The sequence below is a fragment of the Neomonachus schauinslandi genome, chromosome 15, assembly GCF_002201575.2.
Source record: "Neomonachus schauinslandi chromosome 15, ASM220157v2, whole genome shotgun sequence".
Taxonomy (NCBI): domain Eukaryota; kingdom Metazoa; phylum Chordata; class Mammalia; order Carnivora; family Phocidae; genus Neomonachus; species Neomonachus schauinslandi.
Window position 1 is genome coordinate 13304035 of NC_058417.1, and position 72089 is coordinate 13376123.

Below are 72089 nucleotides of genomic sequence, written 5' to 3' on the forward strand. Positions count from 1 at the left end.
AACAACTGCAAAACCTCAGTGGCACATAACAATAAACATTTATAAAAAAAAAAAAGAAGAACTTAGGAGAGTGGTTACCCTTGGGGATAAGGTAATGAATGACTAGAGGGAGTAACAAAGGGTACTTCTGGGCTGTTGGTCATATTCTGTGTCTTGAAATGGGTACAAGTTACATGGATTTGATTTAATTTGAAAAGTCACTAATCTGAATTTTATTGTGTAATTCAAAGAAGTTTACATTAAAGTATAATTGCAAGTTTCTGAAACACATTGAATATATAAAAATTCTATAAGTTAATAATAATATTTAAGAGAGAAGAAAAAATCCTCCAAAACAAATCAAAACACTGCATTGGTTAGCATTGGAAGTAATGAGGGCACCATCCCCTTACTCTAAAAGTTGTTTATTGGGCGCCTGGGTGGCTCAGTTGGTTAAGCGACTGCCTTCGGCTCAGGTCATGATCCTGGAGTCCCGGGATCGAGTCCTGCATCAGGCTCCCTGCTTGGCAGGGAGTCTGCTTCTCCCTCTGACCCTCCCCTCTCTCATTTTCTCTCTCTCAAATAAATAAATAAAATCTTTAAAAAAATAATAAAATAAAATAAAAAAATAAAAGTTGTTTATTAAAGAGAAAATACTAACTAATTTTCTTATCTTTCCTATATAAATTGCATTTCAGGGTCACCAAATAGTCCTAGGTGATGTGGGCAGAGTAATAGAATCATAAAAACACAATTTTGCAAGCCACTGTACAATAATGAATTCAGGCCACAATCATCAATGCATGAAACTACTAGAAGAAAATTTGATAGAAAACTTTACAATTAGACTGACACCCCCTGAACCCACTAGTCAATCTTAACGTCCCCAAGAATGGGTCTTCGGACATATGTGCCTTGGAGTGTGACACCATAGGAAGGTTACAGGAGTCCCAGACTCTGCATTTTCAACAAGCTCCCAAGTGATGCCCATGCTGCTGATCCTCAGACCACATTTTGAGTAGCATGCCTTTAAAATACTTTGGCAAAAGAAACAAAAAGGGGAAGTGAGATATATCTAGGAAGTATGGCAAAATCCCCACAATAGTTTAGAGTATGCATGCCAAAAAAGTTTCACTGAACTTAATGAAGTCATTAGCACTAACATTCAGGTTTTGGGAAATTCAGAGGATAAAAAGACAAACTGCACCAAAAGGAAGCAAACACACAAATCTTGAATGAAGCTGTTCTACAAGACAAGTGACCAAGCTCTGCAGTAAAGCAAAGACTTGAAAAAGACACACAAACCAAGAAATAGGCAAGGGGGCCACTCTAGACTAAGAGAGGCACAGCAACCAAATGTAATGTGGACCTTGTTTGGATCTCGGCTCAAAAAAACTTATTGTTAAAAAAAGATAAATTGAGATAGGAAGATTTGAATATGGACACCCCAAAATTATTGTTAACTTTGTTAGGTGATAAAAACATTGTGGAGTCTGCGCTCAGGGTGGAGTCTGCTTAAGATTCTCTCTCCCTCTCCCTCTGCCCCTCACGGCTCTGCCCTCTCTCTCTAAAATAAATGAACAAATCTTTAAAAAAATAAAGAGTAAGGAGTAGCAATTTCTTGCAAGGGGTGACTGGGAGGCTTTCTCTCTGTGTTCTACTGTGTAACTGACAGACAAGGTTTGAAACCCCTGAGATAAGTCCAGTCTCCTCACCTAGGCATCTGTGGTATCTCCCCGCCTAGCACCATGCCCCCTCTGCCAGGTCTGCCCTCAGCTGCGTCAAGCTCCTCTATACCCCTCTCCCTGAACACCATCCACAGACCTCCCACTTTGGGCCTTTGCCCAAGCAGATCCCCCTGACCAGCATGCCCTCCTTGCTCTCATGTCTGCCCCATCCTCTGGGGCCCTGCTCAGGCACTCCCTGCTCCAGGAGCTACTTCAGACTCTCAGCCAGACTAACTCACTGGTCCCTGATCCCCCCACCCCTTCCCCACATCCTGCAGTGTGTCTAGCTCTAAATCCTGTCTAGGTCAGAGTGATCTGTGATTAAGTCGGTCTCCCCCAAAATGTGATCTAATCTGAGTCATCTGTGACACCCCTCCCCCTCAACCACAAAGCCCAGTTCAGCATAGGGCCAGACCCAGAAGTGTCCTGGAAATGTCAGCAGAGGCCCGAGATTCTTGTTCACCACCCCATCCCTGTCCCCATTTTTGCCTTGTTCAACTGGGGGATCCTGATGCCAGATCCTTGAGAGGTGGGAAAGGGGAGGAGATGAGCAGAGAGACAATCACGGCCACCCTCCCAGATCACCTGATTTCTTCCAGGCACCACACTGGGTGCTGAGGCTCAGAGAAGTTGAGTGATTTGCTTGTGGTCCATCAGAAAAGTCAGTACTTGTGTCTAGGGCCCAGGTCTGCCTAATTCAAGCCTTTAGTGAAAGCTGGAGGCACTGAGGGGTTGGTAAACAGAGAAGAGGGTCACAAAAGGCCCCCAAAGCTAGGCACAGTTCTGCTGGGCAGAGCTCTGGGTTAGATAGCTGGTAACTAGGTTGGCGAGAACCACCTGTGCAGGTACGGTGGCATGAGAATGTGTGTTCACTGAGCTTTCCCAGTCCCCAGCACCCACCCTGGGAGCTGGCTGGTGCCAGGGACCTGCCAGCCATGGGCCACCTTGCTGGAGCAGATTCCCTCCAGGCCCCTGACATTTTACCTTTGCTTGGGCTGTCACCAGATGGGGGAACCCCTTCCTTTCCCACGGACACTCAGAAAATATAGCACGGGCCCCAGAGGGAGACAGTCCTGTGTTCAAATCCTTGCTTTGCCACGGAGTCACTGAAGGACCTTGGGCTTGTCACCTCACCTCAGTTGCCCCACCTGACATACAGGGCTGTGCACAGCAAACAGGACAACGCCTCTGCCCGGGGTCTGATACTGACAGCTCAGTACGTGGGTGCTGATGTTAGTGTTATAACCACAAGGGCGGGCCTGTCGTGTTCTGACAGCCCTACCCTCCATCTCAAGCCCCCGTGTGCCGTCAGACACATGAGCCCAGCCAAACCAGTGTCTGTCACCACACTACCCACAGAGCTGCCTCTCCTAAGCGGTCTCCAGCCACCTAGGCCTGCTGAGTAAGAGTAAGACCCTCCCTTCATCCTGTCAGCCAGCACTCCTCCCCCCACCCAAACCTCTATCTTCCTCCAACACACTGGGCATTTTATTTTTTTTTATTTTATTTTATTTTAATCCAATTCATTAGCATACAGTGTATTATTAGTTTCAGAGGTAGAGTTCAGAGATTCATCAGTTGCGTATAACACCCAGTGCTCATTCCATCATGTGCCCTCCTTCATGCCCATCACTCAGTGACCCCATCGCCCCACCCACCACCCCTCCAGCAACCCTCCATTTCTTTCCTACAGTTAAGAGACTCTTACTGGGGGGGGGGGGCCTGGGTGGCTCAGTCATTAAGCATCTGCCTTCAGCTCAGGTCATGGTCCCAGGGTCCTGGCATCGAGCCCCACATCGGGTCCCTGCTCCGCGGGAAGCCTGCTTCTCCCTCTCCCACTCCCCCTGCTTGTGTTCCCTCTCTCACTGTGTCTGTGTCAAATAAATAAACAAAATCTTAAAAAAAAAAAAAAAGTCTCTTATAGGCATTTTGAATATACATTCTCACAGCACTATTCTTGGTTTAGCAAACTTAGGCCGAGGGGGCATGGTTTGTCCAAATTTACATGAGGAGCTAGCTGTAGAACTGGGACTAGAGTCCGGTGTCCTGACCCCCAAGCCCAGAACACCCAGAAAGGCCTACGTGGAGCTCCTGCCTCATAGCCACATGCAAGTTGCCTGTCCCATGGGGCAGCTCACCTTCAAGCCACCCACATCGGTCTTTCACACAGGAGCCTCATCGGTTTCCCCTTTCTCCAGGACTCCGCCTTCCCACATGTTAAGTCTCACTGTTGCCACCTGCTCAAGATCTGCTGTGGCTTCCCATTCCCTTCAGGGTGAGCACCAAGCTCCCTTAGCCGCCTGGTACTCTTGGCCCTCCACCCTCCCCACCACCACCCTGGACCTCTCCAGCCTGACTGCCCACAAGCCCCCCGTATACATCCTACAAGGCAACCTCCCAGCAGAGGTTGGAAACATCTGGTTTCCACATGGACCACAGTCCACACCTGGCTTGCCCACACACATTGCACTTCTCAGATGTTTTGCCTCTGCTTGGAATGCCCTTTTCCCATCCCGCCTGTGCGAGACCGGAAGGCATCGTCAGTGGACCCACTGGCTGGCGCTAGAGGGTTTGTAGTGTTGGGTGCAGCCCGCTCTCTCTTCACACAGGGGCCCAGGACAGGGACAGCGCACCCTCACCCCCAGGGCCCAGCATGTCCTGGGCAGGGGGCGGGGAGGGGGGTGTTGACAGCAGCCTTCAGCTCCCACTCAAGCTTTGCCCTGCATCTTCCTAAACAGACTCCTCACACTCCCCATCTTTGTCCATACTGGTTCTAAACAGAAAGCCCCCCTCTACCAGTCTATACTTGCTGAAGACCATGAGTTGGACACTATGGTCCCTCATCCCTAACCACCAAGGTTTTCCATCATATACTTGCACATAAGTATTGGGGTGTGCCCTGGGCAGAGCCAGGTCTGACATCTTCCCACTCCCCATGAGGACCCAACAGGGCCACAGGTCTCAGCCTGAAGTTGGTACAAGAGTAGAGCAGGCCCTTGACTTCTGATGTTAGTGTTACAACCACAAGGGAGGGCTTGTCGTGTTCTGACAGCTTTACCCTCCATCTCAAGCCCCTCTGTAAGGTGACCCAGGGAGAACTGAGTGGCTGGGGTCATAGGATGGCTCAAGGGTAAAGACTGAGCTGGGGACAGCAGGCTGTATGGTAGCAGGGCAAGATAGGGCTAGAGTGGGGCTGAGGGCAGCTCCAGGGTTAGAGTATGTTTGTATATCTGCTCATGGCTAAAAAACTCTTAGACAATTGATGTTGTCTCATCTGCTCTCACAGATGAGAAGTGGACATCACCACAGTGGGTGGCTTGGGAAGGGTAAAAGATCAGGGTCACGTCAGAATAGTCTGGATTTCCTCCAGTCTAGGGAAGCCCAGCCAGGCACAGGATTCAGGGCCCTGGGCCTGGAGTCATAGTCTGAGGGGTTCCTCCCAACCTCCCTGCATCTCTGTGTCACTTTCCTAGACTCTCCCCAGCCCCTAAGACTCAGCACCAGTCTCACCTCCTCCAGGAAACTCTTCAGGATTGGTCCTTCCCTCCATCCCTCCTCACAGCCAGCTTCGTTTCTCCCACTCAGACTGGAGCTGCTAGGGCCTTGCTCTCACACCCTTTCCATAGCTTAGCCAAGCTGTGGGCTAAGTGACCTCATTGCAAGCCTGCTCCACCTTGCTCTCTGCTGTCCATCAGCTTGGGGACTGTCTAGGCCCCAGAAGGGGTTTGATAAATGTCCCTTGGATTGACATTGCTGAAAAAGGCACTGGGGCAATGGCTGGTCATGCCAGAGGCCACAGGAAACAGAGACTAGGAGGAGCTCAGAATGATGGCAGTGTTAGCACCCCAGGCCATGGGGTATTCTAGAGCTGGAAGTCAGGGCAGAGGCCTGGGCTTGAGCCCCATTTCTACGTGTACTTGCTTGTAACTCTGGACAGTCACTGCACCTCTCCGGGCTCCAGTCACCTCCTCCTTTCTGGGAAGGGGTGGACCAGAGTCTAGCCTAAGTATCTTTTTCAGACATACTTGGTGATGGGGGATCAAAGCCTTAAGCCATAAAAAGTGTAAAACCCTCTCCACACTCGGTATGTGACTGAAAATAAAGAGAAGTCTAAACTTTACAATAAGGAAGAGGAAGTTCAACAAAGTTTTGGCCTCTTTTTTTTTTTAAAGATTTTTTATTTATCTGAGAGAGAGAATGGGAGACAGAGAGCATGAGCGGGGGAGGGTCAGAGGGAGAAGCAGACTCCCCGCCGAGCAGGGAGCCCGACGCGGGACTCGATCCCGGGACTCCAGGATCATGACCTGAGCCGAAGGCAGTTGCTTAACCAACTGAGCCACCCAGGCGCCCCTGGCCTTTTCATAATGATTATTTTGAATATCAAATATTAAAATGTGTCCAAAAATGTATGTTTTGCTGGTCCCCTACCCTTTTGGCCTGCCTCCTGGTGACCGGGCCCCAGGGTGGATGCTAATTCTGAGTTCCCTCCAACAATGGATTCAGCTTTTTCAGACACTGTCTGGTGCTCACTTGCTGGCTCCTGCCCATCCTTCAGGGAGAACTCAGGCTCCCAAGAGCCTTGAAACATCTGTCTGATGTTCATCTTAGTCTTCCATCAAGCTTCTGACCAATGCCCGAGACCCCTGGGGAAGCTTGTCCAGATCATCATGCTGGACCACCTAGCCCCCTGCTTGACCTGAGCTGCCTCCAGGGGCTCAATGACCATGCTCAATCTCATCCTTGAGGCCTCGTAGGCAGGTGCAGGCTCATGGCTTGGCTTGCCGCAAGTGGTTTCCATGGTAGTTTTAAAGGCCAGAATGGGACCCCCAGGCTGGGGGAAGATGAAGCGCCCCCCTCCACCCACACAGAGGTTCTCATACTGGCCCTAACATCAGAAACAGGAAGCAGGCTCTCCCAGTACGTTCACATTCTACCACACAGACACATGTCCCCCCAGTCTCTCCTCAACACTCATGTTCTCAGAGTACCCCACCCTCATCAGCTGAGCCCCAGTGTGGGATGGAAGGGTGCTCTGCTGGGTAGGGTGGGCACCATCAGCCTCCATACTCTGAGAACAAATTTGCACAGACCCAGGGACCTGCCAGGAATGGATGCGGTGGGAAAAGGCCCAAGGCGGGGAGGGGAGGCTGGCTGGAGGAGGAACAGGGTGGCAGAGCTCTGGAGTCTGAAGCCACAGGCTGTCAGCACCATCAACAGCCTCAGAAGCCCTTCTGAGTAAGGCTGGGGATCTAACCCAGCAAGCAAGAGCACCTAAGGTCTCTGACCTCTCGCTCTGAGTGAGCCCCATTTAGACAGATAGGCTGTGCTGAGGGCACAGCAACCTCCCAGGGCCGGGGGTGAGGCTGACTTACTGGTCATGTAGAGCAGAGTGTGGAAGAGCCACATCCTAGCAGGAGCAGAGGCAGCGGCGTGGACCTCGGCCTATTCAGCTTCCCCTCCTCTGCTTGGGTGGCCAGAAGGCGGGGACAGACACAAACAGAAGGACCCACAGGCAGACAGGCACTTACAAGTAGACACGGATGTTCCCACTTGTGCACAGCTGGCTATGTGGCTTCCTCAGCAGTTGGGGGGGCTGGGTCCTGGAAGCTCAGAGACACTTGTCAGCCCTTCTCCATGACCCATGCTTCGTGGAACAGTGAGCCGAGGTTTGGCCTAGGAACACAGCTCTGGATGTCCTCATCAGATAGATGTTCGAGTGCAGGAGTAGTATTAATCCAGACGTTGTTTATTATTCATGTGAGTGAGTCCCAGTCCCCTGCCCTGCTCTAGAACCTACCACCAGATACCTCAGCCCAACACCCAGCCCAGGGTCCTTAGTGGTGGTTGCCTCAGCAGTGAGAATGGGGTCCCCTTCTTACCAGAAGTACCCCCACAGCTAGAAACCGGGCTCCTGCACCTGGCCCCTGCACTCAAGGCCCTGAGGCTATGGAGGGCCTGATAAATGTTAAGACCCAGTGCACTGACTGAAATCACCACCTCAGTGAATTCAGCTTGGCCGCATTCTCTTTAAAACCTGGCTATAGCACCGTAGCGTGGGAAGCTCTGAGCTACCAGACAGAAGACATAAAATTCCGTAAATCTTTCCAGCATACCTCTGATCCAATCCAGCACCCCAACAGTCTGCAGTCATATTTAAAAGCTAACTTCACAATCTGTCAAATTTTCCCTGTGACCAAGTCTGTTGTCAGCCATAGAAGGAAGTGTCCCTGCTTCCCTGACTGCTGTTAAGTGTACAGTAGTGCTGTTCAACAGAACTATGATGGTGTTCTAGATCTGCACTGTCCAACACAGTGGTCACTAACTGCATGTGGCTACTGAGCCCTCGAAACGTTATCAGTGCAACTGAGGACCTGAATTTTAAATTGTATTTAATTTTAATGAATCCACATTCAAAAAGGCACAAGAGTCTATGTCTCTCACGTGAATGTCCGCATCCCCAGAGAGAGCACGCTGAAGTGTTAGTGCAAGTGTTAAAACAAAGCAAACAAGGGTGTTGACTTAATGACAAGACGAAAATCAATTTTATTTTGTTTCTCACATTGAAAGCTTGCTTGGCCAAAGTCTTGGGAGATCAATGACACTTAAAACATGTTTGCATTGTCTGCTTTGGTCTGACAAAATACCTACAACTAATGTGATAGTTCCCTGATGCTATATGGTTGCTTGAACAGAGATTACAATTCACCATTTCGGACACTGTCCGACAGCTGGAAACAAAGCTCCAGGTTTGATGATCTGCCTGCCAGATCACAATGAAGACCATCCAAATTGGCTTAACCTTGTCATAGTCCAGAGTCCTGGCCTGTTTTCCCACCAGTCCAGGGCTCAGTAACTTTCCCCCTACCCCACACTTGTTTGGAGTGCCAGGGGCACTTGGTAGAGCCAGGAGAAGCTCCTCTCCCCATCACTGACCCAGAGGGGGAAGAGAGTAGCCCCAGGCCACAGAGCAGACCAACAGTAGGGACATGTTAGAAACCAGGACTGCAGCTTGCTCAAGATTTCTGAGAGCAGGACTTCATGTCTGGAGTATGAACTTCAGGGCACCTCAGGAGGCCAAGCCAAGCTGGTGACTGGAGGCTGGACAGTGTGCAGCGCCATTTCTGCATCTTTGGAGACTTCTAGAATGCAGACTCATCCTGCCTCCCTCAAAGATGTATTTATCCGAGCTTGCTGGTGTCAGCATGACAGAACCCTAATCATGAGAACACACAGGTCCTGTGTGCCCCTGATAGTAACTGCTGTCCCCACAAATCCAAATTTAAGATCCCAAGGAAAGAGCCAGACTATGTTCTACAATGCTTCTGCTCAGAGCCTCATACAGGTTTTAGACAAATGGTAAGGGACCAACTTGAGGGACATTCTAGAACATTTAACTGGGCTGAACTCTTCAAAAACATCAGTATATTCGTAAGACAAAGGTTAAAGAATTGTTCCAGGTTAAAGGAGACTAAGGAGAGGAAACAAAATGCAGTGTGATCCTGGACCAGGAAAAAAAAAAAAAAAAAGCTTCAAAAAACATTATTGGGATAGCTGGCAAAAATGAAACATGTACTAAAGATTAGATACTACTGTACTGATCAGATAAAATAATATACTTCCTGAATTTGATAACTATGTGATGGTCATATGAGAGATTGTCCTTATTTCCTAAGAATTTAGGAAAGGTACACTAAAATATTTAGGGGTAAAGGGATAGGTGTATGCAAGTCACTCTCAAATAGTTCATGCTTCAGAGGTGGGGATGGGTGACAGAAGGTAGGAGGGAAAGAATGAATGATAAAACATGGCAAAATGTTCTTTGTTCTATCCTTGAAACTTTTCTGTAATTTTGAAATTATTTCAAAATAAAAAGTCTTAAAAGTTACAGGATAGAGACGACCTGTTCAGCAAGAGGTCAAAGCACTAACTGCTCTGTTTTGAGAGTGAGTCCAAAGCTCTGGTATCTGCATTCACCAGTGGATAAGGGGCTGTTCCCACCGTCCTGCCTCATCGCCTGTAGGCATAGAAGATGTTTTTTTTTTTTTAAAGATTTTATTTAATTAATTGACAGACAGAGACAATGAGAGAGGGAACACAAGCAGGGGGAGTGGGAGAGGGAGAAGCAGGCTTCCCGCGGAGCAGGGAGCTGGATGCGGGGCTCGATCCCAGGAGTCTGGGATCATGATCTGAGCCAAAGGCAGTCGCTTAACCAACTGAGCCACCAGGCACCCCCATATAAGATGTTCTAACTACCCACTAGCCTTCTGAGTCCTGGGAAGCTGGGTAGAGGGCATTTGGAAGCGTGAGGACTTACGGAGACAGGGCTGCAACGGAGGACAGAGCTGGCAAAGGGCAGCCGGGGGAAGTCTGAGGAGCGGTAGGAATCACTACCACTGACTGAGCACTAAGGAGGGAGTGCCAGACTCAGTGCCAAGGGCCTTCCATGCAATGCCCTCATCTGACCCTAACAGCCACCCTACTTGGTTATCCTGATTTCCCAGATGAGAATACTGGACTGGAGAGGTTAAGTAACTTGCCTAAGGCGATATGGCTAATAAGTGGCAGAGTTGGGACTTAAGACAGGTCTGTCTCCTCCAGTACCAGGACTCTGAACTACTACAACCCTACTCCTCTCATACCCATGGGGCTAAATCCTCCCAGTTTGTGAGCTTTTAAAAAGCAGAGACCTCATTTCACAAACATATACTGGGTGTCATGAACTGAACTGTGTGCCCCGCCCCCCTGCCAAATTCGTATGTTGAAGCCATAAACCCCCCCAACATGAGTTTATTTGGAGATAGGGTCTAAAGGCCTTAAAGGAGATAATTAAGGTCATAAACGTAGGGCCCTAATCAATAGGCTTAGTGGCCTTAGCAAAGGAAGAGTGATCTCTCCCCATGTGCACGTACCAAGGAAAGGCCATGTGAGGGCACTATGAGAATATGGCCGTCTGCAAGTCAGGAAGAGAGCCCTCATTAGAACCTGACTATGCTAACATCCTGATCTTGGCCTTTCAGCCCCTAGACGGTGAGAAAATAAATTTCTGGTGTTTAAGCCACTCAGTCTATATTTTGTTATGGCAGCCCATGCTAATACAAATGGACTACTTCCTAAAAAGCCTCCCAAATAAAACATTGAATGGTGCATGTGTGCATGTGTTGGGGAAGGTGGGCTTAGTGCGGAGGAAGCAAGGGAGAGGATCCTCTTGTTCTTCTGTAGCTGAGGGGTTGGTTTATGGACCAAGGGTCCAAGGGCTTGGGCCTCTTGCTTGCCCACACCTCCTTCCTGTTCAACTTAGGCTCCTAATGGTCTTTGCAAAGGCAGAGCAAAGATCCTAGAACTCACATTAGCAATAGAAAGAAACCTGGAGACCATCCCAGTTGAGCTCTTCATCTGACAGACAGGAAAACTGGGGTCCAGAGAGGTGAAGGGACTTGTTCAGTCTTTTCCAGTTTGCATGTGAGAAAAAAGGAGTCCCCAGGCTTCAGGCCCAGTCTCAGACACTATTCTATTTGACCCTCCCCCAGAGACACTCTACCTGAGCTAAAAGTACAACCTCCTGCTCATAGGCTTTCTGAGTAATCCTTGCCAATGATAAGAGGGGAGGCACCACATGATTAAACACACAAACAGTCAGGAAGGGATAGGAAGGTCATGTCTCCTCTCCTGCCAATGGTGTGGGCCTCTTGGCTTCACTAACCTACACCAGTCAGAGGTGAGGGTGACAGACAATTTGAGATAACACAAAGTTTCACCTACTGAAGACTCTGGTCATGCAAAGAGGGCCTCAGAATTGCTCGAGCAAAAACAGGTAAGAACCCTAGGGCAGGGTATTGACTTGGCAGGTTAATACCACCCATACTCTAGAGTTTTATCTATAGCACAGGAAACTCCCACTTCAGTGCCTCACAATCTGAAATAGACTTTTGAGCCAGCATTTCCCTAATTGCTCCCAGGAACATCAAAATCTTGTGAAATGTTCATAGAATTTCATTTAAAAAAAAAATGCTTACCATATTTTTTCTTCTAAGATTTATTTTATAAACATGTAAGAAAAGTTCTGGATTTTTGTTGGTCAGATTATGCAATAATCTGCCTTGAAGCAAGTGTGATATTCTCAAAATTATCAAAAACATTCTGTCCTTTTAGTTCTTAAAGGAAAAAAAATGCTTTTTTAACTTCTCATTTGTCTCCTGTTATATAAAGTTTAAAAGCAAATACTTATATACCCAATTGATTTGTACAGCAATTAATCTGTGAAGCCATGGTTCGCTGTTACTGTGAACCCAAACGGCCCGTTTGCATTGCAGCATAACTTTAGGAACACTCGAGTGAGAGCTGGAATTGCTACTGGAGGCAAAAGAGCTGCTGCCTGAACAAGTTTTCTCTTTGCCTTCTTTGGACTGCCGTTACCTTCCTCTCCCATAGGACCCAAAGCTAAGAACTGGCTCCGTAGTCCCTCTTTGGGGCCTCTCATCCACCTACCAGCTTCCTTTCCTGCTCTCCTGGGGCAGATGAATGCTTTCCAAAAAAAATATTCTACATGATTCTCTTGCAAATTCTTTATACAGCAGGTAAACTTCAGCTCAGATATGCCCAGATCACCAAAATTTGAATTTTATGGAGGTCTAATTAATGAGATTTTTTTCTTATACAAGTACGGTTTATGCACTTCTGAATAATCTTCCTCTTTTTCAATATGGTAGTGTCAGCTAGATTTCGACTAGCCTGTAGGCAAAGGAGTCAGAGCTGGGTTGTTACCATAATTCACTCGTTTACCAAACACTTTTTAAGTACTCCTTACTCTGGACTGGCATGGTGGGAGGATACAGAGATAACAACATGAAGACACCTGCTCATTAGGAGCTCACAGGCTAAAAGGGAAAATAAAACATGAACATCAAGTATTGTGTGTACAAGGCAGAAAACAAGGACTAGCCTGTAAGAGGACCCCAGGCCTCAGAGAATGAAGCTGTTCCTGCAGCTGGGGGATTTATACATTCACCGCATGTTTATAGGTAACCTGCCAGGTGCCAGGCATGGCTCTAAGACTGGAGAAACCCCCATGACCAAACCAGACATGGTGCCTACTCTCATGGAGCTTACAATCTAGCAAAAAAGACAAAGTAGGAACAGGGAATTACAATTCAGTGTATAGCCGTGCTGGCTTTAGGGGGTGGTTACAGAGATTTGGCATCATACACACATTTCACTTAGGCAAACACAATGGTATAGTCTCCTGAAAAAATTTTTAAAAAGACAAGGAAAAAGGAAAACAATTTTAAGTCATCTGGGCCATTTCACCTGCCCCTCCACTCACCTAAGGTAAGCTTGTGTGGCTTGTTACAGTTCCCAAGAACCTCTTCAAAAGTGAGTTGCTTGCCTGAGTGAGTTTAACACCTAAAAATAAGTGGGGTTTTTTTGCACAATATGGCCCTCATTGCATGCCAACCACTTCAGCTGGAGCTCAACCAAACAAACTATGATCTGTTCCCACACAGGCAGAAACCAACTGTGCTGGATCTCACGATGCTGGTTTTCAACATGGCATGTTCCCCACGATTTCCAAGAGGAATTTTGATTACACTCCATTTTTATCTTAGGTGTGACTGTATAGCCCAACCCTGAAATGAGCAGAGTCTCATTCATGACAGTACTGTGTAGCAGGGGCCCATAACCTGGCTCTGGAAGTTGGAGGCAGCCACGTGGAATGGTCTCTAAGTCTCTGAGGATGAGGGAAAAGAGAAGGCAAGGCTTACGCAGAAGGAAGAAAGGTCCAGGGGAGTGTGTCACTGCTGAGGAAGAAAAGCACTAAGCAGAGTTTGAAAGGCTGGTGAGATCAAGATGGGTCCAAGTAACTAGTGGGCACAGGGCAGGGGAGGTTGGGGAGAACAGGCCAGAGATACCAGAAGCTAGATTTTGACAAGCCTTGTGAGCTACCATTGGAGTTTGGAATTTATTCCAAGCTTTGGAAAGGTTTTAAGCAGAAGAATAACAGAATAACTTTCTTAAGAAAGTTCATTCTGAAGCACACGGAAAGATGCCCAATATCATTATACATCAGGGAAATGCAAATCAGAATCACAAGGAGCTACCACTTCACATTGCGAAGTAAGTGTTGTCAAGGATCGTGGAAAAACCAGAGCCCTCAAACACTAATGGGGAAAATGGAAAATGATGCAGCCATTTGGGAGAATGGTCTGGCAGTTCTTCAAAAGGTTAAGACAGAGTTACCGTATGACCCAGCAATTCCAGCCCTAGATATATAACCCAAGAGTAATGAAAACATGATCACAAACACTTGTACATAAATGTTCCATAGCAGCATAATTCACATCAGCCAAAAGTGGAAACAACCCAAATGTCCATCAACTGATGAATGGATAAATAAAATGTACTGTATTGATACAATGGAGTATTATTCATTAATAAAAAGAAGTTCTAATACGGGCTACAACACGGATGATCCTCAAAAATATGTTTAGTGAAATAAGCCAATCACAAATCGCCACAAAGTGTATGATTCCATTTACATGAGCATTCAAAATAGGCAAATCCACAGAAACCAAAAGTAGTGGTTGCCAGGAGGGAAGAGGGACTGGGGAATGATTGTTAATGGATATAGGGTTTGTTTTTGGTGATGAAAATGTTCTAAAATTGACTATGGTGATGGCTGCACAACTCTGTGAATATACTAAAAGCCACTGAAGTGTACACTTTTTTTCCTAAAATTTTTTATTTTTAAGTAACCTCTATACCCAATGTGGGGCTCGAACTCACAACCCCGAGATCAAGAGTCGCATGCTCCTCCAACTGAGACAGCCAGGTGCCCTTGAAGTGTATACTTGAAAGGAGTGAACTGTATGCTATGTAAATAATAGCTCAGTAAAGCTGCAAACAACAAAAGTTCATCCCAGCTGCAGTGCACAGAACAGAGATGGAGGGATGGGATATGGGGCAGAGATCAGGGAGGAGGCTGTCACAGGGATGAAGTGGGAGAAGACAGTGATTGAACTAAGGGGAGGAGTTCATGGGACGAGGAAAGGGGCCAGAGGAGGGCTTGTCACAAGCTCCACAAGTTCTCCTGGGTAGCTGGTGTCTCTCCCAAGAGGGAGAGTGGGAAACAGAAATGAGGTATCTGCAATTACTATCAAGCAGCAGAAATGTATTTGTAATCTCATATGCATAAAGGCTAAGAAGAATATAGAAAAGTCTGTAGCCCTGCGGCCCACATACATAAGGAGCGCCCAGGCACACTGAGCTGCCACTAGGGGGCCATCCTAACTGTCTACCCTCACTCCCAAACTCCAAAGAAAGGGCCTGGGCACTCACAGCACATGTAAGATGTGGTTAACATCTGAGTGCCTGAGTGTGGGCCAGAGAGCAAGAGGAGGTGGCCAACAATAACTTGGGGAAGTGAAATCTTCAAAGATACTTTTCTGGGGTCTGTGTATTTGTAAGAATTGCAAGGCTGCTGAAGTGGGCATTTTTCTTGGTTAGATCAAAGGCCCAGTTCTGACTACACACCACCACCTTTTCAGAAAGCCCTCCCTGATCTCTAGCAGGAGACTGGCCAGGACTATAAGGCCATAGGAGAGATGGGCTCAAACTACTGGTGGAAAAGGTCATGACTGGGAAATACAGAAGGGCTTTTTTTGAACACTGCTGAGACCACATCAGTTAGGACCCTGACCACAAGGACATCTCTGTCCCACTAGAAGACCCAAAGACTGTAATGGAAATGGGATGGAGGTCAATCCCTGCCCCAAATCTCATGCATGCCCTTCTTGACCCTCCCCACACCTGCAACAGAAACCAGTGCTGGCCAGCCCACCACAACCATTGCTTCGGGAAGAGTAAAACACCACTGAGACGCACCAACAAAGTCAAGAAGCTCTGGTACCAGCCCATTCATTTGCCAGACGGGAAAACTAGAGGCCCAGGCCCATGGAACAGAAACCAGGGGTTGGCATCCAGGTCTCGGACTCTCAAGTCCTTGTCCTTCTCACTCTACCAACTCCCCAAACCTTGCCCTTCTCAAGAACCTGGCTCTCAGCTGTACGCTCCACAGGGCAAAAAAAAGCGAAAAACCTCAGAAACGATAAGTCTCAACTGGCAGAGAACCATCTCTCTCCAAGAATCCAATGAGGAAGCGGAAACATACAGTAGTTAATAGCTTCTAATCTTTCTAAAGGGAGTGAAAAGCAGGTTAAGCAACAAAACATGGTAGAGTACAGCTGTTGCAGCTCTCAAGTCCCACAGCCCTTTCCTTCCTTTCTTAGCAGCAGTGTTCTGCATTCAATCACACCACACTGTAATCAACTATCAATGCCACAAGTAAAGATCCTTAGAATCCAGGGCTGCACCAGGTACTGAAACACTCCAGACAGGTGAGGAGTTGTGACATCACAAAGCGACAAAGGCTTACTATCTCTAATTCTTAAGTTCTAGTGAATTGAAGTGAAACACTATTTTTAAGCTTGTAGAGGAATACAAACATTAAATACTTCAAAATAAAGATCAAATAGGAAGACAAAGTAATCTACTGCCTTTAAAATAATCTGAACGGAGTTTAGAAGTAAACGAGAAATAAACAAACTAAAATTTCTATTACTATTATCTTATTTGCCAGTTTTAAAGATATCTTCAGGTGCCAGAACTTAGAAATAGAAAGAATAAATACTAATGTATCACTTCTGAAGTGATAATAAACAACAGGACCCCATCTCAGATGGATGGATTTTTTTCCTACAGTGGCCAAAAAGCAAGCTGAACACTATATACAGCAGACAGACTATACAATTAGGATCATTTAAAAATAATGAGACTCCTCTCTTTGCCTTCTTCCAAAGTATATAATATATATTTAACAGCACACATAAGACACCACTTGAGTTTCCCTTGTAGCCAACAGGAAATATTTTCACATATAAAAATTAAAAATTTAAACTTTTAAATCATTAATATTTTTAAACATAATACAGACTTAAAAATTGTTCAACATTAACCCATGACCCCACCTCAGCACAAAAATCCACCCCAAATCCAAAAGTCACAGTTTTTTGTTCCTAAAAATCCCACAGCACTGAACTTGGATCTTCACTTCAAGCTGATTGCTAAGATGCCCCTAACAGAACTCCCCAGGGAGGAACGGAAGCACGATCGATGCTGCATCTCTTATCTACCTGGGCGGCACCGGTGCACCTCTGAGGTCAGGTCCATGAGATCCGGCCCCCACACTAGGGTCCTGGAAGGGTGAGCTGGCAGCTTCCCTCATCTTCCCCCTCGAAGGCTGTCCAATAAGCACCTGGGAATTGACTTTTCTTGGGAAAAGGGTGCTGGTAACAGCTGTCAGGGCCAAGGCAATAGTGAGAAGTTCAGTTCTCTGCTCTTTGGATGAACTGTGTAAAACATTTCTTTAAAAGCACAATGTTAAAAATATTAAGAAAAACGTCTACAAAATCTGGAGGGCTGCCTTTTCCTCAAAGGGTAAAGCTTGTGGGGTAGTGGGGAAAGGATTGAGGGCCCAGAAATCTTACTCTGCAGCAAAATATAGACAGATGCCCTTCAAAACACATCACATTCTTAACATGTCTTGCTGAAGCAGCAAGAGCTGAGGGTGACTGTGTAAGAGCAGGAGGGGCGCCAACTCCTGCGGGGGAGCGGAGGGGTCCTACTGTGCACCCCACCCTGCACGAGAATGTCAGATTTTAGTGCAGCTGCCATTAGCCCCAAGGGCGTCAGGACTCTGCCTCTGAACCAGAGCTGCTTTCCCGACTAACTTCAATCTGGAGAGATGGTAAGTTATCTAACCGGCTCTTCTTTTGGCGAGACTGTTCTTTCTCCTTTATCAGAGCCCCCCATGCCCTTTGCAGCTCAGAGTCATCTTCCTCAGTGCCTGGCGCCCTGTGATCCACCTTCTTTGTGTTCTTTTCTTTGGTCTTGGGTGCAGATCCTAAGCGCGTCCATAAACTACCTGTTTGGATGAGAAGACATTTCAGTTTTGGTGGTCAATGCTGAGAAGCAGGGGCATTGCCATCACCTGATGTGCAAGAAACACTGGGGAGGGGTCTGTGGCTCTTGTAACCTCTCTGCAGCATTAGGAAGGTAATCTCATTTCCCTGGCTATCATTCCTGCCTGCAAACTGAGGGATCTTTGGGTCCCACAGCTAGGGGCCGTGTGCCTCCCATGCATATCAGAATCACCTCGGAGGCTGCTTATGCTATACCTGCCCCTCCCTGGTGAGACTCACCATTCTCTGTAGAGCTTCATTTTGCCAGGAGTGGGCCATTCCCAGATCATTCCCAGCTATAAATTCTGCAAACTGACAGGCCTGCTATACTGTAAACTTTCAGAGAGTTGGCCCACTATCCATTAATTTTTAAAATATACTTTATTAATATCTAACAATAGAGAAATATGTGTTTAGCATTTCATAGCATACTACACTATAAAGGCAATTAAATATTTTATTTATAAAGAATTTAACAATGTGAAAAAATGATCACAATAAAATCCTGTATGAAAAAAAGCAGAATATGTATATGGACAAAGATGTGAATAGAAACTTAAGACTAAAAAGTATTTGCGCTAAACAGAAAGAACCAAAGCTGGTTTTGTTTTTTTCTATTTTCTAAATTTTCCATACCCTTATTACAATTATGATGACTATAACGGAAGAGGAAAAAATAATTTATTTTTGACATACGCTATTTCCCGGCTTTGACCAACAAAGTATTTCTATGCTGTAGTCTGCTCTTACCCAATTCCTATCCCCCTCAGTTTTAAGTGTTACCAACCTGATTTCTTCTCCCGAGTATCAGAGTAGAGGCCTTTAATGTCTTGCCTGGGAACACCCAGCCTACTATGTACATCAGAAAAAGGCTCTCTCCGAAAGACTGGGTTACTACCAAAAGCCTTTTCTGGAGAATATGGTCTTTTTCCTAACCGCTGGCGTATATCTAGAAAAAGGAAAAAAATGTATTACTGTGACCAAGCATGTGTGCTTTGCTATCAATATTGTCAACCTGAGATCCCTAGAGGACCTGGTGCCAAATCTCCCCAAACCAAGACAAAGAGCCTGACAAAATCAAGCTTCTAAAATCCTTCTCTCTATATAATCAGTCCGGATTCCCCTAGGAAAGTTCAGACATCGAGGCTTCCAGTGGAAAAAACCTCTCAGCTGACTGCTCCAGAAAGGAACTTCCGACACAAACTCAGCTGTTTCGTTTTTTGTGCGTGTGTTTTAAGTAGAACCAAGCATACCAAAGAATTTACAAACATTTCAGCTAACAAACAATACTGTAAGTTCCCTGAGGACAGAAACCACAATCTTTGAACATATAAGGAATTCTTAATAAACTTATTACATTTAATAGTAAATGTAATGAGATTGACAAAAGCAAAGGATCAAGGGAAGATATGACAAATCAAATTTGTTTTTCCCTTCCGCCAAACCTCCTCCAAGAAATCTGTCCTCTTGAGCTCCCCCTAACAATAACAGCAACAACAACACGTTTACTAGCAAGTCACTGTACTGCGGCTTTCATCCATCTTGCTTATTATCTCAGAGAGAAGCATCCCCAACTTTCTGGTTTCTCAGGCCTGAGTTCTTTGGCTTCTTTCCCTTTGCTCCCTCACTTCCTAGTGCCAAGTCTTCTTCCTTTACAAGTTTTGATGTTCTCATCCATTCCATCTCCACTCTCCCAGATCTAGTTTAGACCCTTGTTACTTATTTAGCTCTCTACCCTACCCCACCCTGCCACAAATTATCTTTCTAAAATAAATATAAGATCAGTTTATTTCCCACCTCAAAAAACTAGGTTTGCCAATGGAGATCCCACTCCCTCCCCGAGCCTTGCTCTAAAGCCACTTTCTTTAAGAAGCCCTCCACAGGGCGCCTGGGTGGCTCAGTCGGTTAAGCGACTGCCTTCGGCTCAGGTCATGATCCCGGAGTCCCGGGATCGAGTCCCGCGTCGGGCTCCCTGCTCAGCGGGGAGTCTGCTTCTCCCTCTGACCCTCCTCCCTCTCATGCTCTATCGCATTCTCTCTCAAATAAATAAATAAAATCTTAAAAAAAAAAAAAAAAAGAAGCCCTCCACAATTCCCCCAGTAGACCCACCTCCCCTCTGTGCTCCCACGGCCTACTGCTTACAGACCTAGTAGAGCACTTACTCCATTCTGTTTTGGGGTGGAATTACCAGAATGTGTGCACTTGTGTTTCTCCATCTAAGTGCTATGATGACTTTGCATCTAACCCAGGGCCTGGCACACAGCAGGCATGGCCAAGTACCCACTCTGCACATGTATACTATCTAGTTCAAATTCTTGACCATTTATACAAAAACCCAACTTAATTTCTATCATCCTATGTATAAAGTATATCAATGACATACAGAGTAAAATAATTGGGACATAAATATTGAAAGCTAGTACTGCAAAAGTACGATTATTTTTCATGTCCTAAAGTTCCAATGCCTAACCCAAAATTTAGAGGTGATGAACTAGGACAACTAAATCAGTTCATTACTGGCAATGTTTTATCCAAGGACCTACCTCTGCCCTAATTTGCTTTCTGGAGCTCAGAACCACAAATAAACAACAATACCTGACTTAGTATTGCTGCCTGGTGGCCGTAGACGTGTGTGCTGACGTTTTTCATCTAACAGATGTCGGACATCTACAAATTTCTCAGTTGGTAATTTGTTACCAATTCGGTTTTTGATATTGCTTGTGGATACAGTATCTGCCCTCATGGAGTTCCTTTAAAAAAAAAAAAAGGCACAATTAACCAACTTCAACTGTGGGATAATGACTATGCAATAATCTCATATATTTTGGAGAAAACAATTTAAGAGCCCAATCTAATATAGCCAATATTCACTCACAAATACCATATATCAGTAATTATTTGCTTACAAAAATAATGATCAGCCTGCTATAAAGAGATCAGGGCAAGCAGGCTTCTGAGTTTTCCAGTGTGGTTTCCACAAATGATATCTGTAAACTATCAAAGAATGTGTAATTGCAAGTCCCAGTACCCTCCCTTCTGGGACAAATGTTGAGTAAGGCCTGCAAAGGGCTCAGGGATCTCTGTTCACCCAGGCTGTGATTTTGCTGTAGTCAACATACAACAGAGTCTACAATCTCTTTCTTTAAAGGGCAGACTTCTCTGTCAAAGACATCTGCTACCATGCTAGGCACCAGCATTATTCTGGCAGCATTCAACACTGGAAAGTTCTCTGAAAACTAAAAATAAGGATATGAGCAGAGCCATATAAACGAACCAGATTGAATTGTTTTTCCTTTCCCCAAATACACTACCACGAACACTTAGAGAGAGAACCCCTAGACCCCAACACTTGAGTTGTGCATATGCTATCTGCCCTTAGGAATCTGTTCATCCCCACTAGTCATCAAAGAAATACATATTAGAATAACTATTTTTTTTGGTCCACAAAATTAGCAAAAATTAGAAAGAGTGATAAGACTGGTGAGTACATAGGTAATAGGTTATAAAGTGAGTAAAACCTTTTTGGAAGGAAATCTGGCAACACGGATTTTTTTTTTTTTTTAAGATTTATTTATTTTGGAGAGTGAGCACGCGTGCGCGCACATGCGATACAGGGGTGGGCGGGGAAGAACAGAGGAAGAGGAGAGAGTCTTAGGCAGACTCCATGCTGAGCCCGACGCGGGGCTCGATCTCACAACCCTGAGGGCATGACCTGAGCCAAAACCGAGTCGGATGCTCAACCAACTGCGCCACCTAGGCACTTCTAGCAACACCACATTTTTAAATATATATGTAGTTTTGTGCAATAACTGGAATTCAAGAAATTTATCTAGTTAGTGCAACCGTAAGAAAATAGAAACCTACATGTCTATCAATAAAGAATTGGTTAAATAAATCATGATACTTTCAAACAATGTACTACATCTGGGTAAAAAAAATAGAAGTCTACAATATATTAAACAGAAAAAGCACACTGCAAAACAATATAAATACAACCTCATTTTTGTAGAACTATGTAATTTCTCCATGTGCTAGGTATATACATAAAATTAGCAGGAAAGTTATTCATTTAATTGTTAAGTCATTATTTTAGGAAAGGTGATATTATGGATGATTTTCACTTTCTATTACTGTCTATCATTTTTATAACAAGGATTACTTCTTGTCTATTTACAGGAAAAACTGGATGCTTTTATTCAAATTCTTCAACAGACTGAAATTAGAACAGATAAAAGTGATTATAAAATTAAGAGGAGTTAAGAGAAAGTTACGAATTAGTATTTAAAATAAAATAAAAAGCTAGCATTGATTAAAAAAAAAACAAACTATTTTTACCTAATATTTTTCAACTGGGATTCCACTTCATCAGCATACATGGTCATTTTCATGCTTTTCTTTGGTGAAGGAGTGGAAATCATTTTCAATTCTAGGTCATAGTCCATTTCATCGGAGTCTGAACTACTGGCACTGGACTGCCCAGAGGTGCTCCGCTCCCGGGGCTGCTTGAGAGCTGGCAGCTCCTCGTGGTACTCCACCACCACCCTGTCATCTGCATCCATGTCCTGGTCCTCCTCTGCCTCCTCCTCTTCTTCCTCTTCAATGGGTTCCTCTGGAACATTTACTAGTCCTAAGAAATTTAACCAAAACACATTAGGAAAAGCACTGAAACTAACAAATCTGATTTTCTACTCTACGTTGGTGACCTTTTTAAAAGGTGGGGTTCCCATGCCCGAGATCTTACTGGAGCATTATCTGTAAGTTCCAATCTAGTTGCCATTCTGATACCTACAACAGAAGAATGGCTAGTACAGTATGATCTAGTAACCTGATAGACTATCATAAAGTTATCTGAAGTACAGTTGATTGTCATTATTCATGAATTCTATATTTGCAAATCTGTCAAATTTATTTGTAACTCCGTATCAACACTTACAAAGGTGTTTTCATGGTCATTTGTGGACATGTGCAGAGTGACAAAAAAATTGAGTCATCAGCTGTGCATATTCCCAGCTGAGGAATATGTTAAATAAGCTCTGTTCGAGCATGAGTTATAGTGCTGTTGGCTGTGAGTCCAATGTTAATGAATCAACAATATGTATTAAATAAGATGTCTTTAAACAGAAACACACATCCGAGGTTATATACTGATCAGTTGATGAAAATGGTGTGACCAGAGTCTCCGAATGGTTTAGTATTCACTATATCAACGATCACAGTGACTTTATAGAACATAACCACTATGAATAATGAAAATCAACTGTAACTTTACAGTTCATGGAAAAATGCTTCTAAGTGGGAGATGACTATAAAATATATGTTAACAATTATATTTATTATGAAAAGAGACAAATAAATGCAAAATGAAATCAGTTGTTTATGTTAGCGTGCTAGAATTGGGGCAATTTGCTTTTTAATTTCTTTAATGTAAATATAAAGATTGTATGATAAGAATACCTTAGAGTAATTGAAATTGGAAACCTGTAACTGTGTAACAGAAAAGTATATACATTTTTAAGAAGCAGATTTCAAATATACAATTTTGGATATACTCATTAAATAAAAATGATAGACTTCACCTGTCCCTGTTACAATGATAAACATGTTATCCCATGTTTGTATGCTGACTTAGCAGTTCTACAAAGCATGTAGAAGATTCTACAGATTAGATTAAAAATAAAAAATTTTTATAAAACATAATGAATACGGTTCTTTCATAAGCACCAAAACAAAGAAAGAAAGGAAGGAAGGACAGAACAAACAAAATGAAACCCAAGTCATGGTATCTCATTTAACGGAGGCATTCGTGTGCACAAGCCAATAAGCATAAAACACCAGACATAGCAGCCTATTTTCATCATCAGACAAATAATAAAATCAAGTCATCTGATAAAATAACTTAAAAGATTTTCATGCAGCTTTTGATATTAATAGTAGAAAAATTAGATTCCTACAGAAAATTTTCTTTCAATTTTTCCTATGTCATATTTGGCCTTTTTTGTTACAACAGCTTTTATTAAATCATTTGACCTCTTTTGTATGGGCAATTTAAAATTAATCGTGACTTGACTTACTTTCCTATATGTTGGCAGAGGGTGAGGGCAAGGAAGAGAGGATGATAAAGTTTGGAACCTTAAAAGACTGTATTAAGAATAAGAATATGATTTCGGGAGCCAAACATGTGTCTACCCAAGAGCTGAGCAGGCAACTACCGGAATGTCGGTGTTTATAGGACGTCAAGCCAACGTCATCCCCAATCAGGGCTCTCTTCTTGATCACATCCCGCTGAATGCGACGGGAATGATATCTTCGCTTCCTGCAACATTCCAAAATAAGCACATAGTCAAAAACCAACAGAAAGGACCTTGAAATCTACTAATTAAATTCAACTATACACTGATGAAATGTTAGGTGCTTAAACAGACACATTTTACGTGAAACTCAAACTCAGCCTTTCATACTATTTACCCTAGAGTTAAGAATCGTGAGCTCTTTCTTCTTGTCTTCCTTCGAGTCCACACATGGTGTTGACATTCCACTGCAGAATACCAACTGAGGGATTAAGAAAAGCTTACGTAGTATTTAAACTATTGTATTTTAAAGTTCTAGACTCACCAAGAATTACTAAGAATTCCTTTCATGCCTCCGTAATTTGGATTCCCATATTTCATGTAATACTGACTTCTTCTGGCTGCTCCAAGTTCCTTTTTGTCATCTAAAAATTAATTACGACAGTTACCTAGGATTTCCCACTGGTATGAAGACAATGTTGAATGGTTTAAAAAAATGTTTTCCATAGCTGGGATCAGATCAACACAATCTGCCAACAAAAGGGAAAGATACGCTACAAATATTCACTCTCAGTGCCTACAAAAGCAAAGCAGTGCAATATAGAGGGGGTGGAGCAAAATACAGAGATCAATGAGGTTAAGCTCCCGTTAAGGAGCTGACTGACCTCATAGAGAAAATACTATAACAACAACAATAATACAACATACAAGGTTCTAAGAAGCTTAAGAGAGCTTCAGTCATTATAGCTGTTCAGGAATAAAAAAGGCTTTCCAGAAGAGGTAGCATTTTCCCTGCCCCCCTGAAAGATGACATTTGTTTCTGAATGACAACACTCCAATAACAAAGAAGTATTAAAGAAACAGATTATATATATTCCATATATCTGGTAAAACATTTTTTCCAATCATGACGTTCCTCAAAACGGCTTACAGAAAACAGCATAGCACCATTTATCTCGAATGCACTCAAATAAGCCACTCAAATGAACATAGATAGAGAAGATCACTTTTGTCAAGTTAAAGTGCCAGTTAATAGAAAGAAATGATGATACACATTTTCGTTGAGGAACTCACTGACAATAACAGATGAATACCAATGCACATGTATCCAGTACTGTAAGTAAACAGTGGCACAAGCTAGTATGTGCACCCTTTAAAAAACATGCCCACCAGCTCCTTGGAGAATGGCTGATTCAGATCTGGGACAGGGAAAGTACAAGTTGAGTCTGGAAAAACAAGATGTTTTACTGTGCCATAAAGAAAGAAAGTGCTCAAAGAATCATGAAGGCATGTCAAAATAATAGAGCTTGAAGGGGCTCCACTGGCCAAATCCAAGGAGATTTGTAAACCGAAACAATGATATGAATGAATAACCCACTGAATAAAGTAAGACTCATGAATCTAAACTGATATAATTAAGTAAGTAAATAAATAAATGGGTAGAAAGTTCTTCCTTATAACAGAATGCCAACTAATAAAGAAATGTAGTTAAAAAGTCATCAATGGATGTTGAGTGGAAGTATGATGAGCAAAAGTCTATTTACATAATCTCAAAGTACCTCCCACAAATTTTTATATTACAAATGGAAATACAGGAGAAACCTGGCAATCATTACCTTAACCAAGTGAGAAAAGTTAACATCTCCAGACATGGGACAAGTAAATATCACGTGTCTCCCGACATGATGCACTGCAAATGATACAACAGCATTTCTGTGGTACTCTTGTCTAACACACACAACCCGATTTAATCAGGAGATATTAGACAAACCGAAACTGAGGGGCAGTCTATAAAATAATGAGCCTAGACTCCTTAAACATGTCTCAGTCAAGAAAAATAGACCAGAGGAGTATTCCATATTCAAAATTCATACATATTTTAATGCACACCAGAATCATTGTGCATAGAGAGCCTTACAAATTTAAGAGGCTTTTAACTCCTTAGAGAATTAGAGCTGAATGGCACTATTAGATGTCCAGGAAGAAATTGCTGTGATGAATAAAAAAGTATAATTTAAAAATGTATTAATAGTTCAGATGATCAATTGGCTGAAACGCACAGAGAGCAAACTAGCTTTCACAGAAAATAACTTCCTTTAGCCAGAAATCACAGAAGTATACAAATAGCTAACATTCACCTTCAAAATCTGAAATTCAACTCAGGCAGCAAGCCATCATTTCACAAGCATAGAACATTATAGCTTGAAGGGACTTTGAGATTACTTGACCTAACTTCCTATTCAAAAGAGAAGGATGTCACTCAAAAAAAAAAATGGCTTAGATTACAACTAAAAATTAATGCCAAATATCACAGTTACCTTTTGTAGCAAATCTCATGAATAACCTATTTCCTTTAGCAAGTTTGTTAGCTGGACGAAGATCATTTCTTAGCAGAGACTCTTCTTCTACTTGAGACAACGTGTCCAACTTAAGAAAAAAAGAGCATTTTCAATATAAACATTAAAGCTTCTTTCATATTTATTCAGTAGCAAAGTCCCCATTGGGAAAGCATTCTTTAACAATTGTTGAACCATGACAGCACATGTTCTTCTGAAACATTTCTGAAAAATGTTTCAGAAGGTCTTCCCTGAACACCTTGTCTAAAGGAATAGTCTCCATCATTCTCTATCTGCTTACCCTTCTTTACTTTTCTCCATAGCACTCCTCACTTTCTGACATTATATTATGTATCTGTGTATCTGTGTATTGTCTGTCTTCTCCACTAGAATGTATGTTCCAAGAGAGGAAGGACTTTGGTTTGATGCTATATCCACAGGACCTAGAATTTGGTATAGAGTAGGTACTCAACAAATATTTTTTAAATGAATACACTTTAATATTTCCAACAACAGCACATGCCCCATTAGGAAATATTCTGTCACTTGTTTTTTCTTAATTTTATTGATAACACTTCAAAGTACTTCTCAATAAAACCATTTTCTTTTATACAGAAGTATGAGTACTATTCTAAGATTTCAAGAAAAATCACTCATTACAGCCATATGAACTTAGAGGCCAGGAGCCTGGTGTACCCTCAAAAGGTTTAACAGTGAAAGCCAGAGGAAGAACACAATTTACTAAGTCCTTAAGCCTTAAATAAGACAATAAGCAGTTTTTACACTAAAACCTTATATATATCTTTGCCCTTTTACTAACCTCTATATCACTTGAGTTCTCATCTTCAACTTCTCCTTCTTCAGCCTCATCATCATCAGAACTGTCTTCCTGCTTGTCTAAAATACAATATAAGGGAAAAGATGAACCTTCATAACTCCATCTCATGTAATTTAAAAGTCCAATATTTCCTATTTACTGATGATCCAAAGCATCACAGCTTATTTTAGAAATAACTGACAATGAGACGCTATATAATGCTCTGCAGAAAAACCTAAACCAACGGTGTAAAGAATAGGACTTTCAGCCCTAAAGTCCCTCCTTTGTGTTGTTACCTTTTTTACTTTTCTCAGATGACCTGTCCTCATTGGCATCCCTGCTTCTTATCTTGTCCAGGGCTGGCAGAGAACTCATATTGATAAGGGCTCGTGTGGCTGTCATTTCATCCAGCCAAACCACATTACCTAAAACAAAATGTAAAATAAAACATTACATCACATCCAAATGGTTTAAGTTTTTAAAAAACAGACTGCAACATATTCATTGCTTTGGCCTCATATAGCTACAGGTCAGTATCAGTAAATGTATGAACTAATGAAAGTAGTATAGAAAGTGGTAGTAAAACCTCTTTGATGAAATTAGCCTAGAGCTGCATTCCCAAACTGGGTTCCACAAAATAACTGTAAAGTATTCCATGAGAAAGGGTTCTGCATATTAAAACTGCCTGGCTCAATGAGTATTATATAGTGTTAGCAGTTCTTGTGGTGATGATGATGATGATGACAAGAAGACAACCATCAAATAAATTTAGATTATCCTTTATACTACTGCCCTCTACAGGGAAGCCGTCTGTTGTACCTTGTCATTCAGACACACTAATGATTGTTTCCCACTGTGAAGTGTGGATGACGATGGTATCCATGGAGTATATACAATGGAGGCATGACAGCCACTTGGCTTTGCAGCAACTAATTTAATCTGCTTATTTAAGCAAGAGAATTTAACAAGAAAAAGGTGTTGAAAAGTCTTATAGAAATCTATTTAATTTTGTTTAAAAGAGCATTTCTCAACTAAAGTTACCTTTCCATTCTCAGTTTGGAAAATGAACATCTACAGATTCTCACTCTCACTTTTGTTACGAACATGTGACATGGCCTTGGGCAAACAATTTTCCTTCTGTTTCTCAGTTCTGATGTACAACATGAGTTAGGAAAACTGGGTAAATCTAAAGGGTCCCTCCGACTCTAATATCCCTTAGCTACAGTTTTAGTGACTTAGATCAGGAGTTAGCAAATTACAACCTGCAGGCCAAATCCAGCCCACCACCTATTCACTTATTTATTTATATTTATACCAGTTTTATGTACATATAATTAATTAAATAAGTAACAATAAACTACACATCCACCATGTTTTTTACTAAAAAAAAAAAAAAAATCCTGTGGAAAGCAGCCAGGCTTGTTCAGTAACATATTGTCTATGGCAGCTTTCATGCTACAATACCAGAGCTGAATAGATGTAACAAAACAAAGACTGCATGCCCTGCAAAGCCTAAAATATTTATTGTCTAGCCCTTTATAGAAAAAGGTTTGCCAACCCTTGATTTAGATAGCGTAAATTAAGCGAAAGGAAAAATGGAGAAAACTCTTCAACTCAGTCATGTTTCTTCTTTCAATGAAAACACTGAATCAGTATCTTCTAAAGAAAGCAGCTAGAAAAACCAGGCAGCTATTCAGGGTACAACCTAGCAGGTCATCAAGCTGGCAGTAAGCAAAGCCAGACTAGAAGTGAGTTAAGAGAAGAAGCCAGCGGAGTGATTACCACAGGTCCTACCAGACTTGGAAGAGCAAGGCAAGTAAAAATTACAGCTAGTTCATAAGTTGGAGAGCTCATAGGTTAGGGCAAGCAGGTGAAGTTTCAAAGCAAGCAGAGGTGAGAGGTCTCATACAGTGTCAGAGGGTTCCAGTTTAGTTCTAAATCAAATACTAAGGCAGAGCCAGCCCTGTGAAGAGCTATATGGGAAGGTGCGATGCCCAAGTCTATACAGTTGGATCCACCCCTCTGTTGGGAAATTTCCCTCAATTGGGAAAGAGGCCTCAATCATGGACACAAGACTCAGATGCCGGCAACCAACCTCCTAGATTCCTGGTCATCACATCTGAGCTGACTTGGAATACTCATGGAATATGATCTGGCAGATTGGCTAAGGCATTCTGGTTCTCATCAATGGACAATCTTTCTCCCCTAGGCTAAAGGCAGAGGTTAGGGCACAGACGAGTAGTCTCAACCACAAATATTCACCATCTGAGATGGCAAAATTAAAATCATAAACAAAAGCATATTCAACAAAAAACTTGCGTGTACTTACAGGAGGTATCATCCAGCCATTCAATGTGAGCAGGAGGATATTCTTTAAAATAGGAAAAGATATCCTGGGTACTCATCTCATCTACTCCACAAATGTAGATTGTCTCCAGTCTCACTTTGGGGATTGCTAGAAAAACAAGACACAAAAGAGATGACAGAATTTTCCCCACCCGCTATTGCACATCCCACCAGTAGCCCTTTGTGACAATTCAGATAACATGTGTTTCTAATGCTAGAAGAGATGACAATTACTTCAAAAGAAATGAGATAGGACAGTAAGGTAAACTATTTTAATTTTTATCACAGAGCAACAGCATTAAACAAATGATCTAATTCAGAACAGGCATATTAGGCTGAGAAAGATTAAACAAATGGTGTTGGTAAAACACATGCTATCTCTGCCCAAATTGACCTGTAGTAATTAAAGCAATAACAAATTCAACAGGATTACTCCTTGAACTTGACAAGCTGATTCTATAATTTTAGAATGTGTATCAAATAGAGATGTGTAATAGCCATGACAATTCTGAAGAGATGCTGCTCCTAAATATAAAGCAAAGTATGAAACTAAAGAAATCCTACAAAGCAATAATAAAATGATAGCCCAAAATAAAAATGAACATGAGCACACATTTCACACAAAAGGAAATTAAAAAGGCCAATAAACGTATGAAAAGACAGTTGATCTCACTAGTAATCAAGAAAATGCACATTAAAACAAAACACAAGGGCGCCTGGGTGGCTCAGTCGGTTAAGCGTCTGCCTTCGGCTCAGGTCATGATCCCAGGGTCCTGGGATCGAGTCCCACATCGGGCTCCCTGCTCTGTGGGGAGCCTGCTTCTCCCTCTCCTCCCCACTGTACTCTCTGTCTCACTATCTCTGTCTCTCTCTCTCAAATAAATAAAAAAATCTAAAAAAACAAAAAACAAAACAAAAAAAACACAAGCTAATTTCATTGCCCATCTGTTGTTTAGTATAGCCACCTTCATTAATTAGCTGGATCTTCTGGCTAATTTGCTGCAGCTTCTACATGCTTGGTACTTTACCTTGTGCTTTTTATGTTATAGAGATGGATGGCTTCTTAAACCTTCTTAAACCTCATGACCCAACCTCTGCTAGCTTCAAACTTTTCTTCTGTAGCTTCCTCACCTCTCCCACTCTTCACAGAATAGAAGAGAGTCGTGGCCTTCCTCTGCATTAGGCTTTGGCTTAAGGGAATGGGCTGGTTTGATCTTCTATGCAGACCCAAAGCTTTCTCCATATCAGCAAAAAGGCTATTTCAATTCTTATCATTCGTGTGTTCACCAGAGTAGCACTTTTAATTTCTTTGAGAACTTTCCCTTTGCATTCACAACTTGGCTGTTTGCCACAAGAAGCCTAGCTTTTGGCCTATCTTGGCTTTTGATGTATCTTCCTCACTAAGCTTAATCACCTCTAGCTTTTGAATTAAAGTGAGAGACGTGGACCCTCTTTTCACTTGAACACTTAAAGAGGCTGTTGTAGGATTATTAATTGGCCTAATTTCAATATTGTTGTGTCTCAGGGAATGGGGATCCAAGGAGAGGGAGAGAAACGGGAGACCGACCAGTTGGTAGAGCAGTCAGAATACCCACAACATTTATCCATTAGGTTCTCCATCTTGTAAGGGAGTGATTTGTGGCATCCCAAAACAATTACAATAGTAACATCAAAGATACTGATCACAGATCACCATAACAAATACAATAATAATGAAAAAAGTTTGAAATATTGAATTACCAAAACGTGAGAGAGATTCAACGTGAGCAAATGCCGTTGGAAAAATGGCACCAACAGACCTGCTCAACACAGGGTTTCCACAAACCTTCAATTTGTTAAAAAAAAAAAAAAAAAAAGCAGTATCTGAAAAGTGCAATAAAATCAAGTGTTCCTGTACAATTTGAAGATATTAAAAAAAATAAAATATAAACCTAAGGGTAAGTATTTGTGTACACAAATACCTAGAAAAAGGCCTGGTATAATTCACACTGATAACAGTTGTTACCTCTGGGGAGGAAGAAAGGTTGAAGGCTATAGTCAAAAAGGAAAGACCTGTAGTCTGAAAACTATAAAACACTAATGAAAGAAATTCAAGACAATGCAAAGAAATGGAAAGCCATTCCATGCTCATGGGTTGGAAGAACAAATATTGTTAAAATGTCTATATTACCCAAAGCAAACTACACATTTAATGCAATCCCTATCAAAACACCAACAGCATTTTTCACAGAACTAGAACAAACAATCCTACAATTTATATGGAACCACAAAAGACCTTGAATATCCAAAGCAATCTTGAAAAAGAAAAACAAAACTGGAGATATCACAATTCCAGAGTTCAACTTATATTACAAAGCAGTCATAATTAAAACAGTATGGTACTGGCATAAAAACGGACACATAGATCAATGGAACAGAAAAGAAAAACCGGACATAAACTTAACAATTATATGGTCAGTTAATCTTCAACGAAGGAGGAATGAATATACAATGAAAAAAAAGACAGTCTCTTCAACAAATGGCACTGGGAAAACTGGACAGCCACATGCAAAAGAATGAAACTGGACCACTTTCTTTAACCAAACACAAAAATAAACTCAAAATGGATTCAAGACCTAAATGTGAGACCTGAATCCATAAAAATCCTTGAAGAGAGTACAGGCAGTAATCTCTCAGACACCGACTGTAGCAACGCTTTTTTAGATATATCTCATGAGGCAAGGAAAATAAAAGGAAAAATAAACTACTGGGAGAACATCAAAATAAAAAGTTTCTGCACAGCAAAGCAAACAATCAACAAAACTTAAACGCAACCTACTGAATGGGAGAAGATATTTCCAAATGACATATCTGATAAAGGGTGAGTATCCAAAATATATAAAGAAATTAACACAACTCAACATCCAAAAACTGAATAATGCCATTTAAGAATGGGCAGAGGGCGCCTGGGTTGCTCAGTCGTTGGGCGTCTGCCTTCGGCTCAGGTCATGATCCCGGGGTCCCGGGATCGAGTCCCACATCAGGCTCCCTGCTCGGCGGGAAGCCTGCTTCTCCCTCTCCCACTCCCCCTGCTTGTGTTCCTGCTCTCGCTATCTCTCTCTCTGTCAAATAAATAAAATCTTTAAAAAAAAAAAAAAAAAAAGAATGGGCAGAAATGTTTGCTTTGGCTGCACACATACTAAAACTGGAATGATACAGAGAAGATTAGATTAGCATGGCCCCTAAGCAAGGATGACATGTAAATTTGTGGAGCCTTCCATATTTTTTAATGCAAAGCTAAATAAGTCAGAGAAAGACAAATACCATATGATTTCACTCATATGTGGATGAGTTAAGTAGTTAATAAACAAAACAAAGAAGTAAAGAGAAAAAATTACAAGGAGAGAGACAAATCAAGAAACAGACTCTTAATTACAGAGAACAAACTGATGGTTACAGAGGGGAGGGGGGAGGGGGGATGGGTTAAAGAGGTGATGGGGGCCGGGTGAGCGGAGAAATATGGCGGAGATGTAGGAGACCTATATTTCATTTGGTCCCAGGAATTCAACTGGATACGGATCAAACCATTCTGAACACCTACAAACTCAACAGGAGATCGAAGAAAAGAACAGCAACAACTCTCTGAACAGAAAAGCGATCACTTTCTGGAAGATAGGACGTGCGGAGAAGTGAAACCGAGGCGATATTCGGGAAGATAGACGGTGGGGGAGGGGGTCTCCGTCGGCCACTTCTGGCAAGTGATAGAGCCGCGGAGCACAAAATCGGAACTTTTAGAAATCGGCTCTGCTGAGGGACATCGCTCCAGTGGCTAAGCGGGGGGTGGAACCCTCTCTGGGACAGTGTGGTCTCGGGACCCTCGGGGTCAGAGAAAGACTGGGGGTGCCTGAGTGCAGCAGAGCTCCCAGGTATCAGAGTGGGGAAGCCGGCTGCAGAGACGGAGCCCAGGTGCGGGCTCTCAGCTCGGGGTTGCCATAAACCATGATCCATGGCACAGTCGGGCCACTGCTCCTCCAGCAGGGATCCAACAAGCGGCAGATCTGGGGAGACTCCCCTTCTTCCCCCGGGAGGAGCGGTGCGGGAGCGCACCGCAGGGATCTGCTGGGTTTGGAGACTCCACACGGGGTAGGGTGCTGGAGATAGAAATGCTCGGTCACAGGCTGGGTGAGCACAGAGTGTGGCCGGAGACTGGGGAGACAGGAGTGACTGACTGCTTTTCTCTGGGGGTGCACTGAGGAGTGGGGCCCCGAGTTCTCGGCTCCTCCAGGGCAGAGATTAGGAGGCCACCATTTTCACTCTCGTCCTCCAAAGCTGTATGGAAAGCCTGCAGGGAACAAGAGCTCCCAAGAGAGGGGGAGAGGGGGAGGGGGGAGAGGAAAAGAGACGAACCATGACAGAGGATGGACTCTGAAAAACAAACTGAGGGTTCTAGAGGGGAGGGGGGGTAGGAGGATGGGTTAGCCTGATGATGGGTATTAAAGAGGGCACGTTCAGCATGGAGTACTGGGTGTTATACACAAACAACGAATCATGGAATACAACATCAAAAACTAATGATGTAATGTATGGTGATTAACGTAACAATAAAAAATTTTTTAAAAAAAGCACCTGAGAGCAAACCTGAGCGGATTCCTTAGGCCAGACCCAGCGAGGGCAGAGCAATTATGCCTCCGGCAAAGACATTTGGGAACCACGGCAACAGGTCCCTCCCCCAGATCAGCAAGAACAGCCAGCCAAGACCAAGTTTACCGATCAATGAGAACGGCAGAACTCCAGCACTAGGGGAATACTGCACATAGAATTCATGGCTTTTTTCCCATGATTCCTTAGTCTTTCAAAGTTAATTTTTTTTTAACTGTCTTTTCTTTTTTTTTTTTTTTTTTGAATTTTTCATTTTCCCTTTTTCAGCCAACATCTTATCAATCCCTCTTTTTAAAAAATATTTTTTATTTTTCATTTTTGGAGCCATATTCTATCCCTTCATAGTAGTTAACCTTATTTTTGGTATATATATATAAGTTGCTCTCTTTAAAATTTTGAGATACACTTTCTTCGAACAGATCAAAATATACCCTAAATCTTTAGTGTATGGCTTTGTTCTAGTCTCCTGCCTGATCACATTCTCTCCCTTTTCTTTTTTTTTTTTTTAAATCCTCTTCTTTCTTTTTTGAACCAACTTATCAATTCCTTTTATAAAATCTTTTATAATTTTCATCTTTAAGTCATATTCCATCCCTTCATCGTATTAACCCTTATTTTTGTACATATATAAGTTTTTCTTTCTTTAAAGTTTTGGGAGGCACTTTCTTCTAACAGAACAAAATACGCCCAAAATCTACTGTGTGGCACTGATCTATGCACCAGCCTGAGCAAATTTGATCATATTGGTTTTTTTGTTTTTTGTTTGTTTTTATCTTTTTTTTTCTTTTTCTTTTTTCTTTCTTTCCCTTTCTTTTTCCCCGGTTTCAGGTCTTTTCTGATTTGTTTAGTGTGTATTTTCGGGGGACGTTGTAACCCTTTTAGCATTTTTTCTCTCATTTATCTATTCTCCTCTGGACAAAATGAGAAGACGGAAAAAAACACCTCAACAAAAAGAACAAGAGGAAGTACCGACTGCCAGGGACCTACTCAATACGGACATTAGTACGATGTCGGAACTAGAGTTCAGAATGTAGATTTTAAAGATACTAGCTGGGCTTGAAAAAAACATGGAAGTTATTAGGGAAACCCTTTCGGGAGAAATAAAAGAACTAAAATCTAACCAAGTTGATATCAAAAAGTCTATTAATGAGGTGCAATCAAAAATGGAGGCTCTAACTGCTAGGATAAATGAGGCAGAAGAGAGAACCAGTGATTTAGAAGACCAAGTGATGGAAAATCAAGAAACTGAGAAAGAGATAAAAAAACTACTGGATCACGAGGGCAGAATTTGAGAGATAAGCGATACCATAAGACGAAACAACATTAGAATAATTGGGATCCCAGAAGAAGAAAGAGAGAGGGGGACAAAAGGTATAATGGAGCAAATTATAGCAGAGAACATCCCTAATTTGGGAAAGGAAACAGGCATCAAAATCCAGGAGGCACAGAGAACCCCTCTCAAAATCAATAAAAATAGGTCAACACCCCGACATCTAATAGTAAAACTTACAAGTCTCAGAGACAAAGAGAAAATCCTGAAAGCAGCTCGGGAGAAGAGATCTGTAACCTACAAGGGTAGAAACATTAGATTGGCAACAGACCTATCCACAGAGACCTGGCAGGCCAGGAAGGACTGGCAGGATATATTCAGAGCACTAAATGAGAAAACTATGCAGCCAAGAATACTATATCCAGCTCGGCTGTCATTGAAAATAGAAGGAGAGATAAAAAGCTTCCAGGACAAACAAAAACTAAAGGAATTTGCAAACACGAAACCAGCCCTACAAGAAATCTTGAAAGGGGTCCTCTAAGCAAAGAGAGAGCTTAAAAGCAACACAGACCAGAAAGGAACACAGACAATATACAGTAACAGTCACCTTACAGGCAATACAATGGCACTAAATTCCTATCTTTCAATAATTACCCTGAATGTAAATGGGCTAAATGCCCCAATCAAAAGACACAGGCTATCAGATTGGATAAAAAAACAAGACCCATTGATATGCTGTCTGCAAGAGACTCATTTTAGACCCAAGACACCCCCCAGATGGAAAGTGAGGGGGTGGAAAACCATTTACCATGCTAATGGACACCAAAAGAAAGCTGGGGTGGCAATCCTTATATCACACAAATTAGATTTTAAACCAAAGACTGTAATAAGAGATGAGGAAGGACACTATATCTTACTTAAAGGGCCTATCCAACAAGAAGATCTAACAATTGTAAATATCTATGCCCCTAACATGGGAGCAGCCAATTATATAAGGCAATTAATAACAAAAGTAAAGAAACACTCGGGGCGCCTGGGTGGCTCAGTCGTTAAGCGTCTGCCTTCGGCTCAGGTCATAACCCCAGGGTCCTGGGATCGAGCCCCACATCGGGCTCCCTGCTCCGCGGGAAGCCTGCTTCTCCCTCTCCCACTGCCCCTGCTTGTGCTCCCTCTCTCGCTGTGTATCTCTCTGTCAAATAAATAAATAAAATCTTTAAAAAAAAAAGTAAAGAAACACATTGACAACAATTAATACTGGGGGACTTTAACACCCCCCTCACTGAAATGGACAGATCGTCTAAGCAAAAGATCAACAAGGAAATAAAGAGTTTAGATGACACACTGGACCAAATGGACTTCACAGACATACTCAGAACATTCCATCCCAAAGCAACGGAATACACATTCTTCTCTAGTGCCCATGGAACATTCTCCAGAATAGATCACATCCTAGGTCATAAATCAGCTCTCAACCAGTACCAAAAGGTGGGATCATTCCCTGCCTTTTTTCAGACCACAATGCTTTGAAACTAGAACTCAATCACATGAGGGAAGTCGGAAAGAACTCAAATACATGGAGGCTAAAGAGCATCCTACTGAAGAATGAATGGGTCAACCAGGAAATTAAAGAAGAATTTAAAAAATTCATGGAAACCAATGAAAATGAAAACACAACTATTCAAAATCTTTGGGATGCAGCAAAGGCAGTCCTAAGAGGAAAGTATATAGCAATACAAGCCTTTCTCAAGAGACAAGAAAGGTCTCAAGTACACAACCTAACCGTACACCTAAAGGAGCTGGAGAAAGAACAGCAAATAAAGCCTAAACCCAGCAGGAGAAGAGAAATCATAAAGATCAGAGCAGAAATCAATGAAATAGAAACCAAAAGAACAAGAGAATAGATCAACAAAACTAGGAGCTGGTTCTTTGAAAGAATTAAGAAGATTGATGAACCCCTGGCCAGACTTATCAAAAAGAAAAGAGAAATGACCCAAATCAATAAAATCATGAATGAAAGAGGAGAGATCACAACCAACACCAAAGAAATACAAACAATTATAAGAACATATTATGAGCAACTCTATGCCAGCAAACTAGATAATCTGGAAGAAATGGATGCATTCCTAGAGATGTATCAACTACCAAAACTGAACCAGGAAGAAATAGAAAACCTGAACAGACCTATAACCACTAAGGAAATTGAAGCAGTCATCAAAAATCTCCCAAAAAAACAAAAGCCCAGGGCCAGATGGCTTCCAGGGGAATTCTACCAAACATTTCAAGAAGAATTAATATCTATTCTTCTGAAACTGTTCCAAAAAATAGAAATGGAAGGAAACCTTCCAAACTCGTTTTATGAGGCCACCATTACCTTGATCCCAAAACCAGACAAAGACCTCATCAGAAAGGAGAATTAGAGACCAATATCCTTGATGAACATGGATGCAAAAATTCTCACCAAAATACTAGCCAATAGGATCCAACAGTACATTAAAAGGATGATTCACCACGACCAAGAGGGACTTATCCCTGGGCCGCAAGGTTGGTTCAACATCCGCAAATCAATCAACGTGATACAATACATTAACAAAAAAAAGAACAAGAATCATATGATCCTCTCAATAGATGCAGAAAAAGCATTTGACAAAGTACAGCATCCTTTCTTGATCAAAACTCTTCAGAGTATAGGCATAGAGGGTACATATGTCAATATCATAAAAGCCATCTATGAAAAACCCACAGTGAATATCATTCCCAATGGGAAAAAACTGAGAGCTTTCCCCGTAAGGTCAGGAACGCGGCAGGGATGTCCACTATCACCACTGCTATTCAACATAGTACTAGAAATCCTAGCCACAGCAATCAGACAACAAAATAAATAATAGGCATCTGAATTGGCAAAGAAGTCAAACTCTCACTCTTTGCAGATGAAATGATACTTTATGTGGAAAACCCAACAGACTCTACCCCAAAACTGCTAGAACTCATACAGGAATTCAGTAAAGTGGCAGGATAGAAAATCAATGCACAGAAATCAGTGGCATTCCTATACACCAACAACAAGACAGAAGAAAAAGAAATTAAGGAGTCGATCCCATTTACAATTGCACCCAAAACCATAAGATACCTAGGAATAAATCTAACCAAAGAGGCAAAGGATCTATACTCAGAAAACTATAAAATACTCATGAAACAAATTGAGGAAGACACAAAGAAATGGAAAAACGTTCCATGCTCATGGACTGGAAGAACAAATATTGTGAAGATGTCAATGCTACCTAGAGCAATCTACACATTCAATGCAATCCCCATCAAAATATCATCCACTTTTTTCAAAGAAATGGAACAAATCATCCTAAAATTTGTATGGAACCAGAAAAGACCCTGAATAGCCAGAGGAATGTTGAAAAAAAAAAGCAAAACTGGCGGCACCACAATTCCGGACTTCCAGCTCTATTACAAAGCTGTCATCATCAAGACAGTATGGTACTGGCACAAAAACAGACAGATCAATGGAACAGAATAGAGAGCCCAGAAATGGACCCCCCACTCTATGGTCAACTTATCTTTGACAAAGCAGGAAAGAATGTCCAATGGAAAAAAGACAGTCTCTTCAACAAATGGTGTTGGGAAAATTGGACAGCCACATACAGAAGAATGAAACTGGACCATTTCCCTACACCACACACAAAAATAGACTCAAAATGACGAGGGACTCTGAAAAACAAACTGAGGGTTTTAGAGGGGAGGGGGGTGGGAGGATGGGTTAGCCTGGTGGTGGGTATTGAGGAGGGCACATTCTGCATGGAGCACTGGGTGTTATGCAGAAACAATGAATCATGGAACACTACATCTAAAACTAATGATGTAATGTATGGGGATTAACGTAAGAATAAAAAAAAATAAAAATAGACTCAAAATGGTTGAAAGACCTAAATGTGAGACAGGAGTCCATCAAAATCCTAAGGAGAACACAGGCAGCAACCTCTTCGACCTCAGCTGCAGCAACTTCTTCCTAGAAACATCGCCAAAGGCAAGGGAAGCAAGGGCAAAAATGAACTACTGGGACTTCATCAAGATAAAAAGCTTTTGCACAGCAAAAGAAACAGTCAACAAAACCAAAAGACAACTGACAGAATGGGAGAAGATATTTGCAAATGACATATCAGATAAAGGGCCAAAATCTATAAAGAACTCATCAAACTCAACACCCAAAGAACAAAGAATCCAATCAAGAAATGGGCAGAAGACATGAACAGACATTTTTCCAAAGAAAACATCCAAATGGCCAACAGACACATGAAAAAGTGCTCAACATCGCTCGGCATCAGGGAAATCCAAATCAAAACCTCAATGAGATATCACCTCACACCAGTCAGAATGGCTAAAATTAACAAGTCAGTAAACAACAGATGTTGGCGGGGATGCGGAGAAAGGGGAACCCTCCTACACTGTTGGTGGGAATGCAAGCTGGTGCAGCCACTCTGGAAAACAGTATGGAGGTTCCTCAAGAAGTTGAAAATAGAGCTACCATACGATCCAGCAATTGCACTACTGGGTATTTACACCAAAGATACAAATGTAGGGCTCCGAAGGGGTATGTGCACCCCGATGTTTATAGCAGCAATGTCCACAATAGCCAAACTGTGGAAAGAGCCAAGATGTCCATCAACAGATGAATGGATAAAAAAATGTGGTGTATACACACACACACACACACACACACACACACACACACACACACACACTCAATGGAATATTATGCAACCATCAAAAGGAATGAGAGCTTGCCATTTGCAACGACGTGGATGGAACTGGGTTATGCTGAGCGAAATAAGTCAATCAGAGAAAGACATGTATCATATCACCTCACTGATATGAGGAATTCTTAATCTCAGGAAACAAACTGAGGGTTGCTGAAGTGGGGGGGGGGGGGGGGGGGAGGGGGTGGCTGGGAGATAGACACTGGGGAGTGTATGTGCTATGGTGAGCGCTGGGAATTGTGCAAGACTGTTGAATCACAGATCTGTACCTCTGAAACAAAAAAGCAATATATGTTAAGGAAAAAAAAAAAAAGAAGGTAGCAGGAGGGGAAGAATATAGGGGGGGAAATCGGAGAGGGAGACGAACCATGACAGACGATGAACTCTGAAAAACAAACTGAGGGTTCTAGAGGGGAGGGGGTTGGGAGGATGGGTTAGCCTGGTGATGGGTATTAAACCGGGCACATTCTGCATGGAGCACTGAGTGTTATGCACAAACAATGAATCATGGAAAACTACATCAAAAACTAATGATGTAATGTATGGTGATTAACATAACAATAAAAAATTTTTTTAAAAAGAAAGAAGATAGCAGGAGGGAAAGAATAAACGGGGGGAAATCGGAGGGGGAGACGAACCATGAGAGACGATGGACTCTGAAAAACAAGCTGAGGGTTCTAGAAGGGAGGAGGGTGGGAGGATGGGTTAGCCTGGTGATGGGTATTAAAGAGGGCACGTTCTGCATGGAGCACTGGGTGTTATACACAAACAATGAATCACAGAACACTACATCAAAAACTAATGATGTAATGTATGGGTATTAACATAAGAATAAAAAAATTTTAAAAAATAAAAGTGCCCTACAATCCTGTAATCACACTATTGGTATTGACCCCCAAAAAACAAAAACATGAATCCAAAGGGATACATGCAACATTACTAATAGTAGCCAAATTAAGGAAGCAGCCCAAGTGTCCACTAATAGATGAATGGATAAAGAAAGATGTGGTTTATATAGGGGTGCCTGGGTGGCGTAGTTGAGTGACCGAGTCTTGGTCTCAGCTCAGGTCATGGTCTCCGGGTAGTGGGATCAAGTTCTGTGTTGGGCTCTGGATGGAGTCTGCTTGGGATTCTCTCTCCCTCTTCCTCTGCCCTTCCTACTCATGCTCTCTCTCTCTCAAATAAATAAATCTTAAAAAAAAAAAAATGTGGTGTACACACACACACACACACACACACATAGGAATATTATTCAGTCATAAAAAAGAATGAAATCTTGGGGTGCCTGGGTGGCTCAGATGGTTAAGCATCTGCCTTCGGCTCAGGTTATGCCCAGGGTCCTGGGATCGAGCCCCGGATCGGGCTCCTTGCTCAGTGGGAAGCCTGCTTCTCCCTCTCCTTCTACTGCTCCCCCTGCTTGTGCTCTCTCGCTCTGTCAAATAAATAAAATCTTTAAAAAAAAATAGAAAAAAAAAGAATGAAATCTTTCCATTTGCAACGACATGGAAAGAGCTAGAGAGTATTATGCTGAGCGAAATAAGTCAGTGAGAGAAAGACAAACACCATATGATCTCACTCATATGTGGAATTTAAGAAACAAAAGAAACAAGCAAAGGAAAAAAAGAGAGAGAGAGAGAGACAAACCAAGAAACAGACTCTTAATGGTTACCAGAGCAGATGGGGGTGGAGGGATGGGTGAAATAGGTGATAAGGATTAAAGAGTACATGTATCGTGATGGAAAAAAAAAAAAAAGTAAATAAAGTCAGACCCTCCAAAAAAAGAACCTCAGCCTTAACCAGGATTGTGTTACTTTTTTACTAAATACTTCAGTATGTATCTCACTTAATCTTTGTAGTTGTGAAATATGCAAATATATCAATAAAATTTTTTTTAAATACCTGTGTATCCACCACCTAACTTAATGCTTAATATCTTAAAAAGATTTGAGACAAATAAAACATGACATAGAGAACAGGCCTGTGTCACTCCTCTACATCCCTTCTCTCCCTCCCTTCTCTGAAGTAATTCTGTCAAGAATTCAATGTCCATTACTCCCAAATATGTTTTCATATGTCTATTTAAAACAAATGAACCTAGGGGCACCTGGGTAGCTGAGTCAGTTAAGCGCCCCCAACCAGTGATTCTGGCTCAGGTCATGACCTCATGGGTCATGGGATCCAGCCCCCACGTCAGGCTCCGTGCTCATGAGGGAGTCTGCTTGGGATTCTCTCTCTCTTCTCCCTCTGCCCCTTCCCTGCTCACACAAGCTCTGTCTTTCTCTCAATAAATAAGTCTTTAAAAACACCCAAAAAACAAAAGCAAAACAAATGAACTTAAAAGTATTTACATATTTACTTAAAAGTATGCGAATATGTTCAGATAAAAAAATGTTTAACTACTTGTCATTTTGAAGAGTAAAAGATAGGTTTAATTAGAAACCATATAGGGATGGTCAGACTCAATCAGCTGAGTACCTTCCTGCCAGCCAGATTCATGAAGACAGAGATACCATCGAGACTTATGAACTCTGGCAAGTCCTTATTAGTGACCAGCAGTTCAACAGTGAACAGACCCCAAATTCAACTGAGATGGATGTCCACATTGGACAGGAGCCTTCTTAGTTCTTCAAGCTAAATCATGACTTTGGAAGAAAAAAATCCTATGGGAAGTAAAGACATACTTCTGAAGAAGGTAACAAATACAGGGAGAGCTCCTGGTGATGGTAGCAGGAACAGACTGAGGATCGGGGAGAAAAGAGCTTGTAGGAGACTTGCTGCTCTGGTAACAAGGATTTAATCATAAATGAGACAAGCAGAGAAGATAAAGACCAAAAAAATGACAAAAATGATACAAGTATCAAGAATATCACAGCACTGTTCTATCAAAACATTAAAACAACATTTAGAAAAAACCCTACAGGTGAGGAATTGGTTTAAAAAACAAAAGGAAAAGAGTTTAAGGAACAAAGCTTCTAGCCTCAGATGTCTATGTTTTGAAGAAGAATGACATAAAAATCTAGAAATGGGCAATGGACAATCTCGATCAAAAGAAGCAGATAAAGATGTAAAAAAGGGATGCAAAAGCCATTATCACTACAGAGAAAAACTACTCTGTCAGCTAGAGGATAAAAAAGGTTCATTCTCAAAGGAGAACCAAACTGACTGACAGTGACAGTGGCAAGATCCACTGGAGATGGAAACTTTGTTAAGCTCAAGATTTGATGGAAGACTGCCAAAAAAGAATGCTCAGTATTTCCTCACCTTGCTGACAAAGTCACTGCCTAAAATAAAACAACCAAAAAGGCACCTAGACTTATGTCCAACTGAGAAAGGGCTAATTGCTGATGTGGCAGTGAACACATGCACTGGTGAATGAGGACTCAACATTTACTGAGTACTGACTTATAAGCAAGGTGGTGAGGGCATCATCTTGGATTTTCTAGCAGGAAAGACAATGAATGACAGATAGTAGGACACAAAACTCAAGTTTTTAGGAAAGCAGATTTCTGAAAATCCAGAGAAAATAGTCAATTCCAAGGCCTCAGATTAAAATGATCAAAAACTTGGGGCACCTGGGTGGTTCAGTTGGTTAAGCATCTGCCTTCGGCTCAGGTCATGATCCCAGGGTTCTGGGATTGAGCCCTGTGCAGGGAGCCCGACTTTCCCTCTCCCTCTTTGCTTTCTTCCTCTCTCTGAAATAAATAAAATCTTTAAAAAATAAATAAATAAAAATAAAATGATCAAAAGCTTTGGAATACACTAAATACATTAACTCAAAGTATGAGAGGTGATCCCCAAAAAAGAAAAGGCAGCAGCACTTAGGGGAGCACAACTCGCCAAAGAACAAACATGGAAGATAAAGAGTAAATTACTAATGGCTAATGTAACAGAATGAATGTAAAAAATATAAAAATCTAAGCAACTAACATCAGGCTATATAATGACATGGAAAATGCTGATGATCAGCTAGCAAGTAAAAAGGAAAAAACCAATAGGACTACAAAAGGAGTAACAAAAATAAAGGATCCAGAAAGGATGAGAAGGAAATACACAAAATGCTGACAATGACTGGGTTTGAGTGGCAGACTGTGGGTAACCTTTCCTCTTACCCTACTTTCCAAATTTTCTTTGGTGAACATGAATTATTTGTATAACATCTAATGAGGAAAAGGTTATAGTCCAGAGTAAGCAGGCTCATCAAAAATGCTAATGGCTTTTTCTTTTTTTTTTTTTTTAAAGATTTTATTTATTTATCTGAAAGAGAGAATGGGAGAGAGAGAGCATGAGAGGGGGGAGGGTCAGAGAGAGAAACAGACTCCCTGCTGAGTGGGGAGCCTGATGCGGGACTTGATCCCGGGACTCCAGGATCATGACCTGAGCCGAAGGCTGTCGCTTAACCAACTGAGCCACCCAGGCGCCCATGGCTTTTTCTTTTAAGTGTTTGGAGCAACACTGCTTTGGGAAGATGATGCAAGAAAAAGGGCAGAACTGTTGCTCTATTGTGCTATTCTAATAATTGACAGAACAGCTATTATTACATAAGAACTAAAACCCAAGATAGATGATAACAGCTAAGAATTAGTTTTAATAGGTTTAAATCTTCTTCAAAAATTACATCCCATTGCACTGACTCAAACACTTAGCTGTGATTTCAGAATTAAGCAGTAATCTCTAAATTAGGTAGATAATCTCTAGAAAGTTGCAGAGAAGGAGTAAAGTACCTTAAAGCCTTAAGAAAGACTAATCATGTACTGATTCTCATAAGAGGAAAAGAGAAATTATTTCCCAAATCACAGACTGAAAAGATGTCATTCTCTGAAATTAAAAAAAAACACAACAAAAACACCCCAAAAGAAACAAAAAACGTTTCTGGCGGTGACGACCTCCCCATGAGAATATGCCCCTGGTGAAGGACCTCCTGTACCTGTCCCTGGAATGCTACAAAAGCACCACCGTCTTGAGCCACACACAAACGGTAGTTCTCTGTGTTGGCTGCTCCACTGTCCTCTGCCAGCCCACAGGAGGAAAAGCAAGGCTTACAGAGGATGCTCCTTCAGGCGGAAGCAGCACTAAAAGCATCCTGAATCAAGATGAGTGGGACACTACCCCAATAAACAGATTTTGGATTAAAAAAAAAAAAAAGCTTATCAGACAGACTCTATGATCCCTTAAGAAACCAAGTCTTTCCCATAAGAAATGACAAGAGTTTACACTAATCTCTTTCTTTTTTGATAGGATTACCAGACCTAGAAATTCAAAGAATACTACAGATGGTGTTCTACCTCAAGTTTATTAAAGCATGTAATCTAGTTCCTCATGACAATAAAATGAAATGCAGGCCTGATAACAGAATAAGACTAATAATTCATGGATCTGTTTCATGGCATGATACAGGATTATCTTGTTTAAGATTTACCAACAAGATGCAGAAGCCATGCATAACAAAGTGAGAAGTATAGCTAAAATGTTGAAAGATAGTTATGATAAAATCAACTAAATAGGCTGAAATAGTCTTAAAATCAACAAGATGTAAACTGATAAGGATAAATAAAAAGGTAATTTTTTAAGTGTCTCAAGAACAAGATGGGAAGACTGTTTTGACGGGTTCAATTCCTGGGGGAAAGCCCTGGGTGCTTAGGTTGACTAGAAGATTAATACAACACTACAAAACAGCTAGGACAGAGAGTACAGTAACAGTCCTGCCACACTCCCCATGAATCCAACCATATCTGGAATCTACACCTCACCTTATGTAGGGCATTTTGAAACTGGAAAGAGTCTAGAGGAAGGAGACCAGAAAGTCATGTCACATAAAGAAAGTTTAGGGCACAGCCCGCCAATTCCCTCACCAGAAGGTTCACTGTGTGAATAAGGAAAGGAGTTAATGTTGTTCTAAGAGTCACAGAGTAACTAATAGACAGAAATTACCAGAAAGCAATTTCTGCTCAACATGAGGAAGTATCCAAACATAAGACTGACCGCTTCATAACACTTCATTTAAAACTAATGATGTAATGTATGGGGATTAACATAAAAATTAAAAAAAAAAATACTATTTGGGAAGGGAAAAAAAAAAAAAAAAGACTGACCGCTTCATAAATAGTTCTCGTGCCACCACTAGGAAATGTTCTGGCAAAGGCCAAAAGACCATTGAGAACCTTGCCAAAAGGCCTGCAGCACTGGGTAGGAGGTTGGTCTAGATAACCTCTAAGTCCCTTCCAAACATGAGAGCTTTGATCTTGGGGATAAGGAGACTAAAGCTGCTTGACACTGAATCACTCAAGAGTAGCAAGAACTCTTTATGCAGAATGCTCTAGTCAACATATCCCAAACTATGTCACTGAATGCTGGCAGAGCCTTGCTACTTACCTAGCTGTAGGACCTGAGTGAGCTTCTCAAACTCAGCACCTTAGTTTCCTCATCAGTAAAACAAATGAATACTCTCCCCCTCACGCACTGCTCAAAGGATTAAGTTAACCACATAACAGAGTGACAAGCACATAATAAGCATTTATCAAGTGGTATCTTTTATTATTGCTGGAATTAAAAAGAAGAAGAAGAAGAAATAACTTGACACCTGGTGTGGCTGCAGGAGTCAAGATACTTATTCCAATGTCCCCATTCTCCCAAGAGGCTAGGCCACTTGGATGGCTGCCTGAAGTTGGAGAACACCAGATAATGATAACAACATTTATTGGGCATTTTACTATATGCCACTCTAAGAACTGTAACATTTTAATAAAGCCTCTCAGTAACCCTATAAAAACTCCCGGGGTCCCAAAGAACAAAGAATCCAATCAAGAAATGGGCAGAAGACATGAACAGACATTTTTCCAAAGAAGACATCCAAATGGCCAACAGACACATGAAAAAGTGCTCAACGTCACTCGGCATCAGGGAAATCCAAATCAAAACCTCAATGAGATACCACCTCACACCAGTCAGAGTGGCTAAAATTACAAGTCAGGAAACGACAGATGTTGGCGGGGATGCAGAGAAAGAGGAACCCCCCTACACTGTTGGTGGGAATGCAAGCTGGTGCAACCACTCCGGAAAACAGTATGGAGGTTCCTCAAAAAGTTGAAAATAGAGCTACCATACAATCCAGCAATTGCACTACTGGGTATTTACCCCAAAGATACAAAAGTAGGGATCCGAAAGGGTACATGCACCCCGATGTTTATAGCAGCAATGTCCACAATAGCCAAACTGTGGAAAGAGCCAAGATGTCCATCGACAGATGAATGGATAAAGAAGATGTGGGTATATATATACAATGGAATATTATGCAGCCATCAAAAGGAATGAGAGCTTGCCATTTGCAACAATGTGGATGGAACTGGAGGGTGTTATGCTGAGCGAAATAAGTCAATCAGAGGAAGACATGTATCATATCACCTCACTGACATGAGGAATTCTTAATCTCAGGAAACAAACTGAGGGTTGCTGGAGTGGGGGGTGGGGTGGGAGGGATGGGGTGGCTGGGTGATAGACACTGGGGAGGGTATGTGCTATGCTGAGCGCTGGGAATTGTGCAAGACTGTTGAATCACAGATCTGTACCTCTGAAACAAAAAAGCAATATATGTTAAGGAAAAAAAAAAAAAGAAGGTAGCAGGAGGGGAAGAATATAGGGGGGGGAATCGGAGAGGGAGACGAACCATGAGAGACAATGGACTCTGAAAAAGAAACTGAGGGTTCTAGAGGGGAGGGGGTTGGGAGGATGGGTTAGCCTGGTGATGGGTATTAAACCGGGCACATTCTGCATGGAGCACTGGGTGTTATGCACAAACAATGAATCATGGAACACTACATCAAAAACTAATGATGTAATGTATGGTGATTAACATAATAATTTTAAAAATTTAAAAAAAAAAACAAAACACTGGGGCGCCTGGGTGGCTCAGTCGTTAAGCGTCTGCCTTCGGCTCAGGTCATGGTCCCAGGGTCCTGGGATCGAGCCCCACATCGGGCGCCCTGCTCCGCGGGAAGCCTGCTTCTCCCTCTCCCACTCCCCCTGCTTGTATTTCCTCTCTCGCTGTGTCTCTCTCTGTCAAATAAATAAATAAAATCTTTAAAAAAAAAGATTTAAAAAAAAAACAAACAAAACACTCCCGGGGTCCTGAGATAGAGTCCTGCCTTTCCAGATAAGGAAACTGAGGTTCAGAGGCTAAATAACTTGCCCAAGGTCACAGAACTAGAAAGTGACAGGTCAGGCTTCAGAACCCATGCTGTTAACCATAACATTAAAGGCTTTCAATCCTGACTACACATTAGAATTTACCTGGGGAGACACAAAAGAAAGAACTATCTCTGGGACCTTTACAACCCCCCCTCCCATTCTAATTTAAATTGATCTGGGATAGGCAGCAGGGTTCTCCAGAGTTCAGCAACACTATCCTAGGTCATGAGGCCTCCTAGATGAGAAACAAGTTGTAATGAACAACCTGCTCTAGCTGACATCCTAGGTAGATCAATCAGGATTGCTTTTCCAAAAATACAGAAACAAAAACAAAACTAAAGCTTTTTTTTTTTTAAGATTTTATTTATTTATTTGTCAGAGAGAGAGAGAGAGAGAGAAGAGCGGCAGGCAGAGGGAGAAGCAGGCTCCCCACTGAGCAAGGAGCCGATGCAGGACTTGATCCCAGGACCCTGGGATCATGACCTGAGCTGAAGGCAGACACTTAACCGACTGAGCCACGCAGGTGTCCCTAAAGCTTCTTTTTTTTAAATTAAAACTTAACCTTGAAAGTGATCCTTTTCAGGTAGATATCATTTTCCCACTTTATAAACAAGGACACTGAGACCTAAAAAGGTTCAATAATTTGCCCACATTCACAAAGAAACTGAGACTGAATTCCAGGAGGGCTTAGCACACTAAAGAGTTCCAACAGAGGTGGGAGAGAAATTTGAGTGGGTGATTAGGGATGCTTTACGGAGGAAGAGACATCTGAACCAGATAAAGCATGGAATAAGGAAGGGCTAATCAGCAGACTAAAAGGCATGAATAAGATCAGAGCAAGATGTCACAAGATGGAATGCCTGGGTGGCTCAGTGAAGCGTCTGACTTCGGCTCAGGTCCTGGGATCGAGTCCTGCATCGGGCTCCTTGCTCAGTGGGGAGCCTGCTTCTCCCTCTGCCTGCCGCTCCCCCCTTGCTTGTGCGCACGCTCTCTCTCTCTCTCTCTGACAAATAAATAAAATCTTTAAAAAAAAAAAAATCATGGGCGCCTGGGTGGCTCAGTTGGTTAAGCGACTGCCTTCGGCTCAGGTCATGATCCTGGCAAGTCCCGGGATCGAGTCCCGCATCGGGCTCCCTGCTCGGCAGGGAGTCTGCTTCTCCCTCTGACCCTCCTCCCTCTCATGCTCTCTGTCTCTCATTCTCTCTGTCTCAAATAAATAAATAAAATCTTAAAAAAAAAAAAAATCGTAAGAAATGTTCACAGGACTAGAAGTAAACAGGTATAGTAAAACTATGGTGCTTAAAGGTGAAGTTGTGAGAGGCCTCAGAGGTCTACTTGAGCCCAAACTGTACAGGCACATGAATGTCAAGCCTGCACAGCTGTTCTATTTTCCTAAAACAGAAACCCACTCAAGCAGATGCCTGGAAACCCAGCCTACACAGGAAGCAAGGTCATATTTCCAACTTGAACTCATGGTGCAGAAAAAGAGTAAAGCAGCATCCAGAGTTGAGCTCTGTATCCAAGCTACTCTGTCCACTAGGATGGACTGAGGAGGTTTGGGTTTATGGTATCATATACATACTATAAGGCAATAGAGCAAAGTAATTAAGAGCAAGGCTTTAGAGTCAGAAAACCTGGGTTCAAATCCTGACTCTACTTTTACTAGTTGTGTAACCCTGGGCATTTATTAAATTTCCTTGAGCTTGTTTCTTTCTTTGTAGAATAGGGATAAAAATATATTTCTCATAGGGCTGTTGTGAGAAATGAATAAGAAACGAGTGTGTAATGTGCTAATTGACATAGTGCCTGCTAAAACAGCAAGTTCCCAACAAGAAAAACTCACACAGCAAAGCAGAGACCTTTAACATGCATTCAGAAGGATGCCTACTAAGCCCTTCACAAATACCCAAATTTGCAAATACTAAAGGAGACCTTTTGCATTGATGGATTTATATTAGAGTGGAATAATATGGGCTGTGAATTAAAAAAGCAATAATTTTTCTTTTTATTTATAAATTGCTTTGGAAGACTGGGGCAGATTACTATATATGTAATTCAGGGTGAGTTCTAGGAAGCAAAATGTTTACCCTAATAAAACACAAAAATAAAATTACAAACCTGTATCCCGCAAGTACTAATGGTTTTCCCCTACCAATCCCAGTATTCCTGACTCCCCTAAAAAAAACTATCAGTGTGATACACTTCCATTACATTATTTATTTACTTATTTATTTGAGAGAAAGCACACGCGTGAACGAGCATGTGGGGGGAGGGGCAGAAGGAGAGGGACAGAGACTTAATTAAGCAGACTGCACTGAGCGCAGAGCCCAATGTGAGGCTCAATCTCATGACCTGATGAGATCATGACCTAAGCCGAAACCAAGAGTCGGATATTTAACTGACTGTGCCACCCAGACGTCCCACACTTCCGTTACATTTAAAGGCAAAGAAAAGTTAACACTTCCATGATAAAAGCAGAAAATGAGTAAGATTCTGTAGAAGTATAGGTTCTAATCTCAGCTCTACCACTAACTGGGTGACCTTCTCTGGGCTTTCTCAGACAAGATGATCTCTCTTTTCCAGCTATAGCATCTAAAGACACAGCTAACAGCAGCTCAACTTTATTTTTTTTTTAAGATTTTATTTATTTATTTGAGAGAGAGAGTGAGACAGGGCATGAGAGCGAGGTGAGGGGCAAAGGGAGAAGCAGACTCCCCGCTGAGCATGGAGCCCGATGTGGGGCTTGATCCCGGGACTCCAGGATCATGACCTGAGCTGAAGGCAGACACTTAACCGACTGAGCCACCCAGGTGCCCCAGCAGCTTAAATTTAAACACATCACCTCAGAAATGGAGGCTTCGCAAGTCCCTTCCTTTGGGAGTGTTTGGATGAGGGCTGGACATGCAAGGCAAGTCCAGAAGCACAAGACCATGGCAGGGAAAACCCATTTTCTGGGGAAATGTGGAAAAATGCCCCCCAACACGTTGTACCTTTCTTCATCATGTCTCGGTCCAAGGCTACATTTCTTTGGGCAAGATTTACTTCTGATCGAAAATGGAAGCGCTTGGCTCGCTGTTCTTTCTTTTCAATTGCTTCCTAGAAGGTACAAAAAAAGCCAAAGTGACACACGGAGGAGGAAAGTTAAATCACAAATGCAACATAATGCTTCAGTGACAACCCTAAAGTAAATCAGAAGAAATAAGCAACATTGTGCCTTTAATAATTTTTGCAGAGAACTGGATATTCACAGTCAATGACTGGGCCAGCATATACTAATACTGCTATAATTTGTAAAAATCTCCATGATTCAATATGTATCACTGTGTCTGGAGCATGCTAGGAATTCAATGAATATTTATCGATTCAACGAGTAATGGCTGCTTTAGTTCTGTGACATTTTACTTATTATTAGCAATCATGCAAACAAATTACAACTAAACAATCTCACTCCAATCTTCCAGGTGCCAAAACTGAGGTACAAAAAAGTCAAAAGGCTTGCTGGAGATACTTCGGCTAGTGGAGGGGCAGATCTTCTGATCTCAGTGCTATTTCTAGAAGCCCCATCACCACCCGCATTTCACATCATCTGTGTGCATGGTAATCACACCTATCACATTATGTCTGCCTGAGCAGTCCACTCCCTAAAGCGTTTTCCCTGTTTAAAAATAACATTAAAGCGAAGAAACTCTCTCCTCTATTCTAGGCTTGTGTCCATGGAATTGCCAGTTTTCATCTTTAAGTGACAAAAAGCACTGATACTTCACTGCAAAACAAAATAATCAGCTTTTTAAGTTTTTCTCCAAGAGCTAAAATAAGTCCAGGTCCAACTGTGGGTTTCTGATAGCTCTTAGGAACTCTTCACTAATTGTACATTGACTTTGCGACACTAATTGAAGGTCTGACTACAAGAAAGCTTGTGGGGATTGGTAAAGCACTTCGTTATTCCCCAACAGTTCTGCTAATTTTCTTCACTGAAGTCTTCCCAGTGCAAACAACAAATCTACCTTTCCTTAGTAACAACTTAAGTCCCAATTCTGGGGCTACCACCCTTTCCCTCACATATGTTTCACATAATGGCTAACCGTACAAGAGTAAGAACAGAACCATCTACTTCTTTTTCAATTACAGTAAGAAAACATCTTCACTTTATTCTATTTTCTTGCCTGTCTAAAAGATGACTAGTTCTTTCATTTGGCCTTTAAGCAATCTGAGACAGATTGAGACCCAGATAAAATACAAAAAGGTAAGCATGACATATTTATTTTTATATGCCCAATATAGTTAAACAGTACTATTATTCAGAATTATAATTCAAAATTCTGTTCTAAACTGCACACATTAAAATCAGAATGAATGTCTAAGCTGGATACTACCAAGTATCCAATTAAAGCAACAAATGTATACTGTTTATAATAAGGAAAAAAATAGGCTAAGCTCTGTAAAGAGTTATAGGAAAGCTGGTAACCTAGTAATAGCAGTCACTAGATAAAAGGCAATACTCCCAGGTACTGAGAATAATTCAGCTGACTTGGCTTTCAAAGCTTAGACAGTCACACAATCAGGAAATCCTATTTTTCTAAGCCCGCAACCAGTGAAAAATAAAGACATTTACTAACAGCCTCCTATATGCCAGGTACTTTTCATGTTTTGTTTCAGTTGAAGTGGAAACAGTATTAAAAACAGTATTTAAAAACACATTTTTAAAGAGTAGACATAACATAAAAAAAACATTCCTAGTGCAGAACTTTTTCTTAGCTATGGTTAAGCACAGGCAACAAGGTACATGGATTTTATCTTTTCACAAATGTAAGAATACAAATGCTGCCTGTGTGTTTTCAGGATGCATGAAGGCATCATTGCATAATACAAAATTTAAGTTAAAAAAATGTTTTAATCAAGCAACAAAAGAAAAATGGAGGTAAAGAGTAACTGCTGTTCCACAAATCCAAGGGACCAAGTTCATTAAGTTCACCTGCTTATCAAAATGAATAAATAAATCATGGTCTGTCTTACCTTGGAGGTGACATCAATTCCGGTGATGAAGCTGCCAGCCTTGTTTTCATATCTTCTGCTTGTGTCCTAACACGAGGGGGAAGAGTGAGAAATGCTAACAGCAACTGAAGAAAAACTCATGATGAAAGACAGGCCCGCAACAGATTCCTTTTGGGTAGTCAATCCTTTCAGCAATCCTTCCTCACCCTGACAACCCTTTACTATGAGGAAGCCCGTCTCAGTAACTCCAGGTAGTACGCAATCAACCACTCTAACAAGAAGTCTTTTCTAGGTCAGACCCTGTCCCAAACCTTAACTAAGTCCATCTGCTGAAGGTATTTATGTAAATGAAAATCTACAGGCTTTCATGAAAAATGTCCAAGTTAAGTAAGGCACACTCACTCATCTCCCCAGCCCACATAGGACAAATTCATCATGCCAGGCCACCAGGTGGAGCACAAGTCTTCACCAAAATGCAGAAAGTCCAGACTCACCTAGACTTCCTAGGAAAACACAGCACAATGCAATGAAAAGAGGATGGGACTTGGAAGCCACAGCTCTGAGATTCACTAAGTACTTGACACTGTACAATTCCTTTGGCCTCTATGGGCCTGGGTTTCCTCCATGGTATCTGCCTACCTTCCTAACCTCTTTAACTGCTCTCCCATTTGCTCTCCCGAACCTTCCATTTCTCCAACAAAACAATTGTGTTCCCATTTCATAGCCTTTGCACCTACTGTGGCCCCTGCTGGGAATGCTTTCTTCCAAACCTGCACTTGGCTGGCTCCTTTTTGTCACTCAGGCTTCAGCTTAACTGTCACTAGTCACTATCAGAGGACTTCCCTGACCATCCTAGCCCATTTGGTTTCCCGCTCTGCACACCTTCCCTGTTTTCTGCACTCTCTGTCCCATTAACACGTTTCACTTTCTTCATAGCATTTACCACAATTAGAAATTCTTAATTTGTGTCCTCCAACTAAAACATAAACTCCAGGAGAGTTTGATCTTGATCTTGATCCAGGGCCTAGGATTGTGCCTGGCTGCATGTCGCACTGAACGAATGAAGGGATAATATCTACTTCACAACTGCACTGATATTTAAACAACATAATGTAGTAAATGGTAAAATGCCACTATGTTAATTGTTGTTACCAGAGTCTTTATCATTTGCTATCTTTAGTGATCCTGTCTTTTTCGCTTTTTCCCACAATTTCAATTTAAAAGCCAGACTTGCTGACATGTGGTAAAAACTAGTTCATGTTAGATGAGAAATTAAGTACATAAGAGCCATGCAGGCCTGAGACCAGCCCTAAGAACGGGACATAGGACCACCAGACCAAAAGCAAAACACCTCTCCCCACCCCCCATGTGATAAAAGACGGACCAAGGACCACTGCTGGTTCGTTTATGTTTTGGTCTCACTAAGGGTCACATGCCGGGGCCACGGTGTAGGTGCTACAGAGCAAGTGGAATGGGGACAAGATGACTCTCAAGTCACAAAAGAAACACTAAGTTTCTGCTGCTGACAAGTCCAACCCTCTAAGAGAAACCGCGAGTGCTGTATTTTAACAAACATCAGCTCCAACGGAGACCCTGATGCAGGCGTCACCCGACAGTTCCTCCCGTTCCCGCCCGGGGCCCCGCCTTTATCTCAAACCCCCAGACAACTCTAGCCCCTCCTCGCTCACCCCCCTGCACAGCCTGGCTCAGAGAGGCAGCAAAGGGATTGTCCTCAACTACTCCTTAGTCTCCCCCATTTTCTCCAGCCCCCTCAACACCCATTTCCGGGAGCCCTGGCGTCCCTTCTCCCGCTCCCCGTCTCTCCTCAAGCCTGGCGCGTCCGCCCCCGAGCGCTCACTCCCCTCTTTCCCCTTCCCCTGACTTCCCCCGGCCCAGGCGCGGGCCACCTCCCCTTCCGGCCGGCTCGGCCGCGGGGCACTAGCTCAGCGACCTCCTCCTCGCCCCCGCCCCCCGCCCGTACCGGGATCAGTTCTTTCAGCGAGCGCCGCACGGGCACAATCTCCAGCTCGCCCTCCTCCACCTCCATGGGCTCCGGCTCGCCACGCTCCAAACCGGAGTCCGCTTCAGGCGGCGGGAGCCCTAGAGCCGGCCCCGCCGGGGCCTCTGCCTTCACCGACACTCGCAGGCCCCGTACGGCCGCCATAGCCGCCTGCCGGTCGCACCACTGAGAGCCCGCCTCGCACACTCGCCGGCTAGAGCGCCGCCCCCACTGGCCACAGAGTAGCCGCCGCTGCTCCCTAGAGTGTCGCCTACATCGGCTAGAAGCACCACACCCCTCCCCCTCAGCGCCGCCTCCCCCTGGTGGCGGGAGGAACCCAGGACAGCGGGAGCGGGACCTGGCGAAGAGAAGGCGGGCCAAGTGGGGACGCGGGCGGGGCCTGCTGGAGGGGGCGGGGCCTGGGGAGATCGGTGTAACCTGCACTTAGAGAATAGGTTCGCCTTGAGCAGTAAACCTGTTATAAAAAAAAAAGAAGAAGATAGCAGGAGGGGAAGAATGAAGGGGGGGAAATCGGAGGGGGAGACGAACCATGAAAGACGATGGACTCTGAAAAACAAGCTGAAGGTTCTAGAGGGGGGGAGGGTTCTAGGGGTGGGAGGATGGGTTAGCCTGGTGATGGGTATTAAAGAGGGCACGTTCTGCATGGAGCACTGGGTGTTATGCACAAACAATGAATCATGGAACACTTCATCTAAAACTAATGATGTAATGTATGGGGATTAACATGAGAATAAAAAAAAAGATATCAAGCTGTCGAAACAGTCACTGACATGTAATGATCATTTAGTAAAGCTGCCTTTTTTTAATTTGATTTTTTTATTATGTTATGTTAATCACCGTACATTACATCATTAGTTTTTTGTTTCTTTTTTTTTTATTCTTATGTTAATCCCCATACATTACATCATTAGTTTTAGATGAAGTGTTCCATGATTCATTGTTTGTGCATAACACCCAGTGCTCCAGGCAGAATGTGCCCTCCTCAATACCCACCACCAGGCTAACCCATCCTCCCACCGCCCCTCCCCTCTAGAACCCTGTTTGTTTTTCAGAGTCCATCGTCTCTCATGGTTCGTCTACCCCTCCGATTTCCCCCGCTTCATTCTTCCCCTCCCGCTACCTTCTTCTTTTTTTTTCTTAACATATATTGCATTATTTGTTTCAGAGGTACAGATCTGAGATTCAACAGTCTTGCACAATTCACAGCGCTTACCAGAGCACATACCCTCCCCAGTGTCTATCACCCAGTCACCCCATCCCTCCCACCCCACCCCCCACTCCAGCAACCCTCAGTTTGTTTCCCGCAATTAAGAATTCCTCATATCAGTGAGATCATAGGATACATGTCTTTCTCTGTTTGACTTATTTCGCTCAACATAATACCCTCCAGTTCCATCCACGTCGTTGCAAATGGCAAGATCTCATTCCTTTTGATGGCTGCATGATATTCCAGTGTATATATATACCACATCTTCTTTATCCATTCATCTGTCGATGGACATCTTGGCTCTTTCCACAGTTTGGCTATTGTGGACATTGTCGACAGCTTGATATCTTACAACTCTATTGAATAGGTGCTATTACTAGCATCATTTCACATATGAGGAAACTGAGGCATAGAAATTTACCCAATGTTGACAATGTGACAGGCTATTTATTTATTTATTTAAAGATTTTCTTTGTTTGTCAGAGAAAGAGAGTATGCACAAGCGGGGGAACAGCAGTCAGAGGTAGAGGGAGAAGCAGGCTCCCCTCTGAGGAAGGAGCCCAACAGGACAGATCCCAGGACCCTGGGATCATGACCCGAACGGAAGGCAAATGCTTAACCAAGTGAGCCACCCAGGCGCCCCCATTTTTTATTTTTCTAAGTAGGCTCCAGCATGGAGCCCAATGTGGGGCTTGAACTACAGCTTGAACTACAGCCCTGAGATCACGACCTGAGCTGAAATCAAGAGTGGGATGCTCAACTGAGTGAGTGAGCCACCTAGGCGCCTGGGTCAGGCTATTTAAGGGATAAAACCTGAATCTGAGCTTAAGGTTCCAGAGCCTTGGTCTATCACTTTTAGGCAGTTGGTAGGTTTACAGCCTACTTCCTTGCCAACTGTTGTCTCTTTAAAGTCTCCCAATAACTGGCCCATTTTACATACACAAATATTGAGACTCCAGAAGAGTAGTGAGCTGCCCAAAGCCCAGAGTTTGAACCCCAATTTCCTGACTCCCCAGGGCTCAGTCCACTGTAAACTCCTGAGCATGGTTTCTTGCAACATTTCTGATAGCCTGGTTGGAAGACAGGGAGAGTCCTCTAGATTTCCAGAGGGCACCACTGGTCAGTTTTTGCTTTGAGTCCTGACTTTGCACCTTCCTTTCTATGTTACCTTGGGCTAGATCTGGCCCCTACTTGGGCCTGTCTTCCCATCTGAAGAGGGTGTAAATGGGACCCTAGGGTCTCTGAGGCCCTACTAGCTCTAACCATGGAGGAACAAATAATTATAAACCAAGGGAGGGCATAATCAGCATCAGACATGTCTGGGTTTCAAACTGACTGGCTCTGTCCCTTACACCATGTGTGACCTTGGCAAGCCACTTAACCCTTCAAAATCTGTTTCTTCATCAGTAAAATGGGATAATATTACCCCCCCCCAAAGGAGAGTGTGAGGATTGAATGATATGTAGGTGTAGGACCCAACAGAAGGAGTACAACACATCAAAGTTTTTCTTAAACGTGAGCTGAATCACAGCACAAACACAAGATGGGGCTCTTTAGAGGGCTAGTTTTATTTGGTGAAAGGGACACAGTAATTACCAAAATTGGATTGAATGCATGGAATGCATTTGCATGAATTTTTAAGAACATTTCAAAGAAAGTTTGTGCTTGGGGTGGCCAGCTTTGGGTGACAGTGATAGACCCCAGCATTACATTTGTTTTCTAGGCCTGAAGGGGTGGGGGATAGGGAGAGGAGGAAGCAGTCCTTCCTCAGCTGTGGCCTCTGGAGGCCAGCAGAAAAAGCTGGGCAGACTCTCCCACAGGATAGGAACCCTGTTGCTTGAGGATTCAGGCATTGCAGTTCAGCACAGTTCGGAGGAAAACCAGTTCCCTGGGGGAGTTCTAGCTGGCAGGAGAATTAGGAATCCAGAGCAAGCCAGGGCAACAGGCAAACACGAGGGTTCCTAGACTCCTGCCAGGAATGCCCTCTGTGCCTATTCCTTTTTGGTCACCTAACTTAACCCTACCTCACCCCCTTCACCTCTGTCCTCAGTGCAGCCTGCTGAGGTGGAGCCACAGAATTAGGAGGGGTAAAGAATAATTTTCAAAAACTCAAAAAACGTGGGGCGCCTGGGTGGCTCAGTTGGTTAAGCGACTGCCTTCGGCTCGGGTCATGATCCTGGAGTCCCGGGATCGAGTCCCGCAGCGGGCTCCCTGCTCGGCGGGGAGTCTGCTTCTCCCTCTGACCCTCCTCCCTCTCATGCTCTCTGTCTCTCATTCTCTCTCTCTCAAATAAATAAATAAAATCTTTAAAAAAAAAAAAAACCTCAAAAAACGTTACTTAAATATAAAATGAACACATGTCAACGCTTTTATTCACTGATTAATGAATGAGGACATCAGTAAGATATTAACCCTAGTTCAAAAGAGAATTTGAGAATGAATACAGAGTTGGTCAAAGGAATGCTGCAATGAACTTAACAACAAAGGTTAATGCCCTACAATGCAAGAAAGTGCAACCTTTGGGTTTCCCCCTTATCAGACAGAAAATATTTGCATTGCTATTGGACAAGAATCATTTACTCATTATAAGTTTCCTATGAATTAGCCTCTACTCTTACAGAGTTGTAAAATACTCAATAGTAAATCAGAAGTCAAGCAAAGGTACATGTTCCTTAGAAAATCAGATGATCCCCAGGTGGAACTGGCACGTTGAACAGCACCTGACCCTGAGAGGACATCATTGTAGTTCTTTTTCCTATTCATTTTCCTACTTCCAAAGTCTGGATGATTTCTTATTAACGGAAGAAACCAGGAGAGTGACACATTGGGGGAGAGAGGAGAGAGAGTTTCACGAAGGAAGTGATCGAGTGTCAAATGCAGTGGAACTTGGTTTGTTGGCTGTTGGTGACCTTGAGGAGACCAATGCCCATGAAGGAGAAGGTAGATTAATGGTGGAATGTGAAAAAGTATGGACAAGTCTTTTAAAAAGTTTGTGAAGATGGAGGCTAGGACAAGGGAGGATATTAACAGGGTCCTCTACAGGATTCACTTTTTTTTTTTCTTTGACTGAAATCGGCCACACCCTCTCCTTTCTCTCTCTCCCATTCATGGAGGAGGGGAATAAAAATAATAGAAGCCTATCTCTCCTAGGGCAACAAAAGGAAAAGCAATTAAAAGGTAATATAAGCTTCTAAGGTGAAATCAAATGCTACATGAGGACTGGTAACATGGTCCACTGACCTGAGGTGATGACTATTCAGAGATGTTCTTTAATGCAGTTTTAAATTGGGCACACACAACCCCATGCCTCATACCCCCCAGTTTATGTCTATCCTTGGAACAGGGGCAGGTTGTTAGTTAAGGAAAAATGTCCACAGTTAAAGGAAAGCTCATGAGGCAGCTGACCCTGGTGAGGGAGTTGTATCCACATCCCCCAACCTCCTACACAGCTAAATTCTTGAAAGGACTATCTTCCCTCATTTCTCCATCTGACTTGACTACTCTGTATCATGGACGCTGATGGTCACTCCCTAGTTCTTGAAACCACACACACTCTTCCGTTATAAAGCCACACTTGGTTTTCCTTTTTCATCTTCCCTGCTGCTCCTGCTCCAGGGCCTTTTCGGGTTCTTCCTCTTCACCCAGTATTAATAGTTGTCCAAGACTCAATCCTAGACCCTCTTTCTTCTCACCCCATGCTCAATGTCTAGGCCATCTTATCCCATCCATGGCTTCCAGTTCCCCCACCATACATACCCCTAGGTCCCCCACATCTCTATCTCTAATTCTCCCCTCTCCTCTGAGCTCTAGACCCACATGTCTAACTGCCTAGTGTACATCTTCCTTTGAATGTCTCAAGGCACCTCTCTTCTCCTACATATCCCTCTCGTCCATCTGCTTCTCTCCATCCTCTTGGCTACCATTCCTCAGCTTCTCTCCATCCCAGCTGTCATCATATCCAATCTTGTCTGGACACTGCTGTGGCCTTCGCACTGATTTCTCCATTTTTCTGTTTCCTCCACCCTCATCCCTCCTCTACCCTGTAGCCAGACTGGCCTTTTCAGTACACATTATCCAGGCCTGCCTTCCTCTTCAGCTTCATTTTGTACTGCATTCCTCCTCACTCCCAACATCACCACCTGAGTTCTTGGTAAGCCTCAGGCTCCCTCCTACCACGGGGGTCTTGCACAGATTGGTCTCTTGCCTGAGATTTCTTTCCCCCTCTTTGGCCTAGATAGTTCTTCCTTAACTTCAGATCTCAGCTGGAGCCTCCTTTCCTCTGGGAACCTCCCAACTACTCTTAGCCACCACCACAAGCCTTTCCTATACAGCACTCATATCAGTTCAAAATCATCCACATACATGCATGGCAACTTGATTGATGTCTGTCTCCTGCAGTGGGCCATGAGAGCCATGAGAGCAGGAACAGTATTGATTTAGCTGATTGTCTAATTCAGTGCCCAGGTGTAGAAGGCCCTGGACATATACTGAAACGATGGATGGATGGATGGATGGATGGATGGATGGATGGATGGATGGATGGGTGGATGGGCATATCAGAAGAAAATGAGACTTTTGCCCACATTAGATTTAAAGACATGGAGCACCAGATCTACCCCCCAGCTTTACCAAATTCTAGACCAGGGCTATTCAATGTCAACCATCACTGTTCGTTAAAATCACCTAGGTGAAGATGCATACTTGTAACTAGTAGACAAATAAGTCCTGGAGATGTAATACACAGTACAGTGATTATAGACAACAAAATTATTATAAATATAAAACTTGCTAAGAGACTAGATCTTAATTGTCCCCACCACTACAAGAAATGATAATTATGTGAAGAGACAGAGGTGTTAGCTAATGCTACAGTGGCAATCATATTGCAATACAAATATATCAAATCAATATGTTTGTACACCTTAAACTTATAGAATATTATATGTCAATTGCATCTCAATTAAAAATAATAAAAAAACTTAAAAGTCAACTAGGAAGCTGAAAAGATTACACATTGTATGATTCCAACTCTATGACATTCTGGAAAAAGCAAAAATATGGAGACAGTAAAAAGATCAGTGGTTGCCAGGGGTTGGGGGTAGGTGAGGGGTGGGGTTTGGGGGGAGGGAGGGATGGACAGGCGGGACATGGGGGATTCTCAGGGCAGTGAAACTACTCTGTGTGAAACTGTAAGACTGCTGCATGGTATTATACATTTGTCAAAACTTACGCAACAAACAACACAAAGAGTGGACTCTGAAGTAAACTGTCTTTAGTTAATTATGATGTGTCAATACTATCTCATTGGTTGTAACACACGTACCATAGTAAGGCAAGATGTTACTAACAGGAGAGCCTGGGGGGCAGGAGGGGAGCCTGAGAGGGTGTGCAGGAACTCTTTGTACTTTCCTCTCAACTTTTCTATAAACCTAAAACTGTTCCAAAATATAGTCTATTAATTAAAAAAAAAAATCCTGACATTCAGACTACATCCCAGACCAATTAAATCAGAATCTCTGATGATGGAGCCCAGGCATCAGGGTTTTATTTTTTTTTCAAAGCTCCTTGGGGGATCCTAGCATGTAGGCGCGTTGATAACTACTGTTTAGACTGAACTGGGAATGGAAGGGGCAGATCACGGCTGGGAGCCTTCCCTCAGCTTTGGGATGGGTTTCCCAGGAAGGTGGGTAGATATTGGCACAGCTTGCCTTCAAGAAGGAGATGGGAGAAACTGAGGGCAAAGGGATCCTCTTCTGTGAAGTTCCAGTGCCTTAGGGATGGTCCCCTGGACTCTGGGGGAGACCAAGTATACAGACTTAACCAGCTCCTTCCTGTGTTGCAGTTCCCCATTATTCCAGTTCCATTCCTTTGGCATAGACAAGTCTGGGCCATGGGAGGTAGGCTCTTGAGGAGACCAAAGGTCTGTGTGGTGGGGGTGTCACAAGGCTCTTAATGCAGACAGTATCAGCCAATTGCATGGACCGTGGCTAGGAAAAGTGACCGGTCTTGCGGGGAATGGGACAGAGTGAGCCAAGCAGTAACAGGAAAGAAGGAGCCAGAGCAGAGGGCATCTGAGAGAGAAGGCAGAAGGGGTTTCCTCCTACATGCCCAGGAGTGTGAGGCAATAGCTTTTGGAAAGCCAAGGGGGTGGAAATCTGGGTTATAGCTACAGGGGAGGCCTGAGCTAGTTTTCAGGCTGAGGAACAGGAACATGGGACCAGAAAGGCCAGTGATATACAGGCCAGAGAAGGGCCTTACTAGGGATCAAAGTGGAGAGAATGGGGCCCCCAGAAGGAAGACCCCATCTTGTGATTCAGCTGAGAGATGCTCTTTGAATGGTCTTCATCATGGTGGAACAGTCAGTGGGCAGATATAGGTCGAGAAAGTGACTCAGTCAGTGGGTGAGGTTGCAATTCCTAGGCCCTGATTCCAGTCTTGTAGGAAATGGACTAGACACCAGACCACATGCCAAGGGTGTCTCTGGGGCTGTGACCAGGGAAGGCTTCCTGGAGGAGGTGACTTGGGGATGGTGGGGGCCTAGGCAGTGGGGAGGGGAGGGAGGCTGGCCACAAAGCTAGGAGGGGCTAGTGACAAACTGGTCAGCTTGATGTGGGAGGGGACTGGCAGCTGCCCTGGAGAATGAAAGGATTGAGACTTTGTTCCCTGGGACATCCTAGCTGGAGAAATAAATGAGTCTGAGATCCCAGAGGAAAAAGCCAGATCTGTGTATGACAGAGGGGACCTGGACAGGAGATGGTCATTTAAGCCATGGCCACGCAGTCTAGCAGGAGGCTGGAGTGGTTCAGGGAGTCCTTGCAGACCAGGACTCTGTTCTGCAGGTGAGATGGAGGGCACACCCTTCCCCAGACCCTCCTGGTCTCCTCCTGAGCCTCAGTTGACCCTCAGGGTCCAGTACCACCCATTGCATGGCTTCCCCTGGCTTCCCTTGGCAGAGTCCCAATGGCCCAGGAGGCAGGCCTGCTTGTTTGCCCAAGGGGAGGTTATGTAGGTGTGTAGGCCTCATGTGTGTGTGTGTGTGTGTGAGAGAGAGAGAGAGAGAGAGAGACTAAGTAATTTGTGGGGTGTTTATATGGGTCCCAGTATGTGTCTGGGTGTCCCCCTGGAAAATTGGAAACCTTAGTGGCTTTGAGCCCCCCCCACACACACACACTTCAGGCTGAGACCATATAGGATGATAGGGATTGGGAGGAGCAGAGACCAAAGTGCCTGTAGGTTCCAGAGCCCAAAGAGATTCTCTGCAAGTTATCAGGGCTTCCAAGGACAAACCCAACTGTCCCCTAGCCTGCAGCTGGACACTGCTGGCTTGGGCTCAGCTCTCCTGTGTGGTTAGGCTTGGAAATGCAGCCCCTGTCTCTGGTTTTCCTAGATGTCCTTTCCCTGAATAGGGTTCTCCATTTTCCTGGCAGCTGCTGTGGGAAGACCTGGGTGGGGTGGGTAGACAAGGGATCTGGGCTCTAGTCTGGCTCTTCCCTGACTTGCTATGTAACTGAGTGAGACTGTTTCCTGGGCCTCAGTTTCTCTACCACAGTGTGCCTCCTAGAGTGGTTGTCCTCGTGGGGAAATGACATCATGCACCTATGGTCCTATTCAAAGTTCTTAGGCATGATGATCTGGCCTGTCAAACCCAGACCCAAGACTTGGTGACTAACGCTTGGGATGAACCACTTCCTTGGAGGTGAGGCTGTCTTTGACAAGCAGAGGCAGGGGTTGGGGGAAGGCAGTGTTCTAGAGGAGTGGGTGGGCCTGAAGAGCCGTGGGAGTAAGGAGTGAATGGAGTGTGGGGCATGGTCAGGAGAGCATCCAGAGGGTAGCAGGGCTGATGGCAGGGGCCTCAAATGCCAGGCTGACCACTGGAGAAACATGGAAGGGTTCTGAGAGGGATGGGCAGATGGGCATGGTCAGGGGTGTGCCTGAAGATTGCTCTGGTAGCCAGTAAGAGGATGGATTAGAGTCCTAAGGACCAAGGCCAGGAGACCAGTAAGGAAGTGAGAGATGGTGGGGAGGAAGTGGGGATAGACCTACTTACTGGTCTTGGCATTTGGGAAACTTCTGTCTGGCCACCAGTGCCCCTCTCAGAGAGGGCTTGGTACAGTCCCTCATGGGACCTTCCCAGGATGACCAGGAAACTTGCAATAACAGCTTTGGTATCCATTTCTCAGATGGAAAAACTGAGCAGCATGCTGGGTAGCCTTTGGTTTGGTCTCCTGGTTGGTCTCATTTCACCCAGCTGGGAACTCCACAGATAGGTAAATACCAATCATGCAAGATGCGCTGAGCCCATGGCCTCTAAGGCTGGTTCCAGAGAGCCCCAGAAACAGAAAGTTCTTTTTCTTTTAAGGGCCTCACTTGCTGAGTACTTACTATATACTGAGTACTGTATCAGATGCTTGGCACAAGGACTTCATTTAACATCACAAGAACCCCCCGAGGAGGTGCTGATATTATCCACATTCTACCAATGAGGAAATCAAGACTCCTCCGATGGCTTTGTCAAAGGTCACACACAGCTATTAAATGGAAAAGCTTGGATTCAAGCTCAAGGCTGTCTGACCTCACTGACGACTCTTTTCATGATGGCCATGGAGGGCCTACTATGAGCAGGGAGCTGCAGGGTGCAAAAAGCCCAAGCCAGTGCCCAAGGCTAAAGGGGCACAGTAAAGACGCTGGACACGTGTTACAGGGACTCCTGTGCTGCTCCACTGGGACTTTGGCCCCATGGGGAGTGGTGACGGCTCCCAAGGACCAGACCTTGGGCTTCCTGGGTCCCTGTGAAACATGGGCATCCCACCGGCTCCTCAACATCCTGTTCTTCCCAAGGAAGGGCCACAGAACCCACTCAGGAGATGGAGTCACATCCTTGACTGTAGCTTCTCACCCTCCAGAGCCAACCTTTCTCCCTCCCTCTCCCTCCTTGCCTCCTTCTCACTCCCTGCCCGCCCCCCCACCCCAGAGCTCCTCTCACCACTGTCCTGCTCAGACTCTTCCAGAACAACTAGCAAAGCCAGTGATCCAGTTGGTGAGAAAGAGCACACATCCAGATATTGAAAATGTACACACAAAGTTTTTGTTTTGTTTAGTTTTGAACTCAAGAAAGGGCTTTTATTGTTTTTAACTCACTACCTGGGAAGTTAGTTTTTAAAACACTCTCATGGAGTTTGTTCATCACTTGTGCTACATTCAAGAACAATACGCCAACCAAAACCCTCAGCAATGGGGTGAGTACCCCATCCAGGCTCTGACATGGGCAATGAAGCCAGGCCCACCTCTGAGGTCTGCGAGGGCAGGCCTGATGGATGTAGCCCCTTGAAACTCCCACCCTCCAGGCCCCAGTGCAGAGATGCTCAAGGAAACTTGTGGATCTGTGATTAGCCTCCCATGAATTCTAAAAAAAAGTGTTCTTAAAAACAGTACCGAATTATTTTTTAAGCCCTGGGTTACAATGCCTTAGTGCAGAGGAGCTAGGGAGAACTGTGGGCCCATTGACAATGGGCCACATTCTGCTCATAGCTTAAAGACACAAAGAAACTATATTACAGATGCATGTGCCAGTGCAAGACGTGCAGGCGTGCTGTGTGCAGCAGATGGGCACGCACATGCATGTGCATGGAGGTGCGACATACACCCACGGGCACAAAGATGAGCAGGACACACACGCTCCTCCGGCCCAGCCGCCCTTTCTTTTTCAGCACCAGCCTTCCTGCAGTAGGAGCCCCACACAGGCAACTGAAATCCCTTGTTTGGCCCGTGTTTCCAGGGGAGGCATCTGAGGCCTGTTTTATTTTCCTCTGGGGGTCAATCTCTTGAGGATTTGGTCGGTCAGCGCCAAGCCAGCCAGGCACAGATTCCAGGGAGAAGATCAAGTCTGCCCCAGCACGGCCAGGTCCACACACACGCTCCAGCACACCAGCTCTGTGCCGGCCGAATGTCAACTGCCTTGGGGGTGAGGCAGTGGCAGGAGGCCCACCTCTCTGTGGCCACTTGCCAGCATGCACACCGCACCAGGGGCCCACTTCCAGTGCTGCCTCCAACCCGGGCCGTTTGTCCTTCGTTGTAGGAATGTGAGGGCAGCTTCTGGGGCCAGATGGGCAGGCCAGTGTAGGATCAGAGGTTGGACTGCACTTACTTCAGCATCTGCAAGGCCACAGCCCTGTTGAGTCCAGAGCTGTTGGTCGGGCCTGCCCCTGGTGTCTCTTCTACACGGGAGCCATGCAGGGAGGGAGTAAAGTGGGCAGGCAAGGTGGGTGCTCCTGGCTCAGGCCTCTGCCCAGAGCTTTCATTTAACCCATTCTCCAGATGGCACCGAGTGTGAAACAATCAAGGAAAGTCAGTCCACCCCACCTGGCTGCCAAATAATGGTGAGTGTGCTGGGGACCACCCAAAGCTGTGGGAGAGCTTTCTAGATGTTCCCAAGGAGGCCTTTACACACCACCACACTCCCACCACAATGTTAAAAGTAAGAGACAACAAAAAAAGGAATCTGAATCCTCTACTGCTGGCCCCTGCCTCAGTGAGGCCCAGGAATACCCCCCTGAGGGCTCAGAGCCTCCCTATCAGCATTCTCAGTGGACAAGAGCTCTGGCAGGAACCCCTGAGGTGGGCAAGGTCCAGCCCTCCATGTGCATGAGACAACTGAGCCAGGCCTGCCTGACTCCCAGTAGGAGGTCTCTGCCGTGGTGGTAAACAAAGGCCTCCACCCGCTAGCTTGGTTTCCTACTTCCTGCCTTGCCAGCGAGCCAGGTGGGGTTTCTAAGGCACCACAGGTACCTCTCTTTCCCACAGGATGGGTCCCCCCGAGGGAGAGCCAGGACGAGGAGAAAGGCCTCATGGGAGCCCTGCCCCCAAACCCCAGATGACGAACATTCCAATCCTGTCCCTGGACTTGTGCGCTGAGGTCATGCAGCATGACAGAAGGAGGAGGGCCGGAAGAGGGGCCACAGTCCTCAACCCCCTGCCCGCAGGGGCGGCTGTCGGCATGAGGGCAGTGGGCCTTTGGAGGCGTGGGATGAGCGTGCTGCCGGTGGCCCTGGGCGCATGCAGGGGCTCAGGATGCAGCCTCATCTTCTTGGACGCCGGGGAGCTCCAGGCTCTTGCCCCCTTCACCACACCTGTCTTTCCTGTTCAGGGGACACCAGGGGCAGAGGGACCTCAGGGATCAGAACATGCACTCAGGAAGATACTCACAGACACACACACACAGCCATTCCTTTCCACAATTTCTCAACCACTGCCCCCTGCCCACCCCACCCCCCACCAGCGCCATTTCCCCAAGTTCGCCTCAGTCTTGCCCCCGGAATTGTGGCCCCTTGCCGGTCTCCTTATCCCTGGTCTCAGCCCACAACCCTCTGTGGCTCCCTCTTGCTTGGAGATGAAGCGCACACTTCCCAGCCCAGCTCCCAGAGCTGCTCACGAGCTGACCCGCTGACTCCCCCACATCCTTGAGTAGCAGCTAGGTCACAGGCCTGCCACGGCGGCCTAGCTCAGCCCCCATCATCCTGGGTAGAGGGGCTCTGGTTTCGTATTTTCTTTGCCTTGTTCACAGGGCAGAGTCTACCTATCAGTCTTGGAATTCTGTCACATAGTTAACGGATTCCTGTATCTGATTATTCCCCTAAGATTTTTCTTTTTAAAATGACTGATGAATAGATTGTGGTATAAAAAAAAAAAATCCCATTTAACTCCACTGTAGAGCTTCGCCAATTATCCCAAAGCATAAAAAACAGAGTCTATCAAGGACAAATGTTGGGACTTTGATGAGGTAAAACCTGCTTTTCAAAATTAAACTTGGGTCACAGAATTATAGAATTTTATAGCTGAAAAGGATTAAGCCCAACCCTCTCACAGTCCAGATGAGTAAACCGGCCTTTCTCCCCCATTAACACGTCCACGAAAGGACAGTGACTAACGACTGCCTTGCTCAGTGGTATTCTTGGGACCCAGTTCTGTGCCACACGTGGGCTAGGTCTCTTTAGCCTGTGACTGCCCTGTGCCACCACTAGGGGGCGCGGAGTCACTGGCACTGAGCTGGAGTAACCAGCCATCCAGGTTTGTTCATCATCGTGGTCCTACTTAACGCCTTTTGTCCTGCCATAATTAGTAACAGCTTCCTCTTTCACTCTCAAAAGGGGCTCCGTTTGGATGCTAAATATGTGATCCCCTACACTAAACCCAATTCCAGCATCGAGGCCTGCAGACCTAGAGGAGCCCAGAGAAGAGACGGGGAGCTGAAAATAAGCTCAGTACTGTCAGGGCCTCTCCAAAGGCCCACCCCTCCACCTCCCTTGGCCAGGAAGTTTGTCAAGTGGAGGGCAAGCAGTTGGTATATGGATATTACCGGGTGCAAGCAACCTCTGGCTGGAGCAGACCCCAGCTTGTCCACCGTGATGGGACCTGACACTTCTGAAGAGCCCACTTACAAAAGGATGGCCTCGCACGAAGCCAATGTCTGGGCCCCTGCACGGCACAAGTGATGCCACTCCTTCCAGAGAGGCTGAGGTCCCCGGACAACGTGTGGCACTCACCTCTCTAGGGAGCACGCCTTCTCCACACAGCGGGTGGGAGGGGCAGAAGATGGGGGGGGTGCACAATGTCTCCCCTCTGCAGCACCCTTCACAGGCCACAGGAAGGCAACCAATGTCCCAGGACCACTTTCTGGTCCAGGACCCCTTCCCGATTTTCTCTCTGTAGGTCTGTGCACAAACTCCAGCAGGCCTTGTTGGCATCCCAAACTGACTTTTATTTTAATGGAAGAAGGTGGAAAAGCTGAGGACGAGGCTCAAAGAGGTTTGGGGAGCTGCTTTTCTGACCTCTCCTGGGAGGTGGTGAATGCACATGCCTGGTTCACAGCAGGAAGCCTTCGGCAAATGGGAGTTCCCTTCCCTGGCCCTATCAGCCTGCCTGTCCATACTTACTCGCTGGACAAGCGTTTACAAAGTGATGCCTGAGCACATGGCCTCAGCAATGGCTGGAGGGAGCATGGGCTACTCAGGAAAGCGAACACTCCCCCAGGCCAGGAAGAGTCAGCAAAAGTGCCTCTCCTTCCACAGACAGGCAACCTTCTACAAGGAGCAGACGTGATGCCTACAAACCTCTACTAGGCTGCGGTGCGCTGAGAACAGAGGTGCAAACGGGGCCCTCCTCTGAGACCGGGCTGAGTCCCCAGGCTCCAGGCTCAGCCTGCACAGCCCAGTGACAGTGAGAGCCCCCACCCCACCCAGGGAGCACCCCGCAGGCCACAGCCCACTGGTACTTACGACAGTAAGTTTCCTGGAGCAGACATAGATCGCTCTTCCCTCCGAGCTTGGGGCTCAAATGGGTTCCCAAAGGAACGCTTTCTCAGCATGGACTTAACCAGGATCTGGGGAGGACACAACAGAGTGAGGAGCACAGGACCTCCAGGCTCCCAGACACACCGGCAGCCTCCAATCTGACTCCCTAAGGGGAAAGCTCCTGGGTGGGCCCTGCTGAGGCTCCCTTTCAGTCCACAGAGAAGGGAAGAGAATTCCAAGCGGAGGAAATGGCAAGAGCACAAGGGGTGATGGTTAAGGGTGAATTCTGGGAATGGCGAGGAGCTCAGCACAACTGGGGCATAGGGGTGCCCAGAGGCCAGGAGCAGACCATGAGGGGTCTGGGGTGCCAGGCTGAAAGCAGGGGCTTTATCCTGAGGACATGGGGGGTGCAATCGAGAAATGCCTTGTAGCTGAGCGGGGACGGACAGAGTGAAGGAGAGGCTGCGGCAGGAGGAGCAGAGAAGCAGAAGCCACACCCTGGTTCTCCGACTCTGACCCTCCTCCTGCACCAAGGACAGCTCTGGGCCCCTGCCCCCCCCCACCCCCCCACACACATGTGCCTAGTGTCGGGGTGCATTCAGTTGTTCTTTTACTCATTCCTTCATTCAACCAACAACCATTTATCAAGTGCCTACCATGTGCCAGACATTATTCTAGGCACGGGCGTCACACTGAGGCAAAAATTCTTGCCCTCGTGGAGCTTATGTTCTAGTTGGGGGACATGCAGTAAATAAGACAAATCAGTAGAGTATATGCTAGTTAGTGGTGAGGGCTAAGGAGAAAAAAAGAAAACGAGGTGGGAGGATACAGTATGACAAAGAGGAGGTGGGAATTTTAGATAAGGGGCCAGGGAAGGCTCCCTTCTCACTGAGGTGACTTTGGAGTAAAGGCCCTTCAGGGAGTGAGGAAGTGAGCCCTGCAGATATCTGGGCAAGGAGCATCCCCCAGGGAGGAAGGTTCTGGAGCAGCAGCTTAGGTGGCACGTGGTTAGAGCTGAGCAAATGGAGGAGAGGAGAGGTAAGGCCGCGGGGAGAGGGGGTGGGAGGTGGGCCGTCTGTGCAGTGTCTTCTAGGGTGGTCAAGGCTGTGGCTTACTCTGAGTGATATGGAGCCTAAGTGAGGACGGTCGCAACTGAAAAGTCACACGATTGGTCACTAGGACCACCCTGCCTGCTGAATGGAGCAGCAACCATAGTGGGGGTGAGGGTGGAAGCAGGGGACAACTTGGGAGGCTATTCCAGTGGTTAAGGAGAGAGACGGGGTGGCTAAGACCAAGGACGTAGCAGTAGAGACCCTACGGGAGCTGACTGTTTCCAGGGAGCTCAGAGAGTCCTGGAGCTCTACCGCTCATAGGAATGAGCAGGACTTTGGCCACCTGGCTCTAGCTGGGCCTGGACCCAGTGGGGAAGGCTGGTGTGCACAGGCCGGATGTCACCTACCGCACAGGCACCAGCTCTCCCTTTGCCTTGTGATTGCCCCGACTCGCTGTGATACCCCAGCGCAGGGCAGGCCGTGGTTCTCAGTGGCCACAAGGGGCTACATGAATTAACTTCCAACAGTTAATATGGAAGATGTCCAAAGGAAGATGGAAAAAACTAAACTGTGAGGGGAAAGTAGAGGGAGCACATGGATGGGGTCCAAAGGGCACAGGGCCACCTCTCCAATTCAAAAGCTTCCTAGGCCTTCTTACTGTCATGTCCTTGGCACCTAGAACAGTGCTTGGAAGCAGGGAGGGAAGGCAAGAGGGAGGAGGGCGGGAGAAGGGAGGGAGGGAAGGAGGGAAGGAGGGAGGGAGGGAAGGAAGGAAGGAAGGAAGGAAGGAAGGAAGGAAGGAAGGAAGGAAGGAAGGAAGGAAATGCTTCTTCCAGTCATGGTGAATGTTGACACTCAGTGAGGGCAGTATATTTCTTTAAATCATTCACTCTCCTCACCAAGTCTCCTGGTCTCCTTACCATGAGGCTGAATAACATGCCCTCCTTCCCCACTGCCCTCCAGCAGGGCCTCAGTATGGATCAGCACTGGGGCTGGCCGACCAGATGGCCCTCTGTCCCTCAACAGGGCCCAGCACAGAGCAAGTCTCAGGCAGTGGCAAAGCCCTCCTTAGGCCCTACCGGGACAAGGGAGCCTTCTGCCCCTCACCCCCTTACCACCGTGGTCCAGCTGGGGATGAGCTTGACTGAGTTCTTCACCTCCTCCTCCGTCACCTC

General features: G+C 44.3%; 3 protein-coding genes and 1 non-coding gene across 4 annotated transcripts in view; 1 reads left to right on the top strand and 3 right to left on the bottom strand.

The window, feature by feature from the left end:
* Positions 1 to 1729, bottom strand: part of ITGAE (integrin subunit alpha E) — a 38561-nt gene extending 36832 nt beyond the window's left edge. The window contains 1 exon segment of the mRNA XM_044921809.1: positions 1695 to 1729. Within this exon segment, the coding sequence (XP_044777744.1) occupies positions 1695 to 1729 (35 nt within the window).
* Positions 1730 to 16223: 14494 nt separating this feature from the next.
* Positions 16224 to 55513, bottom strand: NCBP3 (nuclear cap binding subunit 3). Its single transcript, XM_021704130.1, has 13 exons — positions 55331 to 55513; positions 53371 to 53436; positions 51348 to 51453; positions 29489 to 29614; positions 27456 to 27584; positions 27163 to 27239; positions 26325 to 26433; positions 24332 to 24431; positions 23929 to 24032; positions 22055 to 22346; positions 20315 to 20469; positions 18507 to 18668; positions 16224 to 17682 (listed from the first exon to the last, which is right to left on the bottom strand). The coding sequence occupies exons 1-13, from the start codon at positions 55511 to 55513 to the stop codon at positions 17447 to 17449; spliced, it is 1845 nt and encodes a 614-aa protein (XP_021559805.1). The 3' UTR covers positions 16224 to 17446.
* Positions 32662 to 32771, top strand: LOC123326837. Its single transcript, XR_006541367.1, has one exon. It is a non-coding gene; the product is annotated as a U6 spliceosomal RNA (small nuclear RNA).
* Positions 55514 to 65687: 10174 nt separating the features above from the next.
* Positions 65688 to 72089, bottom strand: part of CAMKK1 (calcium/calmodulin dependent protein kinase kinase 1) — a 20174-nt gene continuing 13772 nt past the window's right edge. The window contains exons 13-15 of the mRNA XM_021704236.1: positions 72030 to 72089; positions 69848 to 69951; positions 65688 to 67711 (exon numbers count right to left, since the gene is read on the bottom strand). The exon at positions 72030 to 72089 is cut by the window's right edge and continues 69 nt beyond it. Of these exons, the coding sequence (XP_021559911.1) occupies positions 67639 to 67711; positions 69848 to 69951; positions 72030 to 72089 (237 nt within the window). The 3' untranslated portion in view covers positions 65688 to 67638. The remainder of the gene's footprint in view (positions 67712 to 69847; positions 69952 to 72029) is intronic.

Excerpts from the sequence above, each read along its gene's own strand:
- NCBP3 (XM_021704130.1), bottom strand. The coding sequence starts at position 55,513 with ATGGCGGCCGTACGGGGCCTGCGAGTGTCGGTGAAGGCAGAGGCCCCG. Across the intron at positions 53,437-55,330 it reads CGCTGAAAGAACTGATCCCG|GACACAAGCAGAAGATATGA; the intron begins GTACGGGCGGGG and ends CCCTCGTGTTAG. Across the intron at positions 22,347-23,928 it reads CTATAAACACCGACATTCCG|GACTAGTAAATGTTCCAGAG; the intron begins GTAGTTGCCTGC and ends TAAATTTCTTAG.